Below are 72,089 nucleotides of genomic sequence, written 5' to 3' on the forward strand. Positions count from 1 at the left end.
CCCAATTTCATCCATATACCTATAAACCATTTAGGTTGTATACTATTACCTTGATCTTGTTTATATCACAACATAAAGTTAAAGTATTCATACTATAGCCATGGATATGTTTATTGGATTTTCATAATAGAATGCAAAATCAACAACTTTATTGAATAAGATACTCAATAATATTTTATTGATAAATAGAATGTTTAACACAAAATTTACGAACTGCGAGTTTTAGAACATTTCCAACAATCTCCCACTTGGACTAAAACTCCAGTGAGAATAAATATACAAAATACAATGTTTAGAAACATAAAAGGGAAAATACAACATACTAGGGCATCTCCAATACCATAGATATTCTCCCAGTTGCCCTAGATTATGTTGCTCGGAGTCCTTGTCCAACTAGGTGGCCCTCTTGAACCCTTTAGCTGAGAGAGCCTTCGTAAATGGATCAGCAAGGTTGTCTTCATAGGCTATCTTCGTGACGATCACGTATCCTCAGTGTACCATCTCTCTGATGAGATGGTACTTTCTCTCAATATGTTTTCCATGTTTGTGGCTCATTGGTTCTTTCGAGTTGGCAACAACACCACTATTGTCACAATACAGTGTGATGGTAGGTGTATCTCTGGAACTACTTCCAAGTCAGCCAAGAATTTGCGTAGCCATATTGCTTCTTTAGCGGCTTCACATGCGGCTACGTATTCTGCTTCCATTGTGGAGTCAGTGATACAACTTTGCTTAATACTCCTCCAAACTATAGCTTCTCCATTGAAAGTAAAAATTTATCCTAAAGTAGATTTCCTTGAATCTATGTCAGTTTGGAAATCATAATCAATGTATCCAGTAACGATCAAATCCTTAGGTCCATACACAAGCATATAGTCCCTTGTTCTCCTTAGATACTTGAGGATGTTTTGGCCAGTAGTCCAATGACTGTGTCCTGGATTGGATTGGAACTTGCTGACGATTCCAACTACAAAGCATATGTCAGGACGTATACATAACATTGCGTACATCAAACTCCCAACTACAGATGCACAGGGAATTCTTGTCATTTCCTCAACATCTTGAGGTGTCTTAGGACACTGTTCCTTTGATAAATTAATTCCATGTCTAAAAGGTAGCATACTTTTTTTTTGGAATTTTTCATATTATATCTTGACAACATCTTGTCAATATAAGATGTTTGAGATAGTGCTAGGGTTATATTCTTTTGATTTTGAAAGATCTGTATTCCTAGAATGTATTGAGCATCACCCAAATATTTCATTTGGAACTGTGTTGCTAACCATCTCTTCACGTCAGCAAGGAAGCTTGTCTCATTCCCAATGAGCAAGATATCATCAACATAAAGAACTAAGAATAAAACTGTCTTGTTGACTATTTTCTTGCATACACAAAGTTCATCGACATTCTGTTCAAAGCCATAAGATTTGATCGCAGTATCAAATCTTACATTCCAGGATCTTGAAGCTTTTTTTAACCCAAAAATAGATCGTTTAAGCTAATAGACTTTCTGTTCCTATCCTTGTTCGATGAACCCTTCTGGTTGAGATATAAAAATACTTTAATCAAGATGGTCGTTTAGAAAAGCAGTCTTGACATCCATTTGTCATATTTCATACTCATAAAATGTGGCAATGGATAGAAGTATTCTAATCGATTTTATCATGGCAACAAGAGAAAAGGTTTCTTCATAATCAACCCCTTCTCTTTGAGTAAAAACTTTTGCCACGAGTCTGGCTTTATAGGTTTGCACCTTGTCAGTTTGGTCTCATTTTCTTTTGTAGATCCATTTGCAACCTATAGGTTTTAACCCATGTGGTTGATCTACAAGTTCCCAGACAAAGTTGAAGTACATAGACTTCATTTCAACGTCCATGGCTTTTATCCACTATTCCCTGTTAACATCTTCCATTGCCTTTTTAAAGGTTAATGGATCTTCTAATCCATCATCATGTATGATGTTTTGAGTTTTTGTTAAACCCATATAGCGTTCAGGTTTCTAAATAACCCTCCCACTACGTCGAGGCATACTCAACTGTTGAGAGGACGTGACAGGACAACAACAGTTGTTGATAGACCAGCTTGATCAATAACTCTTGTTGATGTTTCTATAGCATCTTTGGTCATTTCTTGTAATATTAGTTTACTGCGAGGTAGATGAGTTTTAATATGATATTCTTCCAAGAATGTAGCATTTTTCGATACAAACACTTTGTCTTCTTGGGGATCATAGAACATTCTTCTTTTTGTTTCTTTAGGATGTCCTACAAAGAGGCATAACTTCGAACATGTTTCCAGTTTCTTAGGATTTTGTACCAACACGTGTGCTGAATAATCTCAGATACGAAAATGACGTAAACTAGTTTTGCATCCTTTCCATAATTTATATGGTGTTTCTGAAACACTTTTTGAAGGAACAACGTTTAGAATATATACTGTAGTCTGCACTGTGATAACAGGCAGAAATGCACGTTATTATAGCGCAAAGATATAAAACAATGCGGGAATGCAACGATAAAAATATGCAAAATTGTGTCCAAAAGCATTAAATTGAGAATATTGCGATCGCATGCGCCTATCGCATAAAAGCAGCTAATTTACTTATTTTGTGCAGGAAAAATGCGTTGGCACAAAGCAAATTGCGATCCAAGGAATTTGGCGACCGCACGCATTAAAAGATTGCGACCGTAAAGCCATGCGATCGTATGCACTCGCGAGAATTTGCTCAAGAAGATGGCTGTATAAAGACGACGCATCAAGATGCAAACATAATAAATCATGATGGGACGAAAAGCTGATGACGGTCGAATCTGAATTTAGTTGACAAGCCGTTAACGACACACTGTAGCAAGTACATTCAACTTTTCGGTGACCATTAATCGGCGCATCAAACAGAGATTTAATAACCTCTCATCATTGCAATCATTTGAGAGAAAAGCTTCTTCACTTCTAGCTCTATAAATACCGAAGGCCACCATCGTTAAAGGAGTTTGAATTATACACAGTTCGCCATATACATAGAAGATAGAATATACAATTAGTTAGCCATAGTCTGTAGTTGTTCATATACTTAAAGGCGGAGGCGAGCGAAGAGAAGAAGATGGAGAGAGATCATTCTTGGTTTGACACACCCCACTCCAGATTACCCTCTTAACCTGGACGGGATGTTGACTGTAGTAGTTACCAACCCTTTTGCTGGCACTTACTGCCTATCTAACTTGTTAAATTTTGCTCAAACCCTGAATACATACATATCATCGATATACGAACATAATAACTTAGAACTTAACACATTTATATTACAGGGTTTCACAGCATTGTCCATACATGAATATTATAATTTAGTGAGCCCCATCAAGAATACTAGTCTCTAGATAGACACATGTGTACTAACTAACACAGGTCTTCAAATACGCTTCCTTCAACCAGTTCCTTTGAGTGGAAGAGCAGTAGCAGAAAAGTCCTTTGGGAACTGACCGCTACCTGAAAAGAAAAACTTTTGAAAACGTGAGCTAGAAGCCCAATGAGTGACTTAATAAAACATAATACATCAAGCTTCATTCAACCTTAGCTTCACTTTATCGCATGCTTCACACTTTGTAAAATAAGTTGGCTTAAATCATGTTGAACTAGCTCGCAAAAACCATTAGCATGCGTTAGACACGGATAACATACTTGAAACACTCATACATTAGTAAACATCATGAAAATGGAGTTACTAAAACATGCTGAAAGTATTTGGACAAGATAACATACTTAAATCATGTCCATTTCCATGAAATACATGCTTTACTTAGCATGAGAAATAGCTTCAAACATAGGTTGCTTGGCACTTCATATAAACACTTAGCATGAGTAATAACTTCAAAGAAATCATGGTTTCTAAATCATTAAAACATTAAATCATCATATAGCCACTCACTACTCATTGGCCTCTTAAAGGGTTATACGCCTCTCCTAGCTCTTTTTGGCCTGAAAAGACATAATTCCCGATTAAACTACTTAGAATTCTTAGCAAAATACCTTAATTAATTCATTTACTAATGGAACTTTCATCATCAAAGATAGCTTTACTAGTGAGATACTCATCATGAGTGAATTCATTCTCATGAGCGAGATCCTCATGAGCGAGATCAAGCTTTTCCTGGCAAACTTTCTTCCTAGCGATACTCACCTTATCAGCGAGATTCAACACCATTTCTAGCGAGATTTCCTTCTAGAGCGAGATCTTCATAAAAAAATTAGTGAGATTTCCTTCATTAGCGAGATCCTCATTCTCCATATCTCGCTATAACTCTCCACGGTGAGCTGTTTGCTTGTTCTTCCCAAGCAATTGTCTGCTTATACACAGATTCTCTGTTACAACTTCAAAAATTCATAACTCAAAATACAGACCTCTTTTGAAGAAACTTTCTTCTATGTTTAAAATTGAGTTAAATTTCTTACCTTAAAATTTCAGTCAAATATTCCTTATAGTTTGACCTATAGCTTCCAATCTTCACCTTAGGCTCTGATTAACCTGAGATTCTGCCTCCTCTGCACTTTCTTCACTTCTTGTTCTTCTCCTTCTGCAATCTTTTTTCGGCAAGACAACCTTGAAAACTAGATCCTCCCAGCTTTCAAATGATACTAATTTTACTAAATTTGCTCATGTATATTGTCGAAACCAAACTTTCGAAGTTCCTCTGCCTTTTAATCTTCCTGTTGACTCCCGAGTTCAAGGATTAACTGCCACATCACCCCATATTTAATGCCTCCAGCCAAACCAATAAATGAGCTTTCCTATTTAATATGTTTTTCTTTTCCTTTCTCCACAACTCCTCTAAATAACATGGTTTTTCACTTATTAGATATTTAATATTTCATTTCTTTGGCTAAACATACTTGTCCAGGAAATTTAGAATCCGAGGTTTACACTTAGCTACACAGGAGCTTAGTTCTTCTTGCTTCCATCCTCTATCCCTCCTAAAACATGGTTTCATTTAACTCATTAGAAGACATCACATTACTTACTCTTACTTAAAGTAATTAGGGTTCTCTTAGGTTTAATTTGACTAGAACTTCCTCTAGATTACATCCTTTCCTCTGAATTCACTTGAATAGACTTCACATTTTCCACTAACTTCTGAGCAAACCTGCTATACATTCTATTTCTAGTGAAAAGTCTATGTTTACCTTCGTGGCTCCCGACTTCCACTTAGGTACAGTAGTGGATTGAGTAATCCTGTCGACCTATGCCTTTCAGTTTTCACTTGTTAACAAATCAAACATCACATAACACTTTTCTTATTTTGCTAGACTATGCCTTAGCCTATTAGTCTAGAGTGGCCGTTTTGCTCACTCCTTATCATTCTTTACTGCATTACTACTTAACTAGGGAGGAACTCCTCTTGTCTTCTTCCTACAATCATAACTTGCATTCTTAGTTGAGAGAGAATCTTTACTCAATCTCTCAACATTAATTCATGGCTAGAATGGAGTGTTCTTGACACTATCAATCACAACTTTTCACTAGAAATAGAATGTATAGCAGGTTTGCTCAGAAGTTAGTGACAAACGTGAAGTCTATTCAAGTGAATTTAGAGGAAAGGATGTAATCTAGAGGAAGTCCTAGTCCATAAACTAGCAAGGAGAGGCCGAAGCATGGGTCTCGTGGCCGATAATAGACATTGGGAGCTAGAGCGATGTATGCTCGTTCTTAATTAGGGAATAATGATGTTTAATGATGTTTAAGAATGGTTATCAATGTTTATGTTTAAAGGAAGTTGCTTGAGATGCCCATCGATATATTTAAAGAGATCGACGTAGGTATCTCCCTTAGCCATAGTTCAGTATGAACAGGTCGAAGTAGAGGTCTCATCTGGCCATGGTTTGGCGTTGGGAATTAGAGCAAAGAATGTTCATTATCCACAAAGATTCAAGTTTCTGATACAATGGTTTTAAAGGTTTTTTGTACATGTTTGCTTGGTATATTTTAGTTCCAGTGTTATGTCTTCAATCTTTCAGTTTAAGCATGAGATTTATGTTTTTATTAAGTCACTCACTGGGCTTCTAGCTCACAGATTTTCTGTGTTTCCCTTTTTCAGGTAGTGGTCAGATTCCTCAAAGTTGATCCTGCTGGTGCTTGCCACTGCAAAGCCCGGCTTGTTCAGAAGAACTTAGGTTAATGGCTTGTTTATGTACACATGTTTTGAGATGGACTAGGGCTTTGTTAGGAATGTTTGGGCCATTTGTGAATATTTTTCCGTAGATGTTATGTCATGGCTGTATGCATGTGTTTATGTATCTTTGTAGAACCTTAAGGGAGGGTTACTGTATGCGTATACTACTAATATGTTAAATAGGTTGGTATTTAGATTAAAAGGCTTTGGTGGTGGGTACTGGCAGTAGGGTTAGTAACTACCATGGTCATATCCTCATCCAAATTAAAAGGGTAATCTGGCAGGGGGTGTGACATGGTTAGCTTGAAAGACTACCGAGAAGTGCTAAAAAAGGAGAGAGGGCTGACACTTGTGAAAGCAAGGATATTCTCTGGACAGAGTAGAGTAAAAGACAGTGTAAAAGCCTCGGGGAGCAAGACATTGCTACCGGGCTTCTTATCCCTACTTTCCATTGTTGTTTTGTATTCTGACTTTATTTATAAAATTGAATTTGCATCTCAACATCTGTTCAATCTCTTCACATTTCGCATGAGTAGCTAAATTTTTGAATGGGTTGAGAAGCACTTAGCTAGCATGACCTAAGATCTTCACTTTATGCGAACATCTTGTCTTATGTATGTGTCCTTCACCCTTTAGAGATACTTGAGAGAGTAGCCTAAAGAAAGAACCTAGACTTGAGAGAGTCAGGTTAGAATCTAGGCTTGAGAGAGTCAGATTAGAACCGTATAAGCAAGAGATAGAAACTTAGAGATAAGTTCTATTTGCTATTATGCATCGCATGCACCCTAGAAACATGATATGATAGTATGCGGTCACCTTGTGTATGTATGTATCATTCATCATCGCATAGACAAGAGTAGAAGCTTAGACATAAGTCCTATCGATATTATCATATACAACGCATGCATCCTAGAATTAGGAACTATGGCATTTGCATTGAGAGATGTCATGCTGTTGTATGTGTGTAGCATGATCGCATAACTTGAACACAATCTTAGGAAGTGTTAGCTAAATCCCTTCTCAACCCGTTCCCCGCATACTCATTGTAACTTTCACTGTCATTAACTCTTTACTCAATTTTGTCGCATAGGATCTATACTTAAAACAACACATTAACCACTTATTTGTTTTTGTCACCGCAAAGGAATCAAAATTTACCAACGCATAGTATCTCAGTAGTCCCTGTGTTCGACCCTGGACTTACCAGGAAACCTAGTAAGATTTATACTTGGGTTTTACGAGGAAAAATTGCATGTGCAATGCATAAACCATCATAGCAATTATACACCATTATTTCATCACTTTTACAATGCATCAAGTTTCTGGCGCCGTTGTCGGGGACTACGACAGTACATATTGCGCTGACAGTAACTTTTTGATTTTCTTTGCAGCTTTCAACATCTATTCATTGCCTCTCCTGTGGTAAGGGAAGAAGCGGGTTTTATATGAGCGAAGGACAAACTCCTGAGCCCAACTACGACCCAGATATTGAAAGAACTTTATGAAGAAGACGAAGAAACAACCGCTGACAACAACAAGAGAGAAATCCCAACATGGTGAAACAACCAGAAGACAGAGCAGCAAACACGAATAATATCATGGAAAACTCCATTCTCTTGGCGAACGACCACAATAGACCCATTCGGGACTATCGTCGCCCAACCTTTATGATTTATCCCCAAGAATCATGAGGCCAGCTTTGGACGGATCGAGGTTTGAAATGAAATTGGTTATGTTGCAGATGATTCAAATGACCGGACAGTTTGGTGCAAGGCGTGGCGAGGATCCGCACGCCCATCTCCGGAGTTTTATTGAAATCTACAATACTTTTGTATTCCCAAACATCTCACCTGAGGAAGTTCGACTAACGTTGTTCCCATTCTCACTATGCGACCAAGCAAGGAAATGGGCTTATTCTCTCGAACCAAGGGAGATAACGTCTTGAGAACAAGTAATAGTGAAGTTCATGAAGAAGTACTTCCCCCCGACAAAGAATGCAAGAAGGAGGAACTACAAATTTTGAACAGGATATTGATGAATCGCTCAGCAATGCCTGGGTAAGGTTTAAGAGACTGGTGCGAGGTTGTCCACACTATAGAACGAGATGGAGGGTTATCGGAGGCCTGAGTGGTAAACCAACCACTGCCTCAAGAAGACGTGGCAGTCACTACTTTGCAAAGACAAGTCCTTTTATTAACTGATCTTAAGAAGAATATGCCAGCAAACTTCAATGAGGGACCGATTAAAGCAGTACTGGAGGATGTGGAGCCGAAGAGAAGGTCTGAGCAACTTGCCAAGGAGAAGGAGGACACGGATGAAGCGGCAAAAGTTAAACGAAGAAGTGAGAGAAGGGAAAAGAAGAAGCAAGAAGATGATGAGGATGAAGAAGAGGCCCAATGCAAAAAAGGAAAGAAAAGATAGGAGGGTCGGAAAAAATCAATGCAAGTGCAAAGAAAAGCACTTCAAACGCGAAGAGGAGTGCAGATAAAGGGCTGAAAGCTTTGATGTAGAAGGTGAATCAACCACCGTAGAAGGGTGGATGAATCTGCGGCAACGCCACCTAAAGAGCAATCAATGCAAAGTCATTCCTTAATTTCACGCGACCGCCTGGTCACCTCGGGGGCCCAACCAAAATGCTCTGAGGAAGAAGATGGTGACACACCAGTCACCCCACTTGTCCAACAATCAAGAACATATACAACAAAAGATAAGGAGATGAAGACAGTGGATGCGCCTCCAATAAATCACTCAGAGTCCTTTGTGGACAGAGAAATCATTGAGCGCATAGAGAAGAAGAATGAAGAACAAGATAGGGAGTTAAGAGAAAAAGAAGAAAAGTTGGAATAGACACGCCTAATCATTTCCTTAACAGAATTGGCTAGACGGATTCACGATGAGGAAGTACGCCGTGTTAATGCATTGGCAGAAGAAGAGGCAAAAAAAAAGCTCGAGGGTGAGTGGTGCATTACTCTTGCCTTCGAGCAGTTTGAAAGGGAGTTAAAGGAGGAAGAAGTAGCTGAGAGGAGGAAGAATAAAAAGAAGGAGTTGCACCAAAGGGCAAAGGTCCAATGCGACATTGAACTTAAAGGCAAGGAGAAAGAGGAATGGAAAAAAGAAAAATTTGATCAGGAGAGAGAAAGGGCGTGCATGAGGCGCTAAAGGGCCCGACTTGTGGTCATCCAAGATAAGGGCAAGGAGAAGGTTGAAGGCAGCGAATCATCGCCAGCTCGGAGATGCCCAAAGTATTGGGTTGTATGTCCTAACACTCGTAGTTTTGTTAACAGTAAATATATATGAAGTTTATTCAGACAAGTGTTATTGATAGTTTAATAACTCTAAATCCAATAAAACTACGAACCCTTGACTATTGTTATGAATACTTGAACTTTATGTGGAGACATAAACTAGATCAAGTTCGAGTAAAATAGCCTAAACCATCTATAGTACTTGGATTAGGTTGGGTACCTATTTTTAGAGATACTATCGAATACGACTTGCTTTATGATTGTTACAAATGTTGTAAAGTGTCATAAACAATGTGATCAGTTTGTTCATGTAGAGACATGTGAGCGAGAGTGTTCTACACAATGAGATTTTGTAAGATAGATCAAGAAATAATCATTGTTACGTATTAACACCGTTTACTATTAACACTGATTAATTTCACTTCTCGATGACCTAGATAACTTGATCTGAATCCTGAGCTGTTTATGAACTCCTGTTTATTTGACATTGTCCCTTGATCTGCATAGGTGAGGGTAAGCCCAACGTCGCTGCTCAATATGCCTTCCATTTCAGGGATAAGACCGGGTAGATGGTTGGGGACATGGAATTTGTAAGATGAAATTCACTCCTACTCATTTCAGGGATAGTAGAAAGGTTGTTCCCTTAAGGGTTCATCCCGGGTCTTGAACAAGGGGCCCCATCCTTTCGTTGGCTTGAGAGGGATTAGATTTAGTGATTATGATCCTAAATCAATTGTTCATTAGAGGAACGGTGGTACTTAAGAAGAAAAGATGTAACTCAGAGGTATTTCGATATTTGACCTAGCTGAGGTTACGAACAACCTGTGAAGGATCCACTTATTGATGACGGTTATATCAAATGGACACAAAATATATCTACAGTAAAGGGAGGACAACTACAGGCTATAGTGGATAGTCCTATTAGTTAACGAATGTTGATTAACTAAGTTAAAGAGTTTTATCGGTTAGTCTCGGATCGTTGGAGCCCATGATCTGTAGGTCCATCGAGTCTCCTTGCTAACTCAATACAGACAAAATTGAAGAACTAGGTGAAGTGAGAATTTGAAATGTTCAAATTTGGTCTTAAGGGAAAATTGTATTTTATATGAGATATAATTTACAATTAAATAATTTATTTATTTATTAATTATTTTTTTCGAGTATACTTGATCATTAGCATGAAAGTATTTTTTAAACTTGATTAATGTGATTAATCAAAGCTAGGTGTCTTAAACAATTTAATATGTGATATTAAATTTGTTTATTTTTTATTTAATTGAAATTGTTTTGATTAAATAATTTCCAAAATTTGAAAATTATTTTTCATTTTTTAATTAAAAAATTAGTTAGTGGAAAAATCCAATTGTTGGATTTTCCCACTAACTAAGTGGACTTTTGAGTGGCATTTCCCAAGCTTAACACCTAGAGATTACATGCTAATGGAGTTTGAAGTGGAAGACGTGCAAGATGAGATTTTGCATGGATGCTGTCTATAAATTGTCTTTTTTTTACATTGAAAAAGACTAATGCATTCTTGACAATTAATTTAAATTCTTCCACCAAATTCTCTTTACTCTCCTACTTAGTATAGTGAAATTGTTAGAAAAATAGGCATGCGAGCGGAAATAAGGATCAATTTTACTCTAATTGCACAAAAAAACATACAACCCTAAATTAATTAATTAGGGTTTTTTTTTGAAATATTTCCTTTGAAGCTCCCAAAACTCTTCTATCTCCGCTCGAACACGAACCGGACAACCACTAGAGCCGACCTACTATCCTCTGGACTAAAAACCGGGTTGTGGGACCCGAGAGAAAGAAAGAGATGGAAATAAAAGATGGATTTTTGGGTTGGGTTTGGGGTTTGATTTTTTCTCAAAAAATGGTGATTTTTTCCAGCCCAAATTTAGAAACCAATTTTGGCGTCCAAAAGTCTTTTATCCAGATTGAAAGCCCAAATTTATAGAAAAAAGCAATGCAAAATTGCATGAAACACATTCATAAAAACCCAACACCTCAAAATCCACTATCTAAGTGGGCTTATGTCTCCACTATAAGCCAACACCTAGCCCACTATCTTGTTAGTGGAATTATCCAACAAAAGTTTGGATTTTCCCACTAACTTTAGTCAAAGGGCAAAATAATCATTTTGTCAAAGTCAGACTTTGACCGAAAAGTCAACATTTTGACTTTTTATGATTTTTTCCGTGTTGACTAATTTTGACCTTCCGAGCATAAATTCGCATTCATTTTCTCGAAATTCAAATCACATTTGAATATAAGGTCGGTCAAAGTTTGACTTTTCAAAGTCAAAAGTCAACTCTTTGACTTTTTACATCTTTGACCATTTCCATTATTTTCGAGCTTCCGAATATGAACGCATTCATATTCTTAATATTTAAATGATATTTAAATATTAAAGCTGTATCTTTAAACTGAAAAACCAACCACTATATCACATATACTTGTCGATTCCTCTCTCTTCACCTAATTCGAACAATTCGAACAACGCGCTCCAGCGGCCATTGACCACCACTACAAGCGTTGACTAGCTGGTCTAGACGGTCTGAACTGATCCAGTTGAGCCGGTTTGACCGATTCAACCTGGTTTTTGGAGTTTTTGGGTCGATTCGAGTGTTTTTTGGCCGGTTTAAGTTGATTCAAAGGTGTTTGAAGCTGATTCGAGAGCGGTTTTTTGTTCTACACCAAATTATTTTTGTAATAATTTAGTTGTTAGTTTAATTTAAGAGCCAAAACCAATCCATTTTAAGGTGTTTAATTAATTATGCATGTTGATGTATGTTTTAATTAAATTTTGAATTTAGGTTAACATGTACATGCATTTGATATATGTTATAATTGTTATAATGTATATAGTATGCATGTTAAGTTTTTTTTTTAATATAAAGTGTTATATTAAAGCATGATCATTAAGTATGAATGTATGTTATAGATGTATGATTCTAGGGTTATAATGTTTATAATTTTATTTTATAATTGTTATAAAATAACCTAGACTTTAAAATCTATAACAAAGGTAAAAGTTGCATGCTCACCTAGGATTAAATTGGTGCAATTTCAGTCGGCTTTTCTGAAGAGTTAGAATAGGTCAATTACTTGTTAAACAAAGAGTTATTTACTTACTCGGGGAGATCTTGTCAAAGGTTGGGGGTTTTTAAGATGATGGTTTTCGGAACACCTCCTACCTGGAGATCAAACTGGCGTCTAAGTCAAATAACCCTAGTTTTAATGAGCATGCATGAGAGATGTGAGGTAATAAAATTTGTTTATTACCTAGACATCATAGGTTAAAATCCAGTATAAGAGTTATACATGGATCTATCACCTAGACTTAGGATTTGTTTAATTTAGCTGAAATATATCTCCAAGTATTTTTTAATATATACCCTAAACCATTTAGAACACTTCAGCTAGAGAGAAGTAGTGTACTTTTAGCTCAAGTGTCCCTAAGAGTTCACATCGTGAGATCCATACAAGGCTTTGGGTTGTGGTTAGGAGCGGACTCCGTTCGGAGAGTGTTTGCATGGATCAATATCAAGGTGAATAGGGGAAGTAGTTCATAGTAAGTGGGTGAGGGATATGTAACAACATATCCCACAATCTCTTCCATTAGGTCGCACCGTGAGATTCCTATAATGCGCCTGCATGTCTGCCCTGGAGCGACCTTTCCTTTCGGAGGGTTGTCTTATAGGATTCGAAACACCACAAACTCAAAATCTGGATAGGCTCTCAGATTTCATATTGACTTTCCACTTTCCGGAGCATGTTGATTCTGGTTTCTGAAATCTAAAAATGGAAAGTTACACTTACAAGAATTACTAAGATGTTAGTATATTCTCGACCAAAGTAGAGATAACTAAAGTGCTGCAAGAATAAAGAGTTATTTTGGGGTTAGCATCTAGTCAAGATTGTCTTAGTTCAAAAGAGGAATAATCAACTGCCCTTCGGTGGAAGTTACTCTAAACTTTTGAAATATCATTGCAAAATATATAATGAAGGGTACATTATTAGTTTTTGCTAAATTAAATTGGTTTCTTTGTGATTATAGTTTTTCTAAAAGAATATGTTTATCTTTTTCAGCATGAATAGCTCAATAATTCAACTCTTAGGCTTCGAGAGACTAAACGACGATAATAATTCGGCATGGAAATCAAATCTAAACATAATACTGGTAGTTGACGATCTAAGATTTGTCTTAACTGAGGAATTTCCTCAATCCCCAGCCTCAAATGCTAACCAAACTGTTCGGGAAGCATACAATTGATTGGTCAAAGCCAATGAAAAGGCCTGTGTTTACATTCTTGCCAGCATGTCTGATGTTTTGGCAAATAAACATGAATCCTTAGTTAGGCTAAAGAGATAATAGATTCATTAAGAGAAATGTTTGGGCAACCATCATGGTCCCTTAGACACAAGGCAATTAAGCACATTTACACAAAGCGAATGAAAGAGGGGACCTTTGTTAGAGAACATGTCCTAGACATGATGATGTACTTCAATATCACTGAAGTAAACGGCGGACCCATTGATGAGGCTAATCAGGTTAGCTTTATCTTACAATCTCTTCCGAAGAGTTTTATACCTTTTGAGACAAATGCATCTTTAAATAAGATAGAATTTAACCTCACTACCCTTCTTAACGAGCTCTAGTGATTCCAAAACCTTACTTTAGATCAGGGGAAGGAAGTGGAAGCAAATGTTGCTACCACTAAGAAAAAATTTACAAGAGGATCGTCCTCTAAAAACAAAGCTGGACCCTCTAATGATCAAATGAAAAAGAAGGGAAAAGGGCAGGCTCCCAAGATAAGAAAGGGAAAGAAGGATACAGATACAGGAAAATGTTTCCACTGTAACCAAAACGGGCATTGGAATAGAAATTGCCCAAAGTACCTTGCAGAGAAGAAAGCTGAGAAAACGGCACAAGGTAAATATGATTTACTGGTCGTTGAAACATGTTTTGTGGAATATGATACTTCAACCTGGATACTAGATTCAGGAGCCACTAATTATATTTGTTTCTCATTTTAGGAAACTAGTTCTTGGAAAAAGCTTGAAGAAGGTGAGATAACCCTCAAAGTTGGAACGGGAGAGGTTGTCTCAGCTGAAGCAGTGGGAGATCTGAAGTTATTTTTTAAAGATAGTATCTAGTACTTAAAAATGTTTTGTATGCACCTCTTATGAAGAGGAATTTGATATCTATCGCTTGTATTATAGAACTATTATATACAATATCTTTTAATATAAATGAAGCATTCATTTTTTGTAAAGGTGTTCAATTTTTTTCTACTACACGTGAAAGCAACTTATATAAGTTAAGACCAACTAGTGCAAATTTTGTTTTAAGTACAGAAATGTTTAGAACATTAGAAACTCAAAATAAAAAACAAAAGGTTTCTTCCAACGCCTATCTATGGCACCTAAGACGTGGTCACATAAATCTCAATAGGATTGGGAGATTGGTCAATAATGGACTTTTAAGTCAATTAGAAGTAATTTTTTACCTCCATGTGAATCCTGTCTTGAATGAAAGATGACCAAGAGATCTTTTACTGGAAAAGGTCTCAGAGCCAAAGTACCCTTAGACTTGTACATTCAGACCTTTGTGGACCAATGAATGTCAAGGTTTGAGGTGGGTATGAATATTTCATCAGTTTTATTGATGATTATTCAAGGTATGGTCATGTTTACCTGCTTCATCACAAGTCTGATTCTTTTGAAAAGTTCAAAGAATATAAGACTGAAGTTGAGAATGAATAGGTAAAACAATAAAGATACTTTGATCAATCGAGGTGGAGAGTATATAGACATACGATTCCAAGACTATTTGATAGAAATGGGATCCAGTCATAACTCTCTGCACTTAGTACGCCTCAGCAGAACGTTGTATCAGAAAGAAGAAACTGAACCTAATTAGATATGGTTCGCTCTATGATGAGCTATGATCAATTGCCTGATTCCTTTTGGGGATATGCACTTAAATCTACTGTCCATATTTTGAATAATGTTCCCTTTAAAAGTGTTTCAAAAACACCTTATGAGCTATGGAAAGAGCGTAAAAGTAGTTCACATCACTTTAGAATTTGGGGTTACCCAGTACATGTGTTGGTACAAAATCCCAAGAAATCAGAACATCGTTCAAAATTATGCCTATTTGTAGGTTATCTAAAGGAAACAAAGGGTGGTCTATTTTATCATCCTCAAGAAAACAAGGTATTTATATCAACAAATGCCACATTCTTAGAGGAAGACCACATTAGAAATCATCAACCATGCAGTAAAATAGTGTTGAAAGAAATTTCAAAAGACGCTACAAATATACCTAGTTCATCTACTAAAGTAGTAGATAAAGCTAGTATTTCTGGTCAATCACATCCTTCTCAAGAGTTGAGAGTGCCTCGACGTAGTGGGAGAGTTGTTCACCAGCCTGACCGCTATTTGGGTTTAGCTGAAACTCAAATCATCATACCTAATGAGGGCGTAGAGGATCTTTTGACCTATAAATAGGCAGTGAATGATGTGGACCGTGACGAGTGGATAAAAGCTATGGACCTCGAAATGGAGTCAATGTACTTTAATCTAGTATGGACTCTTGTAGATAAACAAAGTGATGTGAAACCAATTGGATGCAAATGGATCTACAAGAGAAAACGAGATCAAGCCAGTAAAGTACAGACTTTTAAGGCTCGACTTGTGGAAAAGGGTTATACCCAGAGAGAGGGAGTGGACTATGAAGAAACTTTCTCTCCCGTTGCAATGTTAAAGCCGATAAGAATACTCTTACACATTGCAACTTTTTATGACTATGAAATTTGGCAAATGGATGTCAAGACAACCTTTTTGAATGGCAATCTTGAATAGAGTATCTATATGGTTCAACCAGAGGGGTTTATAGTTCAGGGTCAATAACAAAAGGTTTGTAAGCTTGAGATATCCATTTATGGATTAAAACAAGCTTCTAGATCCTGGAATATAAGGTTTGATTATGCAATCAAATCTTATGGCTTTAAACAGAATGTTGACGAGCCTTGTGTTAACAAAAAGATCGTTAATTCTGTTGTAGTGTTCTTGGTTTTATATGTCGATGATATTCTGCTCATTGGGATTGATGTAGGATATCTTACTGACGTCAAGCAATGGCTAGATACACAATTCCAAATGAAAGATTTAGGAAATGCGCAGTATATTCTTGGGATCCAAATTGTTCGGAATCGCAAGAATAAGACACTAGCCATGTCTTAAGCATCTTATATAGACAAAATGTTGTCTAGATATAAAATGTAGAATTCCAAAAAGGGTCTGTTGCCTTTCAGACATGGAATTCATCTGTCAAAAGACAATTTCCTAAGACACCTCAAGAAGTTGAGGATATGAGAAATATTCCCTATGCTTTCGTAGTTAGAAACCTGATGTATGCAATGTTATGTACTAGACCTGACGTATGCTACTCAGTAGGAATCGTCAGTAGATACAGTTTAATCCTGGACGTGATCATTGGACTGCCGTTAAGAACATCTTAAAGTATCTCAGGAGAACTCGGGACTACATGCTCGTGTATAGTGGTAAGGATCTGATCCTTATTGGATACACTGACTCTGATTTCCAAACTGATAAAGATGCTAGGAAGTCTACATCTGGATTAGTGTTCACTCTTAATGAAGGAACAGTAGTGTGGAGAAGCGTAAAACAGACCTGTATAGCTGACTCCACAATGGAAGCTGAATACATAGTTGCTTGCGAAGCAGCAAAAGAAGTAGTATGGCTGAGGAAATTCTTGACAGATTTGGAAGTTGTTCCAAATATGCATCTACCCATCAACTTGTATTGTTACAACAGCGGTGCAGTTGCAAATTCAAAAAAACCTCGAAGCCATAAATGGGGAAAGCACATCGAACGCAAGTACCACCTTATCCGAGAAATTGTACACCGTGGTGACGTTGTAGTGACCCAGATACCTTTTGAGCAAAACATTGCTGATCCTTTTATAAAAATCCTCACGGCTAAAGTTTTTTAGGGTCACCTATAGAGTTTAGGTCTACGGTGTTTCTAAACTAGAACAAGTAGGAGATTATGTTGGGCGTGAATGCCCTAGTTTATTGTATTCATATGTTTATTGTACTCATATGTAATATTAATTTCTCACAATTAAATTCAGCATCGTTTGATCCTACTAGGAGTTTTAGTCCAAATGGGAGTTTGTTGGATTTTATGTCCTAAAACTCGTAGTTTGTAATATCATATTTTTGTTCAATAAAGCTATTATTGAAAATCTTTAGTAAATTTAAATTCTATATTCATGAATCCAATAAAATAAAGATTTGAGGCTATTAAGTTTAAGTTTGAACTTTATGTAGTGACATAAATGTGGATCAAGTTCAAATATGTAGCCAAAATGGTCTATAGTATATGAATAAGGTTGGGGGCCTTATTCTGGGGACACTATGGATGCGACCGATTTTGTAGTTAGTACAAACGATGTGATCCTAAACCGTTGATGTGGAGACATGAAAATGGGGATATCCTATGTAAAGAGTTTACATAAGACTGAACCATGAAATAGTCACTTTTTAGGTTCTAAACGTCGTTTAATGTATAAAACTGACTATTTCGTTAATTGATGACCTAGGTAACTTAATCTTAATCCTGAGCTAACTATGAACTTCTATTCTCTCAGAATTATCCTTAGATCTGCATAGGTGAGGGCAGCTTATTATCGCTGGCCCAATAAGCCTCCAATTTCAGGGGTAGGATCAGGTGGATAGCTGGGAACATAGGGTGCAAGACGGAATTCACTCCTACCTGTTAGGGGGATAGTAGATAGGTTGTTCCCTTTAGTACTGAATCCAGGTCTTGAACAAGGGGCCCCACTCTCTCCTTGGCCCGAGAGGGGTTCGGTTTATAGGTTGGACCTTAAACCAATTGTTCATTAGAGGATCAGTGGAACTTAAGGAATAAGATGTAGTCTTGGGGGTAAAACGGTTTTTATGACCCAGCCGAGATTACGAACAACCTGTGAAGGATTAGCTTACTAATCATGGTTATATCATATGGACACAAATATATCTATAGTGAGGGGAGTGCAACTACGGGACTATAGTGGAATGACCCGTGAGTTAACGAATGTTGATTAGCTCCATCTAAAGAGTTTAGCCAGCTAATCTCGGATCGTTGGAGCCCATGATCTATAGGTCCATTAGGTTCCCCTACTAGCTCATATGGAATAAACTTAGAACAGTACGATAGAATAATTCAAATTGTCCAAATTAGGTGAAGAGAGAGAAACTGACAAGTATATGTGATATAGTAGTCGGTTTTTCAGTTTAGAGATACAGCTTTAATATTTAAATGTGATTTAAATATCAAGAATATGAATGCGTTCATATTCGGAAGCTCGAAAATAATGGAAATGGTCAAAGATGTAAAAAGTCAAAGAGTTGACTTTTTACTTTGAAAAGTCAAACTTTGACCGACCTTATATTCAAATGTGATTTGAATTTCGAGAAAATGAATGCGGATTCATGCTCGGGAGGTCAAAATTAGTCAACACGGAAAAAATCATAAAAAGTCAAAAAGTTGACTTTTCGGTCAAAGTTTGACTTTGACAAAATGATTATTTTGCCCTTTGACTAAAGTTAGTGGGAAAATCCAAACTTTTGTTGGATAATTTCACTAACAAGATAGTGGGCTAGGTGTTGGCTTATAGTGGAGACATCAAGCCCACTTAGATAGTGGATTTTGAGGTGTTGGGATTTTATGAATTTGTTTCATGCAATTTTGCATTGCTTTTTTCTATAAATTTGGGCTTTCAATCTGGATAAAAGACTTTTGGACATTTTGCCAAAATTGGTTTCTAAATTTGGGCTGGAAAAAATCACCATATTTTGAGAAAAATTCAAAACCCAAACCCAACCCAAAAATCCATCTTTTATTTCCATCTCTTTTTCTCTCTCGGGTTCTTCATCCATCGGGTCCCACAACTCGATTCTAAGTCCAGAGGATAATAGGTCAGCTCTAATGGTTGTTCGGTTCGTGTTCAAGTGGAGATGGAAGAGTTTCGGGAGCTTCAAAGGTAATATTTTTTTTAAAAAAAACCCTAATTAATTAATTTAGGGTTGTATCTTTTTTTTTGTGCAATTAGAATAAAATTGATCCTCATTTCCGCTGCGCATGCCTATTTTTCTAACATGTTGTATCAGAGCATGTTTTAATTTTACTCAATTTCATGTGGTGGGTTTCAATTTATTAGATAAAATTGAGATTGGAAACTAAAATGGTTTTTATGTTTTGGCAATTAAATTAAGTTTTTTTTGTAGTATTAATTTGTAATTACTCGCATGTTTATGAGCATTAATGTGTGGCAAAGAGTCTGTAAATTTGCTAAAGTCATTAGAGTTGAAATTAGGCTGTAATTGCTCGGTTCTGGGAAAGAGGACAACTTCAAATTTGGAGAAAAATGGCTCACAGACTCGAAATAGCCACCAGACCCGAGAGAGTGCTCCTAGATCCGACCTGAGCAGCGCTCCGACCCTGTTTCTAGCACACGCACCTAGCTTCGCATGCTTGCCCCTAGCTTTACAAAAAATGAATGTTTTGTTTATATTAAAAGATATTGTATATAATAGTTCTATAATACAAGCGATAGATATCAAATTCCTCTTCATAAGAGGTGCATACAAAACATTTTTAAGTACTAGATACTATCTTCAAAAAATAACTTCAGATCTCCCACTGCTTCAGCTGAGACAACCTCTCCTGTTCCAACTTTAAGGGTTATCTCACCTTCTTCAAGCTTTTTCCAATAACTAGTTTCCTGAAATGAGAAACAAATATGATTAGTGGCTCCTGAATCTAGAATCCAGGTTGAAGTATCATATTCCACTAAACATGTTTCAACGACCAGTTCCATCAGTGCCTCACGCGCTTGCCATCCATCAGCGACTCGACCTTCCCAAAGCTTCGACCCGCGCACTCCCACTTGTTGACCGTGCCAGCGTGCGTTGACCAGTCGGTCCAGATTTTCTGGACTAGTCCAGTTGACCTAGTTGAGTCGATTTGACCGGTTCCACCTGCTTTTTGGTGTTTTCAAGCCGGGTTTTGTGGTTTTTGGCCGGTTCGAGTTGGTTCAAAGTGTTTGAAGCCGGTTCGAGTTATTTGTTTGCTTTTAATGCCAAAATCAGTCCACTTTAGTGTTGTTTACTTATTATGCATATGATGTATAATATTGTTTGATTATATGTGCATAAAGTATGCCATATAGTTTTTTAAAACCCCACCATAGGATAAGCATGTGGCATGCATTTGTTATATGTTATAAGTGCTATAATATACAGTATGCATGCTAGGTTTTAATATAAGTGTTATATTAAAGCATGTTTGTTTAAGGAAGCATGTTATAGATGAATGTTCTAGGGTTATGAATGTTATAATTTATTTTATAATTGTTATAAAATAACCTAGACTTTTAAAATCTATAACAAAGATAAGATGCATGCTTGCCTAGGGTTAACTGGTGCAATTCAATCACCTTTTTAAGAGTTAGAATATGTCGATTACTTGTAAAACAAGAGTTGTTTACTTACCTAGGGAGATCTTGTCTAAGGTTGGGGGTACTTAAGTAGACAGTTTACGGAACAACTCCTACCTGGAGATCAAACTGGGTCTAAGTCAAAAACCCTAGTTTTATGAGCATGCATGAGTGGTGTAAGGTAATAAAATTGGTTTATCACCTAGACATCATAGGTTAATCTTGGTATAAGAGTCATACTAGGAAAAATCACCTAAACTTAGGTTGTTAAATATTAGCCGGTTAATAACCAAGTAAATACCCAATCTTTTATAAAATAGAACACTTTAGTGGGAGAGTAATAGTATATGTGATATATTATTTCTAGGTCTCACGTCCCTAAAAGTTCACACCGTGAGATCCACGCTCGGCTTCGAGTTGCTATTAGCGGCAACTCCCTTCAGAAAGTGTTTGCATTGGTCAATAACAAGGTGAATAGGGGAAGTAGTTCATATTAAGTGGGTGAAGGGGTGTGTCAACACATCCTACGATCTCTTCCATTAGGTCACATCATGAGATTCCTATGTTGTGCCTGCTTGTTGGATTTATGCGACCCTTTGCTAGTCGTTTAGCGACGGCTATCCCTTCAGAGGGTTGTAACATAGGATTCGGAACACCGTGAACTCCAAAAATGGATAGGATTGCTTAGGTCTATTTTCAAACAATTGTTTCTCCTTCAAGGGCTTGTTTGATTCTGATCTCTGTAATTCGAAAGTGGCGGGTATACACTTACAAGACTTACTAAGTGTTAGTAAAGTTCCTGACCAAATAAACGATAACTAAGTACTATAAGGATAAGAGTTATTCTGGTATTAGTATTTAGTCAAGAATGTCATGATTCAGTGAAGAAGTAGTCAACTGCCCTTCGGTGGGGGCTATTCTGACTCACTGAAGTATTGTAGCAAAATAATAATGAGAATGGGTACATTATTTTTGCTAAATAAATTAGATTAGAAAGAGTTGAAATCAAGTCTCTAATAAATTTGTTTACTTTTTCGGCAATGTCATCATCCATTATACAACTGCTAGCTTCTGAAAAACTTAATGGTGATAATTACGGAACTTGGAAATTGAATATTAACACGATACTACTAATAGTTGATCTTCGATTCGATTTAACAGAGGAGTGTCCTCGATCCTCTGGTCCTAATGCAAACCGAACAGTTCGGGATGTATATGACAGATGGGTCAAAGCTAATGAGAAGGCTCAAGTTTATATTTTAGCCACTATATCTGATTTATTGTCTAAGAAACACGAGAGGTTAGCTACTGCAAAGGAGTTCATGGACTTTTTACAGGGCCTATTTGGACAACCGTCCACATTTATCATGCATGACGCAATTAAATTCATTTACAACTGCAGAATGAAGGAAGGAACCTCCGTAAGGGAACATGTTTTGAACATGATGGTTCAATTCAATGTTGCAGAAATGAATGGAACCATCATGAATGAGAAGAGTCAAGTTGGATTCATCATGCAGTCTCTTCCGAAGAGCTTTTTTCAATTCAAAATGAATGCCATGATGAAAAAGATAGAGTATAACTTGACAACTCTTCTCAAGGAACTCCAGATTTACGAATCTTTTTTGCAAAATAAAGGTTCAGAGGCATAAGCAAATGTTGCTTCCACCTCAAAGAGAAAACTTGATAATGGGCAGAAATGCACGTTATTACAGTGCTAAGTTATTAAACAATGAAGGTTTGCATTGATAAAATATGTTAGATTGCGTCCAAAAAAAACATTAAGTTCATAATATTGCGGTTGCATGCGTTCATCACATAGAAATAGTTAATTTTTGTATTTTTATGCAGAATATGCGTTGACGCAAGGTGGAAAGCACGATCACAAGAAATCAATGGTCGAGTGCAGCATTACCGCAAGGCTTTGCGGTGATTTGTGCTTGCAAGCATCTGCACAAGAAGGATTGCCGCATAGAGTCGACACAACTTGATGGGCGCATCCTGGTGAAAAGCATAATTAATCACGATGGGATAGAAAGCTGATGACGGTCGAATCTGAATTAAGTTGACAAGCCACTAAAGATAACGAGTACACAGAGCTTTTCGGTGACAAATATTTGGCGCATCAATCAGATAGTTAAAGTCATCCCATCTGTGCAATCATAAGAGAGAAGCCACCCTTCACCCCAAAGCTCTATGAATACCGAAGGCATCCTTCAGAAAAGGGGTTTAATAGTTCAGCAAGTTTTTGTTCATAGCTTTAGCCGTGTTCATAGTTTTCTTTTTATTTTTAGAAGGCGGAGCGAGAGAAGGGAAGAGACGCCAAAAGATCGCTCAGGGCAACTCGAAAGAGAACCCGGAGGCATGGAAAGCAGAGAGTAGGCCGACTCTCACGAGAGCGAGATTATCTTTTGAACAAGAGTAGAAAAGAGAGTGTAAAAGCGTGGGAAGCAAGAGATTGCTACTAGGCTCTTTATTCTCTTCTTGCATTGTTATTTTGTACCTCAACTTTATATTTATACAATGGAAGTTCTTATTCTACATCTGTTCACTCTTAGCACACATGAGTAGCTAAACTTGTCGAATGGATTGAGAAGAACTAAGCTAACATGACCTAGGATCTTCATTGCTTGTGATTATCTTGTTTTATGTTGTGCCCAACATCCCTTTAGAACTATTTGAGAGAGAGTCTAAAGAAAGAATCTAAGATTTGAGAGATCTAGATTAGAATCTGGACTTGAGAGAGCAAGATTAGATCTGCATAAACAAGAGATAGGGACTTAGAGATAAGCTCTATTTGCCAACATACATCGCATGCACCCTAGAGATAGGTTATGATATTATATGGTTGCCTTATTTGTGTGCGTGTCATTTTTTCATTGCATGGATAAGAATAGAGGCTTATGTATAGGTCTTATAGACTCATCGCATATATCGCATTCATTCTAGCATTAGAAGTCGTAGCATTTGCGTTGAGAGATGGTTTACTATTGTATGTGTGTTGCATGGTCGCATAACATGAACGCATCCTAGGAAGTGTTAGCCAAACCCTTCTCAACCCATTCACCGCATACTCATCGCATCTCCCATTTTATCAACTCTTTTCGAAACTCCGCCGCATTTGTTTATTTTTATTACCGCAAACAACAATCCAAACAACCATTTGATTATTTGGTTACCGCAAGGTCTTCTTGGAAATTACCACCACAAACTGTTTTCCCAAGCCCCTGAGTTCAACCCTGGACTTACCAGGAAACTCAGTGGGGTAATACTTGGATTCTACTGAGAAAACTTATTGCTCAATGCAATTCCATCACCGCATTTCATTCCACATTTCCATCACATAAAATAACACATCAAGTTTTTGCCCGTTATCATACCCCCAAATTTAAACAATGCTTGTCCTCAAGCATAAGCTAAAGATTTTCTTTAGCAAGTTGACCGCAATTATCTTTTCCTAGATTTCTCAAGGATACTTCATTCAAATCCTATACACCAAAATTTCCTTAAGTCTTATTCAAGTCTCTAAGATCTAAGATCTTAGAGACCGCAAGTTTCTTAAAATATTTCTAAGATCTAGGGACCGCAAGTTTAACCTTCAAAAGGACTTTACTAAATTCCAGGACATCGCATGATTTATTTCAAAAAAACTTTTTCACTGGGGTGTTAAATGATTTTTATCCTTGCATATTTTTTACATTGTTATTTTTTTTTCTGACCTTGCGCTGATCCAAGTGCCTCACCTTCGTTTTGGCTTGCCCCACGTGTGTCATGCGGACATCCAACTACGAGCAAGGCACTCTTTCTCAGACTAAACTCATACCTACTTGGCAGCAGAGTTGCGGTCATTTATTTATGCGTTGATCCTGGCGACTTACTTTCGTTTTGGCTTGCCCCCACGTGTGTCATGCAGACATCCAACTACGGGTAAGTGCCTTTCACAACTTAACTCTTATCAACATGGGTTTTCCCATTTGCGTTGACAGTGGAATTATTATTCTCAAATTTTCCTCTCTTTTTTCTTCTCTTTTTTTTTTTTTTGATGTAGAGCTAAAAAATAGCAAGGTCGAAAATAAATACCTCACCCCCAAATTTAAAATGTGGCAATGTCCTCATTGCCAAAAGATGGAAAGAAGTCATGCAATGTTCTTAGGAAGTTTGGTAAAGGGTCAATTTGAAATAAAGCTAGCAGACCACTAACTTCTAGAAATATTTCATGAGGTGACTATCTTAAAATTAAGTTGACTCTAGCATATACGAAAAAAATAGAAGCATGTGTGTCATCATTGAAATCATAATTGGTAAAAGGAAATCATGCAGAGACTTACTAAACTTATCAATGTTAAATGATTGCGGTAATCAAAGAGGATGCGGTTATAAAATTTTGAAATTAAAATGCGATGCGATAGTGCAGAATTTGGAATAAAGGCAAGGAAGAATACAACCCCCAAATTTGCACTGTCGCCTGCATTGTTTGTTGATGCATCATGCTTTGCGGCGATCTATCTTCTTTGGATTGCTGTGACGGAATAAGATAACTTGCTTCTTCGTGTAACGACTCTGAAATCGTTCGCCTCAATTGTTGCAAGAAAAACAATGAGAGGGTCAAATAATATCAAACAAAACAAACTTTTTTTTTTATGAACATAAAGAACTAAAAAGATATAGTGAAATGAGAATTCTGTGGAGTAGAGAAAAGTTAAAGATTTCATGATTCCAACAGGTACTTTACAAAACTTGCGTCCCTGATGAATTTCAATCGTCTGATAGCGCAGGGATCACCCACTTCTTTCTTATTCAGAGTTTCTTAGTTTTACAGAGTCGACTTGGCGATGCTAGCCTTCTCCGTGATACACTTTTACTCATTGCCCATTAACTTTGAATATGTTGGTTCCGTCGTCATTAGATAATTCGACCGCGCCATGCGGGAATACCTCTCTAACTATGAATGGTTCGGACCAACGTGACTTTAATTTCCTAGGGAAGAGCCGTAGTCGTGAGTTGAATAGTAAGACCCTCTTCCTGACTTGGAGGTTCTTGCCGCATATATGTTTGTCGTGCCAGCGCTTTGCGCGCTCCTTGTCAATCTTTGTGTTCTCATATGCATTAATCCTCCATTCCTCCAACTCGACTAGTTGAAGTTTTCTCGCTTTTCCTACTTTCTTCAAGTCAAAGTCTAGCTTCTTCACCGCCCACAGTGCTTTGTATTCCAGCTCCAGAGGCAAATGATACGCCTTACCAAATACCAACGCATAAGGGGACATACCTATGGGTGTCTTAAATGCAGTTCGGTATGCCCACAATGCATCATCGAGCTTTATTGCCCAATCCTTTTGCAAAGGCCTTACCACCTTCTCAAGTATCAGCTTGATCTCCCGGTTGGACACGTCGACCTAACCATTTGTCTATGGATGGTATGCGGTGGCTACTTTGTGGAGAATGTTATATTTGCACAATAGTTCCCTGACAGTATGATTGACAAAGTGGGACTCTTCATCACTTATTATGGCACGTGGAATGCTGAAACGAGTGAAAATGTTTTTTTTTCAGGAATTAAGAGACTACCGCCGCATCGCTTGCGGCGCATGCCACTGCTTCTACCCATTTGGATACGTAGTCGACTACTAACAAAATATAATTTTTACCATTCGATGGAAGGAATGGTCCCATGAAGTCAATACCTCAGACGTCGAACAACTCAAGTTCCAAGATGGTGTTCATAGGCATCGCATGTTTCCATGAAATGTTACCTATGCGTTGGCACCGATCACACTTCATCACGTACTCAGCTGAATCCTTAAACAATGTTGGCCAATAGAATCCACTCTGTAATACTTTTTCTTCGGTGCACTATCCCCTAAAGTGCCTACCATATGGTAAGTCATGACATTGCGATAATATGCATTGTTGAGCAGCATTTGGTACGCATAGTCGTAGAATCTGGACTGCCCCCTTTTTATATAGATTTGGCTCGTCCCAAAAATATGATTTGCACTCGTACTTGAGCCTCCTCTTCTGGTGGTCAGTATAATCCTCTGGGAATTGCTCGTAGAACAGATAGTTGACTATGTCAGCATACCAGGGAAATTCTTCAATCTGAAACAGTTGCTCAGCTGGGAACACTGCACTCACTTCTGACTGATTTCGGTCAACCTTTGTTTTTCAATTTGGACAAGTGATCTGCAACTTGGTTCTCTGTCCCTTTGCGATCGATTATTTCTATGTCAAATTCCTGGAGGAGAAGAACCCATCTGATCAACCTCGACTTCGCATCCTTCTTTGTCATTAAATACTTTATCGCCAAATGATCAGTGTGGATGAGTAACTTTGTTCCCAGCAAATACGCTCTAAATTTCTCCAACGCAAAAATTACCGTAAGTAGCTCTTTTTCTGTGGTGGTGTAGTTAGTCTGAGCAGGATTCAACATCTTACTTGCATATGCGATGGGATGTAATATTGTTTTTCTCTTCTGTGCCAGAGCTGCTCCCATCGCATACCCACTTGCATCGCACATTAATACAAAAGGAAGTGTCCAATCAGGTGCGATTAACACCAGCGTGGTTGTTAGTGCATCCTTCAAAATCCTGAATGCGTCGAGGCAATTGTCATCAAAATCAAATTTTCTGTCAGTCTCCATCAACGCACTCAGCAGTCGTGCTATTTTCGAAAATTCCTTGACAAAGCGTCTGTAAAATCCGACATGCCCCAAGAAACTTCTTACAGCCTTAACAGTTGTTGGAGGTGGGAGTTTTTCAATTGCTTCTATTTTTGCCTTATCCACCTCCAACTTGTCCCAAGGTTGGCAAAACAAACTTCGTATGTGTGCTCATAGACAGAGAAGTCGTCCATGAATATTTCAACAGAGTCCTCAAGATATTTTGAAAAGATGGCCATCATAAACCTTCGGAACGTGCTCGGCGCATTGCAGAGGCCGAACGACATGCGGCGAAAAGCGAAAGTTCCATATGGGCAGGTGAATGTGGTCTTATCCTAATCTTCTGGGGTAATCATAATCTAGTTATACCTGGCATACCCATCCAGAAAGCAGTAGAAGTCATTTTTGGCCAGATGATCCAGAATTTGGTCAATGAAAGGTAAAGGGAAATGATCTTTCTTCGTTACCGCATTCAGCTTGCGGTAGTCAATGCAAATACACCACCTGGTGACTATTCTTTGCGGTATCAGCTCATTATTTTCGTTGGGGACTACCGTCTTGCCACCCTTTTTTGGCACACACTGCACGGGGCTGACTCACATGCTGTCTGCTATAGGATAAATAATGTTCGCATCTAACCACTTGATGATCTCCTTTTTAACAACCTCTTTTATCGCAGGGTTGATTCTGCCCTGATGTTCGATCGATGCCTTGTGGTTTTCTTCGAGACGAATTTGGTGTATACAGTATGCGAGGCTAATTCAATCGCTCGCACATGTTTCCTCAGAATGCTCATCAACGCATTCTTCTGGTCTTCATTAAGTTCAGAGGAAATAATGACTGGCAGCTTTTCATTCTGCCTTAAAATGTATACTTTAGGTGATTCGACAGGGTCTTCAACTCTATTGTTGATGGTTCTTTCAAGGACGGTTGCGTTGTTTTTTTTTCTTCATTTTTTGTTGGCTCTTCTTCTTGGGTTGCGATCATCTTATCTTCCTTGTTTGTTTTTTCTATGATTGCATTACATGTTACAATGGATGCGCTTGCATCCTCTTTTTCATTTTCTTTGTCAAGCTTTTCTTCTTCAGTCAAATTCTGGTCGTCGTCAGATTCATGCAGATCTTCTTCGTCAAGAAAATTCATGGCACAGATGATGTTGAACTTGAGCTTCTGTCCATTTATGCTCAAAGTGATCTCTCCTTTGTGCACATCAATCTGGGCATGACCTGTTGATAAAAATGGTCGCCCTAGGATGATGGGCACATCTTTTTCGGCCTCATAATCTAAGATGATGAAGTCGACTGGTAATATAAATTTGTCAATGGTGACCAGCACGTCCTTCACCTTTTCCTCTAGATGCACCAGAGATCTATTTGCAAGTTGAAGAGTCACGGTTGTGGGCACAAGTTGCCTCTCATTCAGCTGCTTAAAGATCGATAGAGGCATCAAGTTGATGCTGGCTCCATGGTTACACAATGCTTGCCCGATGTACAGTCCTCCAATGGAGCAAGGTATAGTAAAACTCCCAGGATCGCTCATCTTCGGTAGAATTATTGATTTCGAGCTCTGCGTTAAAGCCACCGTGGCAAACTTACCAGTGCTCCTCTTCTTGGTTACCATATCCTTCAGAAACTTCACATATGCAAGCATCTTCTCAATCGCTTCACTGAATGGAATATTAATATGCAATTGTTTTAACATAGACATGAGTCATTGGTACTGTACCTCGTCATTCTTCTTCTTTCTAAGTCTCTGTAGGAAAGGTGGCAACTGTACTCTCACGATCCCTTTTTCTGTCGGCTTTGAGGTGGACGCAACTTCTGGCTCTATCGCTTCTTTTTCTCCTTCTTCTTCTAGAGTCGCCACAATCTCAGGTTCCAACACAATGGGAGCAGTCCGATTAGGCTCCTTTCTTCCTCCCTCCACAATTTTTCCACTCCGCAATGTCACAACTTGACATTGCTCTTTACCTGATCTCCCTAGGTTGCTTGGGAGTTCTGTTGAACTCGGCAGGGCCCCTTGCAGTTTGTTCTTTAGCTCGCTCGCAATCTTGCCCATCTGTAATTCTAGATTGCGGATGGACGTCGCCTGGCTTTAAAGCATAGTTTCATTTTTCTTGATATACTGCTTCAACATGCCTTTCAAGGAGGAAGATTGCGGCAGTTTCAAGCTACTAGTTTGACTACTTGTCTGACCGTTATTTCGCGGGAAGAATCCAGGTGGCCCTTCTTTTTGCGCCACAGATTGGAAATTTTGCTGCTGATTCTTCCATGCAAAGTTGGGGTGGTTTCTCCACCCGGGGTTGTAGGTGTTAGAGAATGGATTATTTTTCACAAAGTAAATAGACTGTGGGTTCTGTGGGCATTCTTCCATTGCGTGTCCATCACCGCAAGTCACACACCTTGCGAGATTCTGATTAATTGTGTTTACTTGACCATTTTGTGGTGTTGGGTTGTTGATCGAAATTCCTTGAATTAGGTTCATCATTGCGGTCATCTGGCTCTGTAGTGAAGCAATAGTACCATTACTTGCGTCATTATTGTCACACCCTGCCCCAGACTACTCTTTGAGCCTAGGAAAGGACATGACTGCAGCAGTTATCAACCCTTTTGTTGACACTTACTGCCTAATAATTCTTGCAGAAATAACTCTGATACCAATGTATAAACTCATATACATCAGATGCCTCTTAGGCCAAAATTTATTAAGTTTAAAAAACACAACATATTTAGAGTAATTACATTACTAGTTTCACAAGTCCCGATACCCAATACTTTAGTCCTTATATGAACAACTGTCACATGTGTACAATATTTACAGTAACCACCTAACAGACGAGTTACAATATCTTTGTTCTTTAGTGGCAGAGCAGATGCAGAGCTATCTCCTGAGGATTTAACTGCTACCTGGGGGAAAGGAAAACATTTGAAAACGGGGTGAGCTTGCTAGCCCAGTGAGTGACTTAAGAAAGAAAACTGATTCTCATGCAATAGTCTCAATAAAGAGATTAAACTGAAATATAAACTTCTACAGTTACCTTGTACTGCTGTATAAACATTTTCCAAGCATAAAACATATAAAGCTGTTTTTATCAGAAAACATTAAAACTGTTTCTTAGTTGAGAATAACCCTGCTATGGTTAAATCCCAACATCAACTGCTAGTCAAGAGAGAACTCTTTTGCTCAATCTTTGATTACTAGTCAAGAGAGAACCTTTTTGCTCAATCTCTGGCTGCTAGTCAAGAGAGAACCCTTTTGCTCAATCTCTGACTGGTAGTCAAGAGAGAACTCTTTTGCTCAATCTCTGACTTTAACTACCTACGTGCACGGGGCCATACTAAGTACCATCATATTTTAGGTACTTCTGCTCAGATACCTTCTCTAAACTTGTCCTTTAGTATCGAGCTGCTTGGATACCTTCTCAACTGTCCTTCGGTATCGTGTTTCAAGTAGAACTAGTCATAAATGACTTTCTCTTTAAAGCATGTAAAGCATAACACATAGAAAACATGTCTTTAAAGATACTAACGCATGCTTGGTGTATTTAAACACACATAAATAGTTTTTCAATAAACTTTCATATATGGCATGCGTTTAAAACATAACTCCTAGTTTGCTTGGAAATTACTTTGTAAAACTAGCTGGCATCAGAATAATCTTTCTTTAAAACAAGGATTCTTTAAAACATTGTAAATATTTAGTCAAATATTTTAGTCACTCACCTTGATCGTCTAGGAACTTTTTCTCTCTAGAAGTTCTTTGTTTACCTCGAGCTCCCTTTTGAACCCCTAAAATCCAGATTCAATTTAAAACTCAAATTACTCATAGTTCTAAGTGCATTGAATGCAAGGGATGCGTGGATGGCTTCTAAAATCCTTTCTAAAATCCAGATACTTCCTTCTACAAACATGCTCTAAAATATCTCAAGAAGCTTACCTTAAAATCTTAGCTCATAAATCCTCGTGGTTTGGCCGGAATCACAAAATATTCAAGACTGACCCAAGCTTACCTGACAGCTTGACCCTTCTATCTTTTTCTCAGTTTCCAGCCTGATCCCTTGGTGCTTCTTCTTCGGCAGCCCTACCCTGAAAAGTAGACTCGTGGAGCTTTCAGGTGGCTTTAAAATCACTCCAAACACACGAGTATACTGGGAGAACTCTTCGTCCCAAGTTGATGCTATTTCCAGATTTAACTATCTAACTGTGTCTCCTCTTGTAGTTTTATGACCAATGCATAGATTTGCTATCAATGCATAGTTTAATCAGCTTTCATGCTCTTCTTAATGTCCTTTGAATTATGATCTGAAGAGAAGTCCTTGGCCCTATTTATAGGCGTCCAAAATCTCTCCAAGGCCGACACCTCCTACTTGGCTGCATGTCCAAGTGTCTTTTCCCCACACTATCAATGCAACCCTCAAATCACCCCAATCTAAGGTGTCTTCCTCTTCCTTAGCCAACACAAAGTGCTTAAATTTGCATGTCTTCTTATGCGTCCACCTCATTTGCTTAAGGCTTAAGATTTCTTCCCAACAAGCCACATGTCCGGATGACGACCTTGCATGCGTCCATCCAACCTCATAAGCGTTCATTCAACCACAAATGCGCCCATCCAATTGCCACAACCTTCCTATGTCGGACACCACCAATTGACACATGCATCTATTCAATCTTTCCTTGTGCATCTAATTGATGCAACTTGGTCACATATGCTAGATGCTTGCAAGGCTCATCTTTGGCCTTATATCCTTCTCTTTCGCATGGCTTACCTTGGCCCTATACGTTCAACTAGGATAATGACCAACACTCTTTCAACGCATACTACTAGCTTGTCCTATGCGCCCACATGCCTTCGGATGTCCAACGCATAGCACATCACCAACGCATAGTATTAGCCTTGTGTACTGCAAGCCTTAGCAACGCAAGACGTTTCACCATGCGTCCACCATAGCTTGTTTCATCGCCTTGCTCATCCTTTAGCAAGGCCGCCGCATAGCACCATCGCATAGTGTTACCGCATACCAATGCGTAGCATTGCCGCATCCATTGCATCCATCGTGTAGCATCTGTAAGACCCTAACACTAAATCTAGGATAGAGGTTACTAAGAGAAGGAAAAAATTCTAAATAGTAAAATGTTAAAGAAATATTACTAAAAGAAGTATGTGTTGAAGCAAGACAAAATGGTGAATGCGTTAGTGCTAAGTTTCTAGAGGAAATGGAGAGGATCAAAAGGTAGCCAAGAAAAACAAGTGCTTGGACTATGGCCAACGCATGTGAAGGGCCTAAGTGCATTGAATGCAAGGGATGCGTGGATGGCTGGCCCTAAGGGATTCGTCAGTGGCTGGCTCTATGTTGCGTTGATCATTTGGCGCAAGGGGGCGTGGGCAGCGGCCATAGGCTTGCACGCGTGAGCAGTTGACACAAGGGTGTGCACGGATGCAAAAGCATGCAGACGCAAGGGTAGGCGAGGACGCGGGCAAGGCATGCGCTGGAGGGTGGCATGCATCGATGCATCGCGCTCTGCCAAGTGCCAGTCCATGCATCGAGCGTCCATGCGCTCAGCGCCCATGCCACACGCCCATGCGTCGGTGACTAGTTAATAGAAGCGCTTATGCGTGCGGCGAATGGGTCATGGTAAGTCGATGTGGCCAAGCGCCCATGCCATACTAGCGTCCATGCGCCCATCGATGCAGCCATGGTAAGTCGATGTGGCCAGGCGCTTATGCGTCGATACTAACCAAGGCTTGCGGCGAAGGGGTTTGCAGCAAAGGAAGTATGCGTTGTTGGTTGAAGGTATGCTTCTATGATGCACGACAAAGCTATAGCATATGACAAAGGCTATGCGTCGATGGCATTGGACGGCCAAGAACATGCGATGGTTATAGCCACATTATGCGATAGTTAATAGAAGTGTGGGCGCATGGACAAAAGGATGGCTGATCGATGGAGGCTATGGATGCGGTGTTATGAATCATAACTCAAAGGTTGCGTTGACAAGAACCTCAAGAGAAGGTGGCACCATCCAAGAGATGCGTCCATAAACATACTAAATTATATGGATAAACATCCTTAGGCACTAAGTAAATGAGGTGGCGGAAGGAGGTTTCATGCAAAAGTGATTCTTATCACTCTAAGTAGGAGGTGGAAGAAGAAGGTTTCATGAAAAAGTGATTCTTATCACTCTAAGTAGGAGATGGAAGAAAGAGGTTACATGCAAAGTAAGAAATTTAGCTGGCAAATTATGGTTAATACAACTCATGGCATTGCTGGAATGGGTTAGTGTTGGTATCCTTAAAAAGAGACATTTGTAGGTTGAGTTGTCACAAGGAGGAGAGCTCAAGGAAGCTATAAATAGAGGGGTCGGGCGAGAACAGTTCATTCGTGCCATTTCCAAAATCTTAGTGTTAAGAGTCTACTTAGAGTATTAAGTTTGGGTACCGAGGTTGCCAAAATAATTAGAGTTCGAAGGAGCCAAAGTTGCGTTGATGAATTTGGAGGCTCGCACGTATGCATAAACTCGCCCAGCCAACGCATCCATCGTAATGCAGCGCGTGCCTCGACCCAGCCAACGTGTCGACCGTGACACTGCGCCCATCCGTGCAAACGCAGCGCGAGCGTTGCACCAACCAACGCGTCGACCGTGACGCTGTGCCCATCCGTGCAACACAGCATGCGCCAGCCCAATGTTGAGGCCAACCATGCGACGCAGCACGCGTGCCTTCTGCACAAAGCCGGATGCCTTAGCTGCCTGCCAGCATCCTTGCATGCACCATGGTTCAAATAACCTTTAGAGGGCTGATTTTGAGGTTTTGACTATGTTTTGAGTAGGGTAAGCTGGTACTTTTAATATATAAAGGTATTTTGACTATTTTAGCATTATTTGGTGATGTGACAGTATTAATTGGGAATTTTCATTGAAATGGAGGAAATCTCAGGGAGATACTCTCAAAGTAAGTTCCAGTTGAAAATCTTGCAAACGGTGAGTGGTTATTATGCATTACTGTATGAATAAATGTATAGGTATGTACAAGATGCATGATTGTGATGTTATTATGCTTGCCATGATATTGTCTGTATAATTACTATGGAAACTAAGATTATGCCCAAAATATGTAGTTACCATGCTTAAAAGGGTACTTGGTTGGAAAATATAGTCGGCTTCAGTTGGAGGGAAATATAGTCAAGATACCTAAGCATGGCTAGCGGGAAATAGTTGTCGATGTGCACATTGGCGGGAAAATAGGAAACAGGAAAGTTTCCATGAAAAATTGTTACTATTGTTATTATATTCAAAATATGAACATGCCTAGTATAGCATGTGATTGGAGGAAAATGATTGATTAGGATTACACGTGAACATGCATAAGTTATAATGAAATTGTTGATTATGTGATTAATTCCCCAAAAATATGTTTTTGTAATTAAAGCTATTGTTATTTTAAAAGGCACTACTCACTGGGCTTATTAGCTCACACTTTTCCAAATGTTTTCTTCTATTCCCCCCCCCCCCCCCCCCCCCCCAGGTTGCGAAGCGGAGCGTTCAGGGAAGAGTCTTCAACCATCAAACACCAGGACTTAGTAATCTTTCAAGCCATGGCTCGGATTGTGTAATAGAAGAGTATAGGAAAATTTGACTACATGTATAAAATTTGTGTGGTTATTGTAAACATGTTAAGGTTTCTAAGAGATAAATGATAAATGTTAAATTAAAAATAATGTCTTAGAATTTTATTAGTATGTCTTCATGCTCTCTTCTAAGTCTTGGGTTAAGGCTAGGGAGGGGGTGTGACAGCATCGCCGCATACCATCGCATCCATCGTGTAGCATCGCTGCATGCCTCCATCATGTAGCACTGCCGCATGCCTCCATCGCGTAGCATGGCTGCATGTCTCCATCGTGTAGCACTGCCGCATGCCTCCATCGCTGCATGCCTCCTTGATCAACCAGCGCACGCAACTCCAATGCCCAGTGCCCTTGTCCGCGCTGTCGCATGCGTTGTTCTAACCTCTCAAGATATTGGCTGCCGCATGCATTTCTCTTGGCCACATTTTGGCTTCCTTCAATTCCCCAAATAACCTCTAAATGAGCAAGGCCAATGCATGGAAAACACTTAGTCGATTTTCTAGCTTCTAACACATGGGTTATACTTTCACCCTTTTCTTCTAATTTCTTTCACCCTTTTCACATTAGTTTCCACATTAACCTCCTCATCACACTGGTCTCAGTAGGGAACATACTCAAGTAGAGAAATTAGGGTCTAGGGTTCACAGTTATCCTTTATTCTCAATCTCTGATCACTCTCTCTCCAATCCTCGTGATATTTAGAGATGCGATCTAGTATGTTCTTAGCCTCGTCATACGTTTTGTTTAGCAGACCACTAGCGGCTGCCGCATTGGTAGCGATCTGCGAAGCGGGATTTAAACCGTGATAAAAGATTTCCATTTGAAGGTAGTGTGGTAATCCTTTGTGTGAACAGTCCCTGACCAACCTCTTAAACCTCGCCCAGGCATCGCTGAGCGATTCGTCCATGCCTTGTTCAAAATTGATTATTATTTTACTTCGTCTAGTATTCTCAGTAGGTGGGAAATATTTCTTCATAAACTTCTCTACGACATGTTCCCATGAAGTGATCTCTCCCGGCTCGAGGGAATATGCCCACTTTCGTGCCTGATCACACAGAGAAAATGGAAACAAAGTTAGTCAAACTTCTTTGGTAGAGATGTTCGGGAACACAAAAGTGTTGCAAATTTCTATAAAGCTATGGAGGTGGGCGTGCAGGTCCTTACCACGCCGTCCTCCGAATTGTCCTACAGTCTAGATCATCTGCAACATCATCGATTTCGTTTTGAATCGGCTTCCATCAAGGGCAGGCCTCATGATTCCTGGAGAGAAATCGTAGAGGTTTGGCGATGCATAGTCCCGAATGGGCCTATTATGATCGTTTGCCAGTAGGATTGGATTCGCCATGACGTTGTTTTCGTTTGGTGCTCCATTTCCAGGCTGCTTCATCATATCTTCTTTATCTGGTTGTTGTTGTTGCCAGCCGTCTCTTAATCTCCTTTGGAACGTCCTCTCAATCTCCAGTCGTAATTCGCCAGAGATTGAGAGTCTGTAAAGAAATCAGAAAAAATTACCATTAGCACACTGATTTGCCGAAGTCCCCGGCAACGGCGCCAAAAACTTGATGCGTTATTTTATGTGATGGAAATATGTAATGAAATGCAGTGATGGAATTGCATTGAGCAACAAGTTTTCTCAGTGGAATCCAAGTATAAACCCCACTGAGTTTCTTGGTAAGTCCAGGGTCAAACTCAAGGACCTGGGAAAACAGTTTGCGGTGGTAATTTCCAAGAAGACTTTGCGGTAACCAAATAATCAAATGGTTGTTTGGATTGTTGTTTGCAATAATAAAAATAAAAAAATGCAGCAGAGTTTCAAAAAGAGTTGATAAAATGGGAGATGCGATGAGTATGCGGTGAATGGGTTGAGAAGGGTTCGGCTAACACTTCCTAGGATACGTTCATGTTATGCGACCATGCAACACACATAAAATAGTAAACCATCTCTCGACGCAAATGCTACGACTTCTAATGCTAGAACGCACGCGATATATGCAATGAATCTATAGGACCTACACATAAACCTCTATTCTTATCCATGCGATGACAAAATGACACACACACAAATAAGGCGACCACATAATATCATAACCTATCTCTAGGGTGTATGCGATGTATGTTGGCAAACAGAGCTTATCTCTAAGTCCCTATCTCTCATTTATGCAGATCTAATCTTGCTCTCTCGAGTCCAGATTCTAATCTAGCTTTCTCAAGTCTTAGGTTCTTTCTTTAGACTCTCTCTCGAGTAGTTCTAAAAGGATGTTGGGCACAACATAAAACAAGATAATTGCAAGCAATGAAGATCCTAGGTCATGTTAGCTTAGTTCTTCTCAACCCATTCGACAAGTTTAGCTACTCATGCATGCTAAGAGAGTGAACAGATGTAGAATAAGAACTTCCATTGTATAAATATAAAGTTGAAGTACAAAATAACAATGCAAAAATAAAATAAAGAGCCTGGTAGCAATCTCTTGCTTCCCAGGCTTTTACATTGTCTTTTCTACTCTTGTTCAAAAGATAATCTCGCTCTCGCGAGAGTCGGCCCGCTGTCTGCTTTCCACACCTCTGGGTTCTCTCTCGAGTTGCCCTAAGCGATCTTCCGGCGTCTCTTCCCTTCTCTTGCTCTGCCTTCTAAAAATAAAAGAAAACTATGAACACGGCTAAAGCTATGAACAAAAACTTGCTGAACTGTTGAACCCCTTTTTTGAAGGATGCCTTCGGTATTCATAGAGCTTAGGGGTGAAGGGCGGCTTTTCTCTTATGATTGCACAGATGGGATGGCTTTAATTCTCTGACTGATGCGCCGAATATTTGTCACTGAAAAGCTGAGTGTACTTGTTATCGTTAGCGGCTTGTCAACTTAATTTGGATTCGACCGTCATCAGCTTTCTGTCCCATCGTAATTAATTATGCTTTTCACCCAAATGCGCCCACCAAGTTGCACCGACTCTATGCGAAAATCCTTCTTGAGCAGATCTTTGCGAGCACAAATCACCACAAAGCCTTGCGGTAATCCTGCGCTCGACCATTGATTTCTTGTGATCGCGCTTTCTACCTTGCATCAACACATATTCTGCATAAAAATACAAAAATTAACATGTATATGTGACAACGGGCATAAATGCATATTATCATAGTACTAAGTTCTTAAGCAATGTTGGATTGCGTTGATGAAATATGTTAAATTGTGTCCATTAAGCATAAATTCTATAATATTGCGGTCACACACGTCCAACGCATTAGAGCAGTTGATCTTTATATTTTTGTGCAGAATATGCGTTAATGCAATGCAGAGATTATGATCATAGGAATACATTGGTCGAGCGCAACTTCACCGCGAGACTTTATGTTGATCGTGCTCGCAAACATTCACCTAAGAAGAATCACCGCAACTTGTTTGGCGCAACATGGTGGGTGCATCTGGGTGAAAGGATAATTAAGATCGATGGGACAGAAAGCTGATGGTAGTCGAATCCAAATTAAGTTGACAGCCGATAACGGTCACAAATGTGAACCCCGAATCCTAATTTCTCTACTTAAGTATGTTCCCTACTAAGACTAGTGTGGTGAGTAGGTTGATGTGGAAATTAGTGTGTAATGGTAGAGAAAAAAGTGGAGATTTGAAGAAAAGAGGAAATTTGGAAGTTTAACTCTTGAGGAAAATTTGGAAATTTTGGCTAAGTATAGAATTTTGTGTGGGATGCGTTGGAAGGGACCAATGTGTTGGAAGGGTGTGTTGATGATGGCATGCGGCTGAAGAAGGAAAAATTGAGATGACGCATTGGAAGGCACAAGGGTAGACAAGGCATGTATTGAAAGGCAGCCCATGCGTCGTGCAGCCTCGGCCAGCGCTCATGCTATGCGTCGAGTAGGCTCAGCCATATGCCCTACCCATGCATCGAGCAGCCTCGGCCAGATGACCTGCCTATGCATCGAGTAGCCTCGACCAGACGTTCTGCCAATGCGTCGAGCAGCCACACCCATGCGTTGAGTGCCCTGCCGAGCAGCCATACCCGTGCGTCGAGGTGCCCTGTCATGCAGCCAAACGCGCAGCCCATGCGGCCAAGCATGCCCATGCGGTCGAGCGAGCGAGCGATGGCCAGCCTATGCTGCATGCCCATGCGTCGAAGCAACACGCCCATGCATCGATTCAGCAGCCTATGCCGCCCGCCCATGCGCGGTGGCCAGCATCATACGCCCATGCCAAGTAAGTCGTGTGATGCTGCCTAGTGAGCCATGCATCGAGGATGGACGGTCACTCTATGCGTTGGTGATGGTTAGCTCGTTGCGATGGCTAAATTGGATTGTGATGGCTAAGTTGAATTGTAATGGTAGTGAATTGGCTTGCTATGCGTTGATGATAGGCTAGGCATTGAGTATGGACTATGCGTTGAACATTCAAGAGTTGGATGCATACAAAGGATGTGATCACTTGGAAAACGTCATCAAACCATGTGTCTTCTTGGGAGGAAAGCATTAAGCCTTAAGAATTTGAGGTGGTGGCATCAGATTGGAAGCTCATGCATTGGCTACACAGGAGGAAGGCACTTAGGTTGCGTTGATCAAAATGATGTGTTGGTAGTGTGTGGGAGAAACACTTGGCCATACAGCCAAGTAGGTGGTGTCAACTCTGGGGAAGGTTTGGACGCCTATAAATAGAGCCAAGAGACTTCATTTTAGATCACAATTCAAAAATACCGTAAAAAGAGTGGGAAAGTTGAGCAAACCTTGCGTTGGAGCCAAAATCCATGCGTTGGTCATAGTATTTCAAAGAGGACGCATTGGACAGTGAAGTCTGGAAAGCAGCATCAAATTGGGACGAGGAGTTCTCCCAATTTACTCCTACGTTTGGAGTGATTCCAAAGCCACTTGAAAGCTCTGTGCGAGTTATAGCAGTCCTAGGGAATTTGTTCGGTGTCTTGGAGAGTATTTTTCAAGGTAGGGCTGTCGGAGGAAAATCTCGAAGGGATCAGGCTGGAAACTGAGAAGAAGACAAAAGGGTCAGGCTGTCGGATAAGCTTGGGCCAGTCTTGAAGATTCTTTGATTCTGGCTAAACCATGAGAGGGAGCTCAAATTTTAGGGTAAGCTTCCTGAGACATTTTAGAATATGTTTGTAGAAGGAAGTATCTCAAAATAAGATTTAGAACTATGAGTAATTTGAGCTGTAAGTTGAATCTGGATTCTAGCGGTGAAAAGGGAGCCCGAGGTAGAAAAGGGAGCTACTAGAGTGAAAAACTCCTAAGCAATCAAGGTGAATGGCTAAAACGTTTTGACTAAAACATTTGCTTAAAATGTTTGATTACAACGTGTTATAGAAAGCATGTTTTAAAGAAGATTATTCTCATGCCAGCTAGTTTTACAAAGTGATTTCCAAGCAAACCATGAGTTATGTTTTAAACGCATGCATGTGTGAGAAATTGTTGAAAAGCGATTTATATGTGTTAAATATACTCAACATGCATTAGCACCTTTAAAGCCATGTTTTTATATGTGTTATACTTTACATGCTTTAAAGAGAGAAAGTCATTTATGACTAGTTTTACTTAAAACACGATACTGAAGGACATTTGAGAAGGTATCCGCCCAACTAGATACCAAAAGACATTGAGAAGGTATCTATTGGTACTGAAGGACGTTTGAGAAGGTACCAAACCAACTAGATACTGAAGGACATTTAAGAAGGTATCTGAACAGAAGTACCTAAGGTATGACGGTACTTAGTATGGCCACGTGCACGTAGGTAGAGTCAGAAATTGAGCAAAATGGTACTCTCTTGACTAGTAATTGGTGTTGGGATTGTTTTTACCCACAGTAGGGTTATCCTCAACTGAGAAACAATTTACTGTTTTATGATTAAAATAGCTTTATATGTTCCATGCTTGGAAAATGTTTATCCTGCAATACAAGTACTATAGAAGCTTATATTTCAATTACACTCTTTATTGAGATTTTGCATGAGAATCAATTATTTTTCTTAAGTCACTCACTGGGCGCAAGCTCACCCCATTTTCAAATGTTTTCCTTTCCCACCCCACAGGTAGCAGTCAAATCCTCTGAAGATAGCTCTGCATCTGCTCTGCCACTAAAGGACAAAGAGATTTGTAACCCGTTTGTTTAGGTGGTTTCTGTTCATATTGTACACATGCTACTGTTGTTCATATAGGGACTAGAGTTTTTGGGTTTTGGGACTTGTAAATCTAGTGTTGTAATGACTCTAAATATGTTATGTTTCTAAATTAATAAATTTTTGGCCTGAAGACATCTCACTGTATATGAGTTATATTTTGGTATCAGAGTTATTCAGTAAGAATTATTAGGCAGTAAGTGTCAGCCAAAGGGTTGATAACTGCTGTAGTCACGCCCTTCTCTAGGCTAAGAGGGTGGTCTGGGGTTGGATGTGACAACAAAGTACATTCAGTTTTATCGATGACAATTATCCGGCGTATCAGTTAGGAATTAAAGCTGTCTCATCTGTACAACCAAGAGAAAGAAGCCGCCTTTCACCATGAAAACTCTATAAATACCAAGTGCATTCTTCAGAGAGGGGGTTAAGCAGTCGATTACTTCATCACGTTAAAAGTTCATGCCTCTGTCCATAGTTCTCTTCCATTTTAAGGCGGACGCGAGGAAAAAGGTGTACCGATAGATCGTTCCAACAAGCTTGGAAAAGCACCGGAAGCTCCAAGACAGAGAGAGGGCCGACACCTGCAGAAGCGGGAACCTTTGTAGATCAGAATAAAAATTCAGTGTAAAAAGCCTCGGTCAGCAAGGAATTGCTATCAGGCTCTCTACCTTTATTTTCCATTATCATTTTGTACTCAACTCAGTTATAAGAATGGAATGTCTTTCTCTATATCTATTCACTCTCTGTTACTTAAGCACGAGTAGCTAAATTAGTTGAATGGGTTGAGAAGTAGTTAGCTAGCGTAACGAGGGAATCTTCATCTTTGCGATTATCTTGTTTATGTATGCTTCATTCGTCTATTAGAGATACTCAGGAGGGTTGTCTAAAGACAGGATCTAGACCTGGGAAGGTCAGGTCAGAATCTAGGTTTGGAAGAACTAGATTAGAACGTATAAACAGGAGATAGGCGCTTAGGAATGAGCACTATTTATTATTAACGCATCGCATGCATCTTAGCAATAAGGTATGATTGTATGCGGTCACCTTGCTTTCATGCATTTTGCATCAACGCATAGGACAAGAGTAGAGACTTAGAGATAAGCTCTATGGACATTTTGCATTCAACACATGCATCCTAAACTTAGGAGCATCGCATTTACATTGGGAAATGACTTGTTGTGCATGGTTGTAACATGAGCGCAAGGTTTGATGCATTCCCGAGTAACGCTAGCTAAAGATCTTCTCAACCCGTTTATCGCATACCCATTGCATCTATCAACGTAACTATCTTTCTCAAATCCGCCGCCTTTATTTACTTCTTTTTCATCAACGCAACAACACACCCATACTTTATTTATTTATTTGGTTACCACAAAGCTTTCATAAACATTACCAACGCAACTATTTTCACAAGTCCCTGTGTTCGACCCTGGACTTACCAGGAAACTCGGGGGAATTTACACTTGAATTCCGCTGAGGAAACTTGAGTGCACAACACAATCCATCCACGCATATCATCCATATTTCCATTTATAAAAAAACGCATCAACATACATTTGATATATGTTATAATTGTTATAATGTATATAGTATGCATGTTAAGTTTTTTTTTTTTTAATATAAAGTGTTATATTAAAGCATGATCATTAAGTATGAATGTATGTTATAGATGTATGATTCTAGGATTATAATGGTTATAATTTTATTTTATAATTGTTATAAAATAACCTAGACTGTAAAATCTATAACAAAGGTAAAAGTTGCATGCTCACCTAGGATTAAATTGGTGCAATTTCAATCGGCTTTTCTAAAGAGTTAGAATAGGTCGATTACTTGTTAAACAAAGAGTTATTTACTTACCCGGAGAGATCTTGTCTAAAGTTGGGGGTTCTTAAGATGACGGTTTACAGAACACCTCCTACCTGGAGATTAAACTGGCATCTAAGTCAAATAACCCTAGTTTTAATGAGCATGCGTGTGAGATATGAGGAAATAAAATTTGTTTATCACCTAGACATCATAGGTTAAAATCCAGTATAAGAGTTATACATGGATCTATCACCTAGACTTAGGATTTGTTTAATTTAGCTGAAATATATCTCCAAGTATTTTTTTAATATATACCCTAAACCATTATAGAACACTTCAGCTAGAGAGAAGTAGTGTACTTTTAGCTCAAGCGTCCCTAAGAGTTCACATCGTGAGATCCATGCAGGGCTTTGGGTTGTGGTTAGGAGCGGACTCCATTCGGAGAGTATTTGCATGGATCAATATCAAGGTGAATAGGGGAAGTAGTTCATAGTAAGTGGGTGAGGGATATATAACAACATATCCCACAGTCTCTTCCATTAGGTCGCACCGTGAGATTTCTATAATGCACCTGCATGTCTGCCCTGGAGCGACCTTTCCCTTCGAAGGGTTGTATTATAGGATTCGGAACACCACAAACTCAAAATATGGATAGGCTCTCAGATTTCATATTGACTTTCCACTTTCCGGAGCATGTTGATTCTGGTTTCTGAAATCCAAAAATGGAAGGTTACACTTACAAGAATTACTAAGATGTTAGTATATTCTCGAACAAAGTAGAGATAACTAAAGTGCTGTAAGAATAAAGAGTTATTTTGGGGTTAGCATCTAGTCAAGATTGTCTTAGTTCAAAAGAGGAATAATCGACTGCCCTTCGGTGGAAGTTACTCTAAACTTTTGAAATATCGTTGCAAAATATAATAATGAAGGGTACATTATTATTTTTTGCTAAATTAATTGGTTTCTTTGTGATTATAGTTTTTCTAAAAGAATATGTTTATCTTTTTCAGCATGAATAGCTCAATAATTCAACTCTTAGCCTCCGAGAAACTAAACGACGATAATTATTCGGCATGGAAATCAAATCTAAACATAATACTGGTAGTTGACGATCTAAGATTTGTCTTAACTGAGGAATGTCCTCAAGCCCCAGCCTCAAATGCTAACCGAACTGTTCAGGAAGCATACGATCGATGGGTCAAAGCCAATGAAAAGGCCTGCGTTTACATTGTTGCTAGCATGTCTGATGTTTTGGCAAATAAACATGAATCCTTAGCTACGGCTAAAGAGATAATATATTCATTAAGAGAAATGTTTGGGCAACCATCATGGTCCCTTAGACACGAGGCAATTAAGCACATTTACATAAAGCGGATGAAAGAGGGGACCTTTGTTAGAGAATATGTCCTGGACATGATGATGTACTTCAATATCGCTGAAGTAAACGGTGGACCCATTGATGAGGCTAATCAGGTTAGCTTTATCTTACAATCTCTTCCGAAGAGTTTTATACCTTTTGAGACAAATGCGTCTTTAAATAAGATAGAATTTAACTTCACTACCCTTCTTAACGAGCTCCAACGATTCCAAAACCTTACTTTAGGTAAGGGGAAGGAAGTGGAAGCAAATGTTGCTACTACTAAGAAAAAATTTATAAGAGGATCGTCCTCTAAAAACAAAGTTGGACCCTCTAAAGATCAAATGAAAAAGAAGGGAAAAGGGAAGGCTCCCAAGATAAGAAAGGGAAAGAAGGATACAGATAAAGGAAAATGTTTCCACTATAACCAAAACAGGCATTGGAAGAGAAATTGCCCGAAGTACCTTGCAGAGAAGAAAGCTGAGAAAATGACACAAGGTAAATATGATTTACTGGTCGTTGAAACATGTTTAGTGGAATATGATACTTCAACCTGGATACTAGATTTAGGAGCCACAAATCATATTTGTTTCTCGTTTCAGGAAACTAGTTCTTGGAAAAAGCTTGAAGAAGGTGAGATAACCCTCAATGTTGAAACAGGAGAGGTTGTCTCAGTTGAAGTAGTGGGAGATCTGAAGTTGTTTTAAGATAGATATCTAGTACTTAAAAATGTTTTATATGCACTTCTTATGAAGAGGAATTTGATATCTATCGCTTGTATTATAGAATTATTATATATAATATCTTTTAATATAAATGAAGCATTCATTTTTTGTAAAGGTATTCAAATTTATTCTACTACACTTGAAGGAAATTTATATAAGTTAAGACCAACTAGAGCAAATTTTGTTTTAAGTACAGAAATGTTTAGAACACTAGAAACTCAAAATAAAAAACAAAAGGTTTCTTCCAACGCCTATCTATGGCACCTAAGACTAGGTCACATAAATCTCAATAGGATTGGGAGATTGGTCAAGAGTGGACTTTTAAGTCAGTTAGAAGATAACTCTTTACCTCCATGTAAATCCTGTCTTGAAGGAAAAATGACCAAGAGATCTTTTACTTGAAAAGGTCTCAGAGCCAAAGTACCCTTAGAGCTCGTACATTCGAAACTTTGTGGACCAATGAATGTCAAGGCTTGAGGTGGGTATGAATATTTCATCAGTTTTATTGATGATTATTCAAGGTATGGTCATGTTTACCTGCTTCATCACAAGTCTGATTATTTTGAAAAGTTCAAAGAATATAAGGCTAAAGTTGAGAATGAATTAGGTAAAACAATAAAGACACTTCGATCAGATCGAGGTGGAGAGTATATGGACATACGATTCCAAGACTATTTGATAGAAAATGGGATCCAGTCACAACTCTTTGCACCTAGTATGCCTCAGCAGAGCGTTGTATTAGAAAGAAGAAACCGAACCTTATTAGATATGGTTCGCTCTATGATGAGCTATGCTCAATTGCCTGATTCCTTTTGGGGATATGCACTTGAATCTGCTATCCATATTTTGAATAACGTTCTCTCTAAAAGTGTTTCAAAAACACCTTATGAGCTATGGAAAGGGCGTAAAAGTAGTTCACGTCACTTTAGAATTTGGGGTTGCCTAGCACATGTGTTGGTATAAAATCCCAAGAAATTGGAACATCGTTCAAAATTATGCCTATTTGTAGGTTATCTAAAGGAAACAACGGGTGGTTTGTTTTATCATCCTCAAGAAAACAAGGTATTTGTATCAACAAATGCCACATTCTTAGAGGAAGACCACATTAGAAATCATCAACCATGCAGTAAAATAATGTTGAAAGAAATTTCAAAAGACGCTACAAATATACCTAGTTCATCTACTAAAGTAGTAGATAAAGCAAGTATTTCTGGTCAATCACATCCTTCTCAAAAGTTGAGAGTGCCTCGACATAGTGGGAGAGTTGTTCACCAGCCTGACCGCTATTTGGGTTTAGCTGAAACTCAAATCATCATGCCTGATGAGGGTGTAGAGGATCCATTGACCTATAAACAGGCAATGAATGATGTGGACCATGACCAGTGGATAAAAGCTATGGACCTCGAAATGGAGTCAATGTAATTTAATTTAGTCTGGACTTTTGTAGATAAACAAAGTGATGTGAAACCAATTGATTGCAAATGGATCTACAAGAGAAAACGAGATTAAGCCAGTAAAGTACAAACTTTTAAGGCTCGACTTGTGGCAAAGGGTTATACCTAGATTATGTGGAGACATGAAAATGGGGGCATCCTATGTAAAGAGTTTACATAAAACTGAACCATGAAATAGTCACTTTTACGTTCTAAATGTCGTTTAATGTATAAAACTAACTATTTCGTTAATTGATGACCTAGGTAACTTAATCTTAATCCTAAGCTAACTATGAACTCATGTTCACTCGGAATTATCCTTAGATCTGCATAGGTGAGGGCAGCTCATTATTGCTGGCCCAATAAGCCTCCCATTTCAGGGGTAAGATCAGGTGGATAACTGGGAACATAGGGTGCAAGACGGAATTCACTCCTACCTATTATGGGAATAGTAGATAGGTTTTTTCCTTTAGTACTGAATCTAGGTCTTGAACAAGGGGCCTCACCCTCTCCTTAGCCCGAGAGGGGTTCGGATGATAGGTTGGACCTTAAACCAATTGTTCATTAGAGGATCAGTGGAACTTAAGGAATAAGATGTAGTCTCAGGGGTAAAACGATTTTTATGACCCAACCGAGATTACGAACAACCTGTGAAGGATTAGCTTACTAATCATGGTAATATCATATGGACACAAATATATCTATAGTGAATGGAGTGCAACTATAGGACTATAGTGGAATGACCCGTGAGTTAACAAATGTTGATTAGCTCCATCTAAAGAGTTTAGCCAGCTAATCTCGGATCGTTGGAGCCCATGATCTATAAGTCCATTAGGTTCCCCTATTAGCTCATATCGAATAAACTTAGAATAGTATGATAGAATAATTCGAATTGTTCAAATTAGGTGAAGAGAGAGATACCGACAAGTATATGTGATATAGTGGTCGGTTTTTCTGTTTAGAGATACAACTTTAATATTTAAATGTGATTTAAATATCAAGAATATGAATACGTTCATATTCGAAAGCTCGGAAATAATGGAAATGGTCAAAGATGTAAAAAGTCAAAGAGTTAACTTTTGACTATGAAAAGTCAAACTTTGACCGATCTTATATTCAAAGTGATTTGAATTTCGAGAAAATGAATGAAGATTCATGCTCGGGACGTCAAAATTAGTCAAGACAAAAAAAATCATAAAAAGTCAAAATGTTGACTTTTCGGTCAAAGTTTGACTTTGACAAAATGACTATTTTGCCCTTTGACTAAGTTAGTGGGGAAATCCAAACTTTTGTTGGATAATTCCACTAACAAGATAGTGGGCTAGGTGTTGGCTTATAGTGGAGACATCAAGCCCACTTAGATAGTAGATTTTGAGGTGTTGGTTTTTACGAATTTGTTTCATGTAATTTTGCATGGCTTTTTTCTATAAATTTGGGCTTTCAATTTGGATAAAATACTTTTGAACATTTTGCCAAAATTGGTTTCTAAATTTGGGCTGGAAAAAATCACCATTTTTTGAGAAAAATTCAAAACCCAAACCCAACCCAAAAATCCATCTTCTATTTTCATCTCTTTCTCTCTCTCGGTTCTTCATCCATCGGGTCCCATAACCCGGTTCTAAGTCCAGAGGATAGTAGGTCAGATCTAGTGGTTGTCCCGTTCGTGTTCGAGTAGAGATAGAAGAGTTTTGGGAGCTTCAAAGGTAATATTTCAAACAAAAAAAACCCTAATTAATTAATTTAGGGTTGTATGTTTTTTCTGGAGTTAGAGTAAAATTGATCCTCATTTTCGCTACACATGCCTATTTTTCTAACAATTTCACTATACTAAGTAGGAGAGTAAAGAGAATTTGGTGGAAGAATTTAAATTAATTTTTCAAGAAAGCATTAGTCTTTTTCAATTTAAAAAACAAGACAATTTATAGACAGTGTCCATGCAAAATCTCATCTTGCACGTCTTCCACTTCAAACTCCATTAGCATGTAATCTCTAGGTGTCAAGCTTGGGAAATGCCACTCTAAAGTCCACTTAGTTAGTGGGAAAATCCAACAATTGGATTTTTCCACTAACTAATTTTTTAATAAAAAATGAAAAATAATTTTCAAATTTTGGAAATTATTTAATCAAAACAATTTCAATTAATTAAAAAATAAACAAATTTAATATCACATATTAAATTGTTTAAGACACCTAGCTTTGATTAATCACATTAATCAAGTTTAAAAAATACCTTCATGCTAATGATCAAATATACTCGAAAAAAATAATTAATTAATAAATAAATTATTTAATTGTAAATTATATCTCATATAAAATACAATTCTCCCTTAAGACCGAATTTGAACCTTTTAAATTCTCACTTCACCTAGTTCTTTAATTTTGTCTATATTGAGCTAGCAAGGAGACCCGATGGACCTTCAGATCATGGGTTCCAATGATCCAAGACTAATCGGTTAAACTCTTTAACCTAGTTAATCAACATTCGTTAACTAACAGGACTGTCCACTATAGCCTGTAGTTTCCCTCCCTTCACTATAGATATATTATGTGTCCATTTGATATAACCGTCATCAATAAGTTGATCCTTCACAGGTTGTTCATAACCTCAGCTAGGTCAAATATCGAAATACCTCTGAGTTACATCTTTTCTCCTTAAGTACCACTGTCTCTCTAATGAGTAATTGATTTAGGATCATAATCATAAATCTATTCCCTCTCAAGCTAACAAAAGGATGAGGCTCCTTGTTCAAGACCCGGGATCAACCCTTAAGGGAACAACCTTTCTACTATCCCTGAAATGAGTAGGAGTAAATTTCATCTTGCAAATTTCATGTCCTCAGCCATCTACCCGGTCTTATCCCTGAAATGGAAGGCATATTGAGCAGTGACGCTAGGCTTATCCTCACCTATGCAGATCAAAGGATAATCACAAATAAACAGGAGTTCATAGACAGCTCAGGATTCAGATCAAGTTATCTAGGTCATCGAGAAGTGAAATTAATCGATGTTAACAGTAAACGGTGTTAATACATAACAATGATTATTTCTTGATTTGTCTTACACAATCTCATTGTGTAGAACACTCCCGCACACATGTCTCTATATGAACGAACTGATCACATCATTTATGACACTACAACATTTGTAACAATCATAAAGCGGGTCATATTCGATAGTATCTCTAGAAATAGGTACCCAACCTAATCCAAGTACTATAGATGGTTTAGGTTATTTTACTCGAACTTGATCTAGTTTATGTCTCCACATAAAGTCCAAGTATTCATAACAATAGCCAAGGTTCGTAGTTTTATTGGATTTAGAGTTATTAAACTATCAGCAACACTTGTCTGAATAAACTTCATATATGTTTACTGTTAACAAAACTACAAGTGTTAGGACATACAACCCAATACTTTGGGCATCTCCGAGCTGATGATGATTCGCTACCTTCAACCTTCTCCTTGCCCTTATCTTGGACGACCACAAGTTGGGCCCTTTGGTGCCTTATGCGCGCCCTTTCTCTCTCCTGATCAACTTTTTCTTTTTTCCATTCCTCTTTCTCCTTGCGTTTAAGTTCAATGTCGCATTGGACCTTTTCCCTTTGATGCAACTCCTTCTTTTTCTTCTTCCTCCTCTCAGCTTCTTCTTCCTTCTTTAACTCCCTTTCAAACTGCTCGAAGGCAAGAGGAATGCACCACTCACCCTCGAGCTTCTTTTCGGCCTCTTCTTCTGCCAATGCGTTAACACGACGTACTTTCTCATCGTGAAGCCGTCTAGCCAAATCTGTTAAGGAAATGGTTAGGTGCGTCTATTCCAACTTTTCTTCTTTTTCTATTAACTTCCTATCTTGTTCTTCCTTCTTCTTCTCTTTGCGCTCAATGATTTCTCTGTCCACAAAGGACTCTAGGTGATTTACTGGAGGCGCATTCACTGTCTTCATCTCCTTATCTTTTGTTGTAAGTGTTCTTGAATGTTGGACTAGTGGGGTGATTGATGTGTCAACATCTTCTTCCTCAGAGCATTTTGGTTGGGCCCCTGAGGTGACCAGCGGTCTTGCGAAATTGAGGACTGGCTTTGCGTTGCTTGCTCTTTAGGTGGCATTGCCACAGATTCATCCACCCTTACGGTGGTTGATTCACCTTCTACAACAGAGCTCTCAGCCCTTTGTCTACGCTTCTCTTCGTGCTTGAGGGGCTTTTCTTTGCACTTGCATTTTTTTTCCGACCCTCCTTCTATCTTTCCTTTCCTTTCTTGCGCTGGGCCTCTTCTTCATCCTCATATCTTCTTGCTTCTTCTTTTCCTTTCTCTCACTTCTTCGTTTAACTTTTGTTGCTTCATCTGCGTCCCCCTTCTCCTTGGCGAGTTGCTCAGACCTTCTCTTCGACTCCACATCCTCCAGTACTGCTTTAATCGGTCCCTCATTGAATTTTGCTGGCATATTCTCCTTAGGATTAGTTAATAAAAGGACTTATCTTTGCGAAGCAGTGACTGCCACATCTTTTTGAGGCAGTGGCTAGTTTACCACTCAGGCCTCCGATAACCCTCCATCTCGTTCTATAGTGCTTAAAATACTTTCAAACACCTCCCTGTCATCATTTCTCTTTAGTTCACTTTTGGTTGGAGGCTAGGAAATAACCACCTCAGGACTGGTGGTAGGGCACTCTTCTTGCTTGGCCCCTCACGACGGACAGATAGCGAGGCACTAGCGGAGGAGAAGTCTTTTCTTTTAGGTTTTGTGGGGATTCGGGGAAGGAGGTTAGGTTGATTGGCCAAACAGCGGCTGGCAGCCAAAATGGTTGCCTCTCAAGCAAAAATAGGGGCTTTGGCTAGGGAGGAAGGTTGGGAAGAAGAGTTTGACGATTGACCGGCCATGGATTCTGACGAAGGCTGGGGGAAGAAGAAAGGCTGCGTTTGATTGACTGATGAGAATAATGCAGAAGGATTGAGAGTGCTGGAATGCTTGAAGGCTCAAAATGCAGACAGTGGATTAATGATGCCTAGAAACCTTGAATATTTAGTCCGTCCACATTCCCACGTAGACGTTCAAACAACTCTCATATGAGTTAGGAAGAAGATGGGCACAATGAATGCCCCACACATCGCAATAATTATCGCAAAACCGTTCAAAGATAAATTATCGTATTTGCAAAATCAAATTCTCAAAACAAAGACTGAATCAAAACTAAGTAATGAAAGCAGTAAAGGATAGGATAATAGATGTCTTTAAAAGAGTATAACATGTTACCGCGAGGCGCATCCATATGGCGATCATGCTTACCCGGCTAGGTCAATGGTTTTTTGTTGCGATCCACCAAGATCCCATAGTAGGGCTTTCTGCGTTAACCATTGACCTTGAAGATGTTGCTCCCGTCCTCGCTAGCTAACTCCACCGCTCCGTGTGGGAAGAAATTCTTGATTGTAAATGGGCCAGACCATCATGACTTCAATTTCCGTAGAAACAACCAAAGGCAAGTGTTAAATAACAAAACTTGTTGTCCAACTGCGAAGTTCATCTTACTAATTCTTTCATCATGCCATCTTTTTGTTTGCTCTTTATAAATCTTGGAATTCTCATAAGTAGTTGTGCGCCATTCAGTGAGTTCATTCAATAGTATCTTTCGGGCCTCCCCTGCATTGGTTAGATCAAAGTTTAACTTCTTAAGCACCCATTGCACTTTGTGCTCCAGTTCCAGAGGCAGATGGCAAGCTTTTTCGAAGACAAGGGCATGCGAAGACATCCTAATAGGTGTTTTGTAGGTTTTTCGGTATGCGCATAAGGCTTCATCAAGCTGCTACGCCCAATCCTTCTGTAAGGTGCTCACCACCTTCTCTAGAATAAACTTGATCTCCCTGTTAGAGACCTTTACCTATCCATTTGTTTGTGGATAATAGGCGGTTGCAACCCTGTGACTGACATTGAACTTGATTAATAAATTCATAATGATGTGATTAATGAAGTGTGTACCTTTGTCGCTGATTAATCCATGGGGCGTGCCAAATCTCGTGAAAATGTTCTTTTTGAGAAACCTAGCCACCGTGATCGCATCATTCTTGGCACAAGAGATGGCCTCCACCCATTTGGAGAAATAATCCATAGCAACCAAGATATATTGGTGGCCTTCAGAGGCTGGAAAGGGGCCCATGAAGTCTCTGCCTTAAACGTCAAACAATTCTACTTCCAAGATAGAAGTTAATGGCATTTCGTCTTTTCTGGTCATATTCCCTGTCCACTGGCACCTATCGCATTGCACTGCATGGGCGTGGACATCCTTGAATAGAGTTGGCCAGAAGTAGCCACTCTGAAGGACTTTAGCAGTGGTCATTTTGTCACACCCCCTCCCAAGCCTTAAACCCCAAGACCGGGAAGCGAACGTGAGGGTAACAGATAGCATCCTAAGACAATACTCATGTTCAATATTTCCCCCCATATTTATTACAAATTTTAATAAGTTTACAACATTCGTTCTATCTATCTCTACATATATTTAAATTTACTTTCTATTCATGGTCTGAGCTGTGCCCCGAGAGTTTACCGAATCCTGAGCTGGTGGTAGTGGGTGATGGACTCTTCCTTGAACGCTCCGCTTTGCTACCTGAGGAAAGGTTAAGAAAACATTTGGAAGAGTGTGAGCCACTAAGCCCATTGAGTGGTTCTTTTAAGATGAAATTCACTTTGAAAATCATCATTTTTTTGGGAAATCAATCACATGCCAACACTCGCATTATAACTCATGCACAGTCAAAGATATAATCATGCAACCAGTAATCTTTATCCCAAAAGCTACACGTAGCATGCATATCATATCATCAATCAATACAATCATCTATGGAAACCTTCCTATGATCCCAATTCCCGCCAATGTGCACATTGACTATTTTTATTTATCCCGCTAGTCATGCTTAGGTACTTGACTATATTTCCCATCGATTGTCCTCGACAATTATTTCCCGCCGATCGAAGCCGACATTATTTCCCGGCGACCGAAGTTGACTATTTTTCCTGCCAAGCACCTTTTGTTAAGCATGCTAACTATATCCCGTGCATAATCTCAGTTTCCATAGTCACACACAAACAATATCATGGAAAACATCATATTACCAAAGCATGTAATTTGCACCTACTTATGCATTTGTTCCTATATCAACATGTAGGGTTAATTAAATATTCATAACATGCATTTATTAATAGCCGGTGTAAATTTCACAATATATTTTACTTAACATAATTTCACAGTACACCTCTATTTATTAAAATTGTTTTATTAAAGCTGTGTAATATGTACCAAGATGATATATATTAAACAAGATCACGTAAATAGTACTGAGCATGCATTTCTTTCATAAACCTCTCAGTACTTAACAAGATCATCATACATCCTACTATGTATTTCTCTATTAAAATTATGTAAATATTCACAGTGGACTTAACACTTCCAAAGCTATAATATTCACGAGAAATAATAACAAACCCTAATACTTCAAAGCTGTAATATTCATGGTAGATAATAACAAACCCTAAATTTATGCAGCTATAACACTCACAATGCATACTGACTTATCAAAAGATGTAACACTCACAATATTCTCTATTTATCAAAGCAACATAACACTCACGATATATCGAACTATAAAGCTATAACACTCACTATTTTGCCAGTTTCCCCTTTCGTATTTTATTCCCTGCCATTATCGTTGTTTGCAAGGAAAAATTCCCAATTAATATTACTTCTTAAATATAATTAAAAATACTTCCTAAAGAACTACCAGCTTACCCTACTCAGACCAAATTGGAATTTGAGCAGCACCTCCTTCGAATTTCCTTCCTTCCAGACCAACGGCAGCCTATTCACTAAAAACTCACTCTCTCTATAGGATTTTTACTGTTGGAATTTGTTTTGGAATGAGTTTAACTTTCAGCCCGAGCCTCCTATTTATAGCTTTTCCCAGCTTCTTTCTATGCGACAAGTCACCATACAAATGGCTTCTCCTTAAGCTACCCACGCTAACTTAGGCTAACTGAGCTTTGAGTTGTCTAATTCTGAGTTTGCCAACCAAAATTACCTTAATTTGCATGTAATCTTAGCCATACACTACTTTCTTAAGTCTTCCTGCATGAAATCTCCCTTTGCTACATCAACCGCTTAATTTTTGAATTAATTATCCAAATTATTAATGAACGCGTCTAGCCCCTTGAAAATGCATTCGTCTGTTCAATCTCGCTCTCTCCACTCTCGTGGCTCTCGCTTTCTCTTACTTTCTCTGACTTTCTCGCTGGTTCTGCTCTCGTGGCTCTCGCTCTCTCCCACTTTCTCGCTGACTTCGCTCTTGTGGTGCTCGCTCTCTCCCACTTTCTCGCCGGCAGATCTCACTCTCTCCTACTTTCTCGCTCAAACCAATCTCACTCTCTCCCATTCTCTCGCTCAAATCAATCTCGCTCGCTCTCTGCCATTCTCTCGCTGCCTTCACTCTCGTTGGTGTCGCTCTCTCCCATTTTCTCTTCACTCTTGCTTGGCATCACGCGTAGGATAGTTGTTTGGTCCAATGCTTCCATCACCGCATGCCCTTCGCAACACGTAGACAATACTTAAACCATTGCGTTATTCCATACTTAATTCCTTTATCTTGGTTTCCCGCGTCTAAATTTAATTATATTTAATATCCTATGCCTTCCAAATTAGGGTTAGGGTATTACACCTTTGCCCCCAAAGTGTCCTCCATAAGGGAACTCGTGACACTGTTCTAGGACGTGTTGGATTACATGCTCAGGAACGCATCACCACATGATGTGATCTGGCCCCAAGTTATACAAGAAGGGGTCGTCCCAAAAGTAAACTTTTGCGTCATGCCTCAACTTCTTTTTTTTTGCTAATGAGAGTATCCTTCTAGTGTTTGGCCGGAAACTAAAAAGTTCACGATGTTCACATACCAGGGTTTATCAACACGTATTGTCATCAGCTTCTCGTCTGGGAAGCCATCTTCAATATCCTTCTCTTTTCCTTGAACCTCAATATTCTCCAACCGTGACAAATGATTAGCCCCTTGATTTTCGTACCCTTCCGATCTCTGATTTCTAAGTCAAATTCTTGCAGAAGCAGAACCCACCGGATTAGTCTAGGCTTCACATCCTTCTTTGCCATCAAGGTTTTGATCGCAGAATGGTCAGTGGATACCACTACGTTAAACCCTACCAGATATTGACGGAATTTGTCCAATGCAAACAATACTGCAAGCATTTCCTTTTCCGTAGTGGTATAGTTTTCCTACGAAACATTTAGCGTTTTACTAGCATAGTAGATAGGATGCAGGATTTTATCTTGCCTCTGGCCTAGTACAGCCCCCACCGCATAATTGCTAGCATCACACATTACCACAAAGGGTTGCGTCCAATCAGGTGCAACCAAGATAGGTCTTGATATGAGTGTATCTCTTAGAGTATGAAACACCTTGGTGCATGCTTCATCGAACTCAAATACTGGATTGGTTTCTAAAAGCGTACTTAAAGGCCTGGTGATCTGGGAGAAGCTTTGGATAAATCTACGGTAAAATCTCGCATGTCCCAGGAAATTCCTAAATGTTTTGACATTTACCAGTGGTGGTAGTTTAACTATTGCGTCAACTGATCTACCTCAATCCCTACCTTGGACACTTTGTGTCCCAACACAATGCCTTCAGATACCATGAAGTGGCACTTTTCTCAATTCAAAACAAGATTCGTTTCTTCACACTTCTTCAACACCTTCTCCAAATTTCTAAGGCATACTTCGTAAGTGTTGCCAAAGATGGAGAAATCGTCCATAAATACTTCTACTGATTCTTCCAAAAGTTCTGAGAATATTGGCATCATGCACCTCTGAAAGGTGCCTGGTGCATTGTAGAGTCTGAACGGCATGTGACGGAAGGCAAAAGTGCAAAACGGGCATGTGAATGTGGTCTTTTTCTAGTCCTCCAGCGCAATGGCAATCTTATTGTAGCCCAAGTATCCATCTAGAAAGTAGAAGAATTCATTACCCGCAAGCTTGTCAAGCATTTGATCGATGAATGGTAGTGGAAAATGGTCCTTTTTGGTAGCTTGATTCAGCTTGCGATAATCTATACATATACGCCACCCGGTCATAGTTCTTATAGGGATCAGTTCATTTTTACTGTTGGTCACGACAGTCATCCCACCCTTATTTGGAATGCATTGGACTGGGCTGACACAACTACTAATGGAAATGGGGTAGGTGACTCCCGCATCAAGCCATTTAATGATCTTTTTCTTGACCACCTCCCGCATGGTTGGATTCAATCAGCACTGCCTTTCTATTGAGCCTGCTTTGGCTTCTTCTAAGGGATCTTATGCATGCAGTAAGAGGGGCTAATTCCTCTGATATCTGACAAGGTCCAACCAATTGCACTAGTATATCTTTTTAGAGCATTTAGTAGCACCTTCTCATCTTCTTCGTTTAGGGAAATAGAGATAATGATGGGGAGAGTGTCATTTTCTCTCAGATAAGCATATTTGAGATGCACTGGCAATGCCTTTAGCTCCAATGTAGGTGGTTCTTCTAAAGATGGCTTAATTTTCTGCAATGTTCGTTTAGATAAATTCAGAGACTCAAAACCAAGATCAGTTTGTATCAACGCATAGACTTCTTCATTATTGTGTTGTTTTCAACCTCTTCCTTCTCAATCTTCTTTTGGATTTCATCCCAATGCTCTATTTGTAATTCATCTATGTATTGACAGGTCTCCATATCATCGAGGAATTTCAATGCATTGAAGATGTTGAATTTGACTTTTTGATCGTCAACTCTAATTGTAAATTCCCCTTTTTGAACATCGATCAGTGCTCACCCTATAGCTAGAAATGGGTGCCCTATGATGATAGGGACGTCAATGTCTGCTTCGTAATCCAAAATGATGAAGTCAGCGGGGAATATAAACTTATCCACTTGTACAAGTACATCTTCAATCTTCCCCTCAGGGTGCGTTATTGATCTATGTGCTAGCTGTAGGGTTACAGTGGTGGGTCTTGCCTCACCAATTCGCAGCTTTCTAAAGATTGACAGTGGCATCAGGTTAATGCTAGCTCCCAGATCACATAACGCGTTGCCAACTTCTTTTCCCCCAATAGAGCAGGGCAACGTGAAGCTTCCAGGGTCCTTCAATTTCTTGGGGATATTATTCTGAAATAACGCATTGCACTCATGCGTTAATGCTACTGTTTCATGTTCCCCAAATTTCCTTTTGTTCGCAAGGATATCCTTAAGGAACTTCACATAACTCAGAATTTGTTTCAGTGCCTCTACAAGAGGTATATTGATGTGAAGTTGCTTGAGGACATCCAAGAATCACCTGAACTACTTGCTGTCATCTTTCTTCCTTAGCCTGCTAGGAAATGGTGGGAGATCCTGCCTCATTTCCTGAGTTGTTGCTTGTTCTTCAGGGTTCTTGTCTTTTTGCGCAATCGGAACTGGACTGATGTTTTAGGAAGCAGGTTGTGTTATTACTTTCTCAATACTTGGTTCAGATGTTGGTGAAGTAGTGTTGTTTGATATGTTGATCGCAATGGTATCTTCTGTTGCAGTGTTAATAGGCTTACTACAAGTAGTTGATGGGTTGTCACTGGTGGTTTCTTCCTTCGTTCTTCTAGTTCCTTTGTGAGTTGATGACGCGGGAATAGCCATTTTTCCACTTTGCAAAGTCATGGCTTGGCATTGCTCTTTCTCATTTCCTCGAGGAACCTCTGAGTTGCTTGACAAGTTTCCTGGCTGCCTGTTTTTCAGTTCACTCGCAAGCTGTCCGACTTGAACTTCAAAATTTCTTATTGAGGAAGCTTGCGATTGAATCAATGCGTCATATTTTTTAATGTACTCTTTAGCAAAGATTCTAGAGAAGATGAATTTTTTGAGCTAGATGGTTGTAGGGTTGTTTGTTCTGATACTGTTGGTGACCTTGTGGTGTTTGATGGAATCCCTGAGGGTTCCCTCTATGCCCTTGATTATTTTGTTGCAGATTCCTTTGTCCTCCTTGATCAGTGTTACCTCCCCATCCAAAATTGGGGTGGTTTCTCCAGCTAGGGTTATATGTGCTACTGAAGGGGTTATTATGAATGGAGAATATGGATTGTTAGTAGCTAGGCAGACATCAATCGAATGGGCTTCAACACATTGAACGCAGCTGTTTGCAGCAACTTGTGTCAATGTATTAGCCTGCACGGCATTTTGGGTAAGTGCATCCTGGTTGATAGCCATGGTTTGAAAGAGAGAAGTGACTGCAACCATCTGCGTGGCCAATGAGGTCACTGTGTCGACTGGGATTATCGCTCCCTTCGTCTTTCTTTTTTCAGTAGTCCTGCCTCCGTACCCATCGTCAACCCAATCATCTGTATTCCGTGAAATACTATCCAAGATCACATTCACTTCAGTATAAGTTTTGTCCATGAACCCTCTGTTGCTGAAGCATCTGCAACAACTTGCGTTGTTCTGTTCAAGCCATTAGGTCAAAAAGAGATGAACGTGATGAACGCAAGGTTGATTCCATCTATGGAAATACTTCTTGGTTTAGTTAACACATTCTTCCAACCTTTTCTCGATAGGCAGAATAACATCTTCACTTCTTCTCTCACAGGTGAAGATGTCGCCGAGCATGCTTTAACTAAACTTAATTGATTACCTTAACACAGATTAACTCACTCGCTTAATTCTCCCGTTTTACCTAGGGGATTAAAAACACATCATGGAGAAAATGGATGATAAATGTATGGAAAGGGACAGAGAGATGATAATGATGACGATGATAACATTTAATTCTAAATATAAGCGTTTGATACATGATTGTGAATGAGGGATTAAAGAAGATGAACACAGAAGATGGATTAAAGAATAGAAACAAATACGGAAAGAGTGTCAACGTCTTGACACATATCCCGATCGGAGACTTGTGCTTGCCGGCATATGGATGTAATGGAGAGGAAAGCTTCCCTCTCAGGCTTGCTTTCCTGGTAGAATTGACCTTTTGCATAGAGCTTCAGCTTTAGGAATCAGAAGAATTCCTTGCTCGGAGACTCACTTTTCAGGCTTGTCTCGTAGTTCTCCCGGATTTACTCTGTAAAGTCTCTTCAGGCCAACCTCTCTCTTTTTCCCCGTATGTTCAAGGAAGCTATTTATAGAAAAGACCTTGGCTCTTTGAATTTGTGGTTCCACTGTATAATTCTGATAATTCCTGACATGGCGTAATGGAAAATTCATCTCTGTTCCACGATCAATCTGTCAGAATTACACAACAGAAAGCTGTACACTTGTCAAAATCGTCCGTGAATGTGTTGCTCTTCACATCTTCGATCGATCGCCGCATGCGGTGTTGTTTTTTATTACCGCATGCGGTTGAAATGCGTTGATCTCTAGAGTCCATGATCAATCGTCGCATGCACCGTCATTGCGTTGATCATTTCTTTATTCTTGATCGATTGGCACATGCGATGTAGATGCGTTGTACATTTTGTCTTCATGCCATTAACGCATGCGGTGACCTATTTCCTGCAAAATAGAGACTGAAACATTTTATTTCACCATCGTAATGGGGTTAGTGGATGCGTTTATGACATTTCATAATTTTCGTATTTCTCAGCCAATTCTTATACTATTGATGTAACTTTCCTCTCTTTTTGCCGCAATATCTAAATAAAACAGCGTAAATAACTTGTATTTCTACAAGTTGTCACACCCCCAAATTTAGATATATGTTTGTCCTCAAGCATATCTTCAACTAAGGTAATTTCGCTCAATTCCTATCCTAACTTTGCGTTGATTGGCTACTCCGAATGCTCCACCTCTACAACATTACTTAACAACGAAATTTCCTTCTATCCTTTAACAATTCATCAACATACTCTACTTTATTATTTTCTATAACAAACCTCTACCCAAAAATTCACTTCTTGTTTTGAGAAGAATGTTTACCTCTTCTTGCAAAAACAACTAGGTGCGTCTTTATGCGGTGGTTTGGTTTGCGTCATTTTATTTGAGACTGTTGATCATGGTTACACCCTTCATTTTGGCTTGCTCCCATGGGTGTCATGCGAGCATCCAACTATGGTTGTGTATCAAACTCAACTTCAACTCTTGATTTTCAGCCAGGTTTTACTTTTGCTGATCAGAGGAGTTGTCTCTTATATTCTTATTTTCTTTTTTTTTTTCTTTTCATATTGCATCGATCCTGGAAATTTACCTTCGTTTTGACTTGCTCCCATGAGTGAAATTTACCTTAGTCAAAATTTTGAAAAGAAGGTTTGAGCAGAGTCTTGAAATAGAAAAGGTAAAGAAGTGCTATTGTTATGAATTATCTAAGTGTTAGTCAGAAAGTGCAAAGTGTAAGCAATGTTACTAAGGGTATGCATAGTACTCATCATGGCAGTGCAATTAATAACGCAAAATAAAAGACAAGGAATATCGCAATAATTGACAAAGGATGAAAAGTAAAGAGGCTAATGCATATGGAAAGAATAGTTACTCAGTCGTATTAAAATTAACTAAGTATACAAAAAATTACAATCATCACAACGCAAAATTTAAGCATGTACAAAAAATCAAGGTATAGCTTCTATACATAAAAAAAATACTGAATGTATAAAAAAATGGCCACAAATGAAAAATTGCAGATTTATTGAGAAGGTGGCATACCCCCAAATTTAGAGTTGTGACGGGGGCTCTAGAGGAGGATTTTGCGGAGGAAATCGAGGAGCTGCTTCAAAATGCAGAGGTTGCTATAAATGGGGAGGCACCATGGGACCATGTAAATAGGCTGTCAAAAAGTTAAAGTATTCATGGTTGCGCTCCGCCATTTGTCTCTGGTTCAGGTGGATAGTGAAAATATTGCGTTGAATATTGATCAGCACCTACCGCGTCATCGCAATACTGCATTGCACCTCTGCATGGCTCTCTTGTAACTCCATTATTCTTCGGCAGAAGAAATCTTGTTGTTGAAAGAGAAGAGAACGCATCTCTACTAGGTCAGCAGTAAGAGTTGCGGTGGTGGTATGCGCCTGCGATGTTTAACCATCAACGGTTTGAGGTTGAGCGGAAGTGCCTTCACCCAAACCGTGTGGGTCGTCAACATGCGGCGATGGAGGTGAAAAATGCGGTGGAGATGGAAGGGGGGAAGATGCTGCTGGGGATGCGTTGGTTGAGTCGGGAGCGAGGAGAAGATTAGTAAACTGTTCCGGGAGTGGGGAAAGGGGTTCCATAGGTGGGCTTAGAGGGCGAATAATTAAAGGTAAGGGTCCAAGGGTATTTGGTCTTGCGTTGATTGCTCTTGGACTTTTTTCTTGCCTTTGTCATCTTTGCGTGGCTTCTTTGGCTTGGGCTACTACAACGCATTCAGATCGATAAGGGTCCATTTTAGTGGAAGCTCGGGGCAGTGAGAAGAGTCCTTGAGAAGCATTCTCAAGATCTTTGTGTTGATGAGACCGTGGACTTCTAGCATTGGCTTCTCTTCAATACCTACACCCACAGAGAGGCATAAGCTCGAAATTCTCCAAGGAAAGAAGTACTGGCCTCTCACACACCCTACAAAACCTCGAATTTTCTTTGTAATCAGTTGGCCCACGTCAATCGGTATACCGCGTGCTATGCAATATGCGGCCATTACTTGATCCCTTGAAACTGTTTTGTCATGCGATGTAGGGATGAGTCTCCTTTTCACCAAGTAAACCCAAAGACGCGCTTCAGGAAGCAGTTTGTTGGACGTAAGAGTCTTAATGCCTTTCAAAGATACCGACCACTGAGTGCCCGGTTGCATTAATGTTCTCAGTGTATCCTCCATTTGTTCTTTTTCGAGATCATCAATAATTTTGTTATCTAGCGCATCCGGGATGTCCTTCATCTTATATAATTCGTTGATGTACCTTGCGCTGAATGGCACTGTACACCCTTTCATGATCACAGCATCTTTGGTGCCATGGAGTCGTCCATTATAAAAAACTCTTACTATCGTTGGAATTATGATAGATGGGCATTGGCAGAATGTCTCCCACCCATGCTCCAGCATAACACTTGTAATTAAGTCAAGTAGTGGCGTTGACGCGGGAAAGAACCCCATCTCAATCATCATGTCATCATTTTCCTTCTTCGATGATGGGCGCCTTTTGGTCAATGCAGGCTCGCTGATTCCAACTTTTTCTTTGCCCTTATCTAGAGCCAACGCAAGGCGAGACTTTTGTCTCTGTTTGCGTTCCCATTCCTTGCATTGTTCTTCTTCTTCCCTTTCCCACTTTGCAACTTCTTTTCTTTTCTTCTCTCTAATGCCCTACACATTGGCTTTGCACCGTTTCTCCTTTTCTTCCTCTTCTTCTTCTCTCATTTCTTTTTCAAATTGCTCCAAGGCCAACAATATGCACTGCTCATCCTCGAGCCTTTTTCTTTCTTCTTCAGCCGAAATTGCATTGTTACAGCGCACCTTCTCTTCGGGAGTTTTCTTGCTAAATCGCCAGATGCGATGATTTGGCGCGCACGTAACATCTTTTCTTGTTTTTCCTCTTCTTCTCTTTTTCTCTTTTCCTTCTCCTCTGCTATGCGTTGTAAAAATTGTGGGTCACTTGTTGACCCTTGCGGCGCATTCTCCTTGTGACGCCGCATTAGAGGGGTAATGTCCGGATCCTCTCGGTCTTCAGCCGCAACCGTTCTTATATGCGTTGATGCCTCTTGAGATTGCGCTGATTCTTTTTCTTGCGGTGACACCCCCTCTTCCACCCTTGCGGTGGTGGGTTCCCCATCGACATCCGGGCTTTCCGCACTCTTCCTCTTTTCTTCCTTCTTCAGGCGCTTCTCTTCTCGCCTGCGCTCCCTCTTCTCACTCGACTTCTTTTCTTTTTTCTCCTTCTTTGGTCGGGCCTCTTCATCTCCTTCTACCCGCTTGCCTTTTCTTTTTCTTTTCTCCTTTCTTTCAGCTGTCTCAGGCTACTTCTTCACTTCTACCTCCTTCAAAGCGACCTTGATGGGTCCCTCATAGGATTCTGTTTGAACAGTTTCCTTAGGATCCGCAATGGCCAGGGCGCTTCTTCGCAAAGCTTCTGCCATATCCTCCTCCGAAGGCAAGGGCTGATTAACAACTCCGGCTTCGGGTAGCCCTCCCTCTTTCTCCATGTTGCTCAGAATGCTCCCAAATACTTCTTTGTCATCTCTTCTTTTCTTCTCACTTTCCGATGACGGTACTGGGAATGGGGCACTCTCCGTGCTCGACCCCTCTCAGATTTGGAGTGGTTTGGCTACAAAAGGTTTTCGCCGAGGCTTTCCGACGATTCTTTGGATAGGCTTCGGCTGGGCGGCGAGGCGGCGGCTCGCTGTGAGGAATGCTGCCTCCCTTGCAGTGACTTGGGCTGGGGAAGGGATGAAGGTAGGGAAGATGAATGTGAGGATTGCTTGGCCATGGTTTCGGTGAGTGGGAGAGTTGGAAAATTTCTTTGGTTTGAGAAAGAAATTTTGAAGGTCTTGGTATGCAGAGAGTTCTTAGGGTTTTCTTTTCGCTTGAAATTCAAATAAACTTCCTCAAACGAAGGAAGGGGGAATTTATAGGTTGGGCCTCGATGGGCCCAACGCAATCCTTTCATGGCAGGCTTCAAGATACTCAAAAAGTATGCCCGTCGCACTCCTCGAATTTATGAATTAGCAGAACAGGACGTCCTTTCATCTGTTAACTCATCATTTCCTTGGAAGCCTAAATGATTCGACTACTCTCTCGCAAAAAGAATTTCTCTTTTGTATTTTATTCGGACAGGCGCAAGGTTAAAGATTAACGCAATACATCCGTTACCACAAATGCATAATTGCAGAGGACGGGCAACAACGCATGCATTAGCGCAACACACCCCTCAACTCAGCGCATTTATGGAGGACGGATGCACGGTATTTCTACTGGCGTAACACTACCTCAACATAGTGCGTTTTTGCTAAGGACGGGCGCAGAATACATACGCGCGCAACACACCCCTCAACGCAATGCATTTGAGGAAGATGGATGCAAAGTGTATCTTTATCAGCGCAAGATGCACCCGTCATCGCAATGCATACCTGATGTTTAAAGTTTATTATTATTATTATTATTATTTTATCAACAACGCAAGTCGATAAGACTTTGCTATGTTCATTTTCTTTTAAGTCAATCATTCACCAAGAATTAAGAACAACGCAAACTATAGCAGAAAGGTAAGTAAATTGAACAAGGCATGGAATTAACTAACGTAAACAATAAATTTAACATAATTCTAAAGAAGTAAACTAATTTATGAAAGCAGTAAAGAAACCATTAAAGAAAGCGATAAATAAAGCAGTAAAGAAAGCGGTAATAAAGCGATAAAGATAGATGTAGTGATGCTGATGAAAGAGGTTCTTCAGAGTTACTGCAATAGCATCCCTGCAAGCGGTCAATCCTGCTTGCCTAAGTCAATGGTCTCCATGCGTCGTTCCACATTGCCCCCATAGTAGGGCTTAATTCTTTGACCATTGACTTTGAATGCGTTGTTTCCATCCTTAGTTGTTAGCTCCACTGCTCCATGGGGAAAGATAATCTTGATGTGGAATGGCCCAGACCAGAGGGACTTCAACTTTCCTGGAAACAACCGCAAACGTGCGTTCCTCGAAGAACGTCCTTTTGCTTATGCGGTCGTCATGCCACTTCTTGGTTCGCTCTTTATAGAGCTTGGCATTTTCGTAGGTATTCATTCGCCACTCGACCAGCTCATTCAACTGCAACTTTCGGACTTCCCCCGCGCTTGACAAATCATAATTCAGCTTTTTACTTGCCCACATTGCTTTGTGTTCCAACTCGAGAGGCAGATGACAAGCTTTTTCGAAGACCAGAGAATATGGGGACATGCCAATTGGAGTTTTGAACGCAGTTCTGTATGCCCATAATGCTTCGTCAAGCTTGGGTGACCATTCCTTCCTGAAGGTACTAAGTACCTTCTCCAAAATGGTCTTGATTTCTCTGTTAGAAATTTCTGCCTGCCCATTTGTTTGTGGGTGATATGCGGTTGCAACTCTATGGCTGACATTAAATTTGGTCAATAGGTTAGTGATGATGCGGTTGATGAAATGTGTGCCTTCATTGTTGATTAAGGCACAGGGCGTTCCATATCATGTGAAGATATCTTTCTTGAGAAATTTCGCCACCATGGCCGCATCGTTTTTAGCACATACGATGGCCTGAACCCACTTTGATACATAATCAACTTCAACCAGAATATATTGATGACTTCTGAATGCGAAAATGAGCCCATAAAGTCGATTCCTCATACATCAAATAATTCAATTTCTAAGATCGAAGTCAAAGGCATTTCATCCCTTCTGGACATGTTCCCTGTTCTCTGGCATTTGTCGCATTGCACAACATGGGCATGGGCATCCTTAAATAGTGTTGGCCAAAAATAGCCACTCTGTAGGACTTTTGCGGCGGTCCACTGCCCCCCAAAATGTCCTCCATAAGGGGACTCATGACAAAGTTCTAAAATGTGCTTAGTCTCATGCTCAGGAATGCATCGACGCAAAATATGATCAGGTCCGAGTCGATATAAGGAGACATCCCAGAAATAAAATTTGACTTCGTGTCTCAGCTTCTTCTTCTGCTGGTATGAGTAGTCTTCTGGTACTTGGCCACAAACTTTGAAGTTTACAATGTCTGCATTCCATGGAACATTAACGCATACAGACATAAGTTGCTCGTCAGGGAATCTTTCTTCAATTTCTTTCTCTTTCTTCTGAACCTCACAGTTTTCTAACCGTGATAAATGATCTGCGACTTGGTTCTCAGTGCCCTTCCGATCTTTAATCTCTAAGTCAAATTCTTGCAGGAGTAGTACGCACCTTATCAATCTTGGCTTTGCATCCTTCTTCGTCATGAGGTATTTGATCGTAGAATGATCAGTATACGCCACTACATTTGATCCAATCAAGTACTGTTGAAATTTCTCCAGCATAAACACCACTGCGAGCATTTCTTTCTCTGTGATTGTATAATTTTTCTGCGAATCATTCAACGTCTTGCTGGCATAATAGATAGGATGCAAAATCTTGTCTTTGCGCTGACTCAAGCGGTTGCATCCAATCCGACGCAACCAGAATAGGTGCGATGATGAGCACATTTTTCAGCGTGCGGAATGCTTCAGCGCATATGTCATTAAAATCATATTCGTGATCAATCTCGAGGAGCGCACTTCGGGGTCTTGCAATCTCAAAAAATTTGCGGATGAATCTTCGATAGAACCCCGCATGTCCCAGAAAACTCCTAAGTGTTTTCACATTGACTGGTGGTGGTAACTTGGATATTGCATCAATTTTCGCTTGATCAACTTCCAATCCTGCCTTTGATATCTTGTGACCTAGCACGATTCCTTCTTCAACCATGAAATGGCATTTCTCCCAGTTCAGAACCAGATTTGTTTCAACGCATCTCTTCAAGAATTTTTCCAGGTTTGATAAACAGGAGTCATAGGTGTTGCCAAAAAGTGAAAAGTCATCCATAAACACCTCAACTGACTCCTCCAAGAAATCCAAAAATATGGCCATCATACATCTTTGGAAGGTACCTAATGCATTACAGAGTCCAAATGGCATGCGACGAAATGCAAATGTGCCAAATGGGCACGTGAAAGTTGTTTTATCTTGATCTTCCGGCGCAATCGCCATTTGGTTATATCATGAATAGCCGTCAAGAAAGCAAAAGAATTCATTCCCCGCAAGTCGATCTAACATTTGATCAATAAACAGGAGTGGATCCTTCTTTGTGGCTAGATTTAACTTGCGGTAATCCATACATATTCTCCACCCTGTGGTTGTCCTTGTAGGAATTAACTCATTTTTGCTGTTGCTGACAACTGTCATACCCCCTTTCTTTGGAACGCATTACACTGGGCTTACCCAGATACTATCAAATATGAGGTAAATGACGCCTGCATCAAGCCACTTCACAATCTCTTTCTTTACAACCTCCCTCATGGCAGGATTCAAACGGCGCTGCCTCTCTATGGATCCTGTTTTTCCTTCTTCAAGACGAATCTTATGCATGCAATACGAGGGACTGATCCCTCGAATGTCTGCTAAGGTCCATCCCAAGGCTTTTGCATTGTTCTTAAGGATCTGAATAAGTGCTTCCTTCTTTTCTTTGCTCATTGAGGCAGAGATTATAACCGATAAAATGTTATTTCCTTCTAAATAAACGTATTTGAGGTGCACTAGTAATGCCTTCAACTCTAACATGGGTGGTTCTTCCAAAGATGGCTTAGTACGTTGCGTTGTTCATTCAGATAACTTGATTGTTTCAAAATCTGACTCAATTTGTATTGTGGCGCAATTTTCCTCCCACATTGTGCCAATCCCAAAGTCTTCTTCCTTCAATTCTTTTTTAGACTCGTGCCAATGTTCTTCCTGCAGCTCTCCAACATATTGACAGTTTTCCATATCACCTGGGTATTTCAATGCATTGAGAACGTTGAACTTGACTTGCTGATCGTCGACCCTTATGGTAAGTTCTCCTTTATGCACATCAATCAGCGCTCGTCCTGTTGCAAGAAACGGGCGACCCAAGATGATAGGCACCTCAATGTCAGCTTCATAATCCAATATAATAAAATCAGTAGGGAAGATGAATTTATCCACTTGCACAAGTACATCTTCTATTTTTCCCTCTGGATGCGTTATTGATCTATCGGCCAATTGCAACGTAACTGTGGTGGGTCTTGCGTTACCGATATTTAAATTTTTGAAGATTGACAAGGGCATCAGGTTTATATTTGCCCCCAAGTCACACAGCGCATTTCTGACTTCTTTTCCCCCTATTGAGCATGGCAATGTGAAACTCCCTGGATCTTTCATTTTAGTGGGGATATGGTTCTGAAAAAGCGCACTACACTCATATGTTAATGCGATCGTTTCATTCTCCTCGATCTTCCTCTTGTTGACAAGTATGTCCTTGAGGAATTTCACATAGCTCGGCATTTGTTCCAATGCTTCTACTAAGGGAATGTTGATATGTAATTGTCGGAGAACATCCAGGAACCTCTTGAATTGTTTGTTATCATCTTTCTTTTTCAGCCTAGACGAGAAAGGTGGAGGATCCCGTCGTACTTCCTGTTCAATTGGCTGTTCATTGAGGTCCTTTGCTTGCTGTGTTTTAGGAGCTGGAGGTTGTAGTGATTTTGATTCTGAGTCTTGCTAAGATTTATTCTTTGTAGAGGTATTTTCTTCTAAACTGGTAGTTCTATTGTTTGTCGTTGAGTGGTCATCATTGATGATTGAGTCATTGGCCTTTTCACTGAATCCAGTACTGGTGGCACAGGGACCGTCATCTTGCCACTTGTCAATGTCACTGCTTGACATTGTTCTTTACTGTGTGGTCCCGGTGCTCCCGAGCTGCTGAGCAACGTACCAGGTGCTCTATTCTTAAGTTCGATTGCAAGCTGTTCAATCTGCACCTCCAAATTTCTAAGGGAGGAAGCTTGTGATTGCTTGATTGCCTCGTTCTTCTCAATATATTGTTTCAATAATGTTTCCAAAGATGAGGTACTAGAAGAGGTGTCAGAAGAGGACGGTTGGTCGTATGGTTGTACACTCTAAAAACTACCTTGGCTATGATTCTGACTAAGGAAAACCGGAGGATTAACTCGATTCCCGGGATGACTGTTCTGATGATTACTTTGGCCCCTCTGGTTGTGATTCCCTCCCCAACTGAAAGTTGGATGATTCCGCCAACCAGGGTTGTAGGTGTTGCTGAATGATTCATTGTGAATAGAGTATATGGATTGTTGATTTAACGGGAAAAATTCCACTGAGTGCCCCTCTCTGCATTGAATGCAATTTATTGCAGCCATTTGCATCATCGCATTGGCTTGCGCTGAAGTTTGAGAGAGATGTCCTTGCTGAATAGCCATAGTCTGGAGGAGCAAGGTTATTGTGGCCATCTGGGCGGCCAGGGTGTTCATTGTATTAGCTGGTACAAGGGCACTTTCTGCTCTTCTTCGTTCCGAGCCTTTTTCCTCATACCCGTTATCTATCCACTCATCTGTATTTCAAGAAATGCGATCTAAGTGATCTTTGCTTCCATATACATCTTGTCCATTAACCCTCCTGCCGCGGAGGCATCAACAACTTCTTGCATTGAGATCCAAGCCGTTATAAAAAGTCTCCATCAGAACGCAATCGGGAATCCGGATGTGCAAACAGTTCTTCACTAATTGTCGGAATCGCACCCAGGTGGTGCTCAAAGTTTCATATCCCTTTTGTCCAAAATTCAACACATCCCTCCATCTCCTTGTGTTGACTGCTGGAGGGAAGAATTTATTCATAAACCTCTTGACCAACTGGTCCCATGCGTTGATTTCATTTGGCTCTAGTGACTGAGCCCACCTCTTTGCCTCATCCCACAGTGTATACGGGAAGAGATACAACCTAATTCCTTTGGGAGTCACACCAGGTATGGAGAATGTGTTGCACATTTCTACGAAGCTGGTCAAATGAGCATGCGGGTCTTCTCCTTGTAGACCTCTGAATTGTCCAACATTTTGGATCATTTGAAGCATGACCGGCTTTATCTCAAACCTTGCATTCTCCGCAACCGTGGGTCTTGAAATTTCGGGCGAGAAGTTATAAAGATTCGGCGCCGCATAGTTCCTCATAGGAATGTTACGGTCGGCAGCAAGAAAAACAGGGTCTTGCACTGGCCAATTTACCCCTTGATTCCCATCGGGCCTCTCATTATTATTTGCCATGTTTTTTCTTCGCGTAATTTGGTTCTGATGTGCTCTTGCGTGAAAAATACATTTGATCTCTGGGTTAGCTTAGAATTCTAAATCAGTTTCAGTACTCATAAACTGTCAGCCTGTTCTTCAAGATAAACAGACATTACAGCAGAGATCTATCCTGCAAAATACCACAAAAGCATTCAACACTAACCGTTACCAATCCTCAGCAACGACGCCATAAACTTGTGCATATACAAATATGTATGTTTTTTTTATGCTGTGTATGTTTTGTATCGCTTATGCACACTACTGATGGATGAATCATACAAGCTCATGTTGCCATAAACTTGTAATGATAAAAAAAAATTATTAATCTTTATCTTTATGGACAATTATGAATATGAATGTAATGCAAGTTCATGTCCCCAACTATTGCACTAATAAATGAATGAAAGTGCTCTATATGCATCAAGTGCTTTGTGATAAAGATATTATGCGATACTACATTCTAAGTGTATGCGTTGATAGTGATATGCTCGTAGTATGCAATGAAGTAGTGCATGTCACAAGTTTCCTCACGCTGAAACCAAGTATAATTCCAACGCAAGTTTCTCAGAATGATCTATGGTCGAACATGGGGATTGTTGTCATTAAATGTGATACTAATGTGATATGCGACCGGTAATAATAAAGAATAAAGAATTTTGATTTTGCAGAAATATAAATTGCGCTGAAAGTAAAAATGCATTGATAAAGTAAATTCCTAAACTACTATGATACAGGGGGTCGAGGACTGGCTGTGAAGTTGTATAAAAGAATCTATGAATGCGATGGCAAGTCTTATGAATGAGGCAGAAAGAGAATGAGTAAAGAGTAAAAACATGGCAAGTTCATCAATCACGTTAAGGACGCACTAAGGTTTCGCTTTCCCTTGGCGTACCTTTCAGTGATCAATCGCGTTCCCATAGTCTATGGTCAAATAGAGATGGACGTGATGAACGCAAGGTTGTTTCCATCTCTGGAAATACTTCTCGCTTTAGTTAACGCATTCTTCCAACCTTCTCTCGATAGGCGGAATAACATCTTCACTTCTGCTATCACAAGTGAAGATGTCGTCGAGCATGCTTTAGCTAAACTTAATTTATTACCTTAACACAGATTAACTCACTCGCTTAATTCTCCCGTTTTACCCAGGGGATTAAGAATACATCATGGAGAAAATGGATGACAAATGTATGGAAAGGGACAGAGAGATGATAATGATGACGATGATAATATTTAATTCTAAATATAAGCGTTTGATACATGATTGTGAATGAAGGATTAAAGAAGATGAACACAGAAGATGAATTAAAGAATAGAAACAAATACAAAAAGAGTGTCAACATCTTGACACAGATCCCGATCGGAGACTTGTGCTTACCGGTGTATGGATGTAGTGGAGAGGAAAGCTTCCCTCTCAAGCTTCCTTTCCTGATAGAATTGACCTTTTGCATAGAGCTTCAGCTTCGGGAATCGAAAGAATTCCTTGCTCGGAGACTCACTTTTCAACATTGTCTCGTAGTTCTCCCGGATTTACTCTGTAAAGTCTCTTCAGACCAGCCTCTCTCTTTTTCCCCGTATGTTCAAGGAAGCTATTTATAGACAAGACTTTGGCTCTTTGAATTTGTGGTCCCACTGTATAATTCTGATAATTCCTGCCATAGCGT

General features: G+C 39.6%; 2 protein-coding genes and 1 pseudogene across 2 annotated transcripts; 1 reads left to right on the top strand and 2 right to left on the bottom strand.

Annotated features, from left to right (window-relative positions):
- The first annotated feature begins 21,988 nt into the window (after nt 1-21,988).
- On the top strand, nt 21,989-22,600 carry LOC120072061 (uncharacterized). Its single transcript, XM_039024479.1, has one exon. The coding sequence runs from the start codon at nt 21,989-21,991 to the stop codon at nt 22,598-22,600; it is 612 nt and encodes a 203-aa protein (XP_038880407.1).
- Nucleotides 22,601-65,070: 42,470 nt separating this feature from the next.
- On the bottom strand, nt 65,071-66,786 carry LOC150037879 (uncharacterized; annotated as a pseudogene).
- Nucleotides 66,787-67,939: 1,153 nt separating this feature from the next.
- Nucleotides 67,940-68,704, bottom strand: LOC120072063 (uncharacterized). The gene has a single exon (XM_039024482.2). It carries the CDS (start codon nt 68,636-68,638, stop codon nt 67,940-67,942), a length of 699 nt encoding a protein of 232 aa, XP_038880410.2. The 5' UTR covers nt 68,639-68,704.
- Nucleotides 68,705-72,089: the final 3,385 nt, after the last annotated feature.

Source organism: Benincasa hispida, chromosome 2, assembly GCF_027475165.1.
Source record: "Benincasa hispida cultivar pf3 chromosome 2, pf3_genome.v1.1, whole genome shotgun sequence".
NCBI lineage: Eukaryota > Viridiplantae > Streptophyta > Magnoliopsida > Cucurbitales > Cucurbitaceae > Benincasa > Benincasa hispida.

Coding starts and splice junctions, on each gene's coding strand:
- LOC120072061 (XM_039024479.1), top strand. CDS start 21,989: ATGTCATCATCCATTATACAACTGCTAGCTTCTGAAAAACTTAATGGT.
- LOC120072063 (XM_039024482.2), bottom strand. CDS start 68,638: ATGCCGAGCTATGTGAAATTCCTCAAGGACATACTTGTCAACAAGAGG.